This window comes from Sus scrofa, chromosome 2, assembly GCF_054392235.1.
Source record: "Sus scrofa isolate SSC_HxYL_T2T_F1_AM1 chromosome 2, Sscrofa_HxYL_maternal_Yorkshire_Landrace_v2.0, whole genome shotgun sequence".
Classification (NCBI taxonomy): domain Eukaryota; kingdom Metazoa; phylum Chordata; class Mammalia; order Artiodactyla; family Suidae; genus Sus; species Sus scrofa.
The window spans coordinates 62,304,225-62,376,313 of record NC_139384.1 but is presented as its reverse complement, the minus strand read 5'-3'; the positions used below and the strand labels follow the sequence as shown (position 1 = coordinate 62,376,313).

The 72,089-nt window shown below is 35.6% G+C and overlaps 3 protein-coding genes across 3 annotated transcripts; all 3 read left to right on the top strand.

Moving 5' to 3' along the window:
* Positions 1-20,821: 20,821 nt before the first annotated feature.
* On the top strand, positions 20,822-21,784 carry LOC100623804 (olfactory receptor 2T29-like). The gene has a single exon (XM_003354403.1). The coding sequence runs from the start codon at positions 20,822-20,824 to the stop codon at positions 21,782-21,784; it is 963 nt and encodes a 320-aa protein (XP_003354451.1).
* A 13,904-nt stretch (positions 21,785-35,688) lies between these two features.
* Positions 35,689-36,651, top strand: LOC100623714 (olfactory receptor 2T29-like). The gene has a single exon (XM_003354402.1). The coding sequence runs from the start codon at positions 35,689-35,691 to the stop codon at positions 36,649-36,651; it is 963 nt and encodes a 320-aa protein (XP_003354450.1).
* A 25,506-nt stretch (positions 36,652-62,157) lies between these two features.
* OR2T6 (olfactory receptor family 2 subfamily T member 6) lies at positions 62,158-63,117 on the top strand. The gene has a single exon (XM_021085069.1). It carries the CDS (start codon positions 62,158-62,160, stop codon positions 63,115-63,117), a length of 960 nt encoding a protein of 319 aa, XP_020940728.1.
* The last annotated feature ends 8,972 nt before the right edge of the window (positions 63,118-72,089 follow it).

Below are 72,089 nucleotides of genomic sequence, written 5' to 3'. Positions count from 1 at the left end.
TTCCATTATTCTATCTTCCATAGCACTGATTCGTTCTTCTGCATTATTCATTCTGGTTTTTACTGCCCCTAGTTCAGTTTGCGTCTCTGCAAATGAATGTTCTAGTTTTTCTTGGCTCCTCCTTCTATTTTCTAGCTCCTTTCTGAGGGTATCTGCATTACTGTTCATATCTTCTCTTAATTCCTTCAGTATTTTCACTATTTCTCTTTTGAACTCCAGGTCTGTCTGACTGCAGAGATCTGTTTAATTGCTGACTGTTTTAGGTGAGTTCTCCTGTTGGTTTGACTGGGGGTGGTTTCTCAGCTTCTTCATCTTGCTTGTTGTTTTCTGTCTCCTGAGGGAGTTGTACTCTCTGTTATCGGGCAGTGTTTGCCTTGTCACTGCTGTGGATTATTTCCTGAGGGCTGGCGTTGTTGGTCAATCTTTTTTGAGGCAGTGTGGCTTTTCTGGAGTGTTGATGGGGCTAACAGTGTTTCTTTGAAGCAAAGGAAGGCTACCTGAGGGCAGACAGGACTGGGAGGTCCACACCATGATGGTAGCAGATTTCACTTGGTCATGCAGAGCTTGCTCTGGTGTTTTTAGGCTGTGGGGTTCTTGCAGGGGGTTGGCGGTGTTGGGCAGCTGCTCTTCAGGGGTGCATCACCCCCTGGAGGCTGGAGCAGCTATCTGGGTCACTGAGAACCTAAGAGGCTCTTCCCTAGGTCAGCCCACCTCAGAAGGACAGCCTGCAAATGTAGGCGGATCTTTTCACAGTCTGGCCGAGCTTGTTGCAGCTTTTCTGGGCTGCAGGGGCTCTTCCAGGGGGCTGGTGGTGCTGAGCAGTTATTGCACAGTAGTGGGGCACCCCCTAGGGGCTTGGACGGGTAGCAGGGCCACTGGAAACCCAAGAGGCTCCTCCCCAGGGCAGCCCGACTCAGAAAAACTGTCTGAGAATTAGGCAGATCTTTTCATGGCCTGGCTAGACTTTTTCTAGCTTTTCTGGGCTCAGGCCTTTTCTTGGGGGCTGGTGGTATTTGGTGCTGCTCTGCAGAAGTGTAGCCCCTCCAAAGGGTAAGCAGGCCTGTGCAGGGACAGCATCTGTGGTGGTAGGCTTCAGGCAATTGTTGAGGCCAGCCCTCCTGGATGGCAGGCAGCCCCAGGTTCGGCGAGAGCATAGGGGGTGGCGGGGGTGGGGAGAGGGAATGCACTGGGAAGCACAGCTTTCTGCTAGCTAGCGAGCCTGTAAGCTTGTTGTGGCATGGGGGGTATTCTATGGGGACCCACCCTTTCTTCTCACCCCTCCCCAGCACGGGAGCAGACCAGGCTCTTCTCCCAGGTTCCCTCTGATGTGGCTTTCCACTTCCCTGCCCCTAGAGTATTGTTCCCTTCCTCTGTGACAGCTTTGTTTTCTAGTCTCCCAGGCAGTCTCTGCCCTGTCAAATGGTTTCTAGACCTCCCATGCAGTTTCCGCTCCGCCCCGCCCTGCCCCCCCAGCCCGGGGACTAACATCCTGGGCCGAGGTCTCGGTGCCCAGCCCCCACCCAGGCATCTCAATTTTTGCTGACTGTGCCTGTAGTTCAGATGGTCCGTTGGGTTCTTGATCGGCTTTTCAGAACTCCAACTTACTGCTACACTCTTCTCTGCATCTGGAGATTCCTCCAGTTCGTTTGTTCTTTCCCCCGGTAGGTGACTTTCCAGGGTGCGGGAACCCTTTCTCCTCCGCAGTTCCCTTTCGGGAGTGCCCGTCCCACTCGGATTCACCTTCTCTCACTCTCCTCTTTTCTCCCATTCTGCCCAGTAATGTCACGAACTTCTTGCCGTTATTGGAGTTTAGGTTCCTCTGCCAGCGATTGGTTGCTGTTCTGTGCGAGTCATTTATTCTGTAGATGTGCTTTTTTTGTTGTGTTTGTGGGAGAGGGCGAGCGTGTCTCCCTACTCCTCTGCCATCTTGTCCTCCTGCCTCTGCTAATAATCTTATCGGGGTTCCCTTGTTTGTTCTTTGTTTCTTTTCCCTAGCTTCCATTAATATTTTCTCTTTGTCTTTAATTTTGGTCAGTTTGATTAATATGTGTCTTGGAGTATTCCTCCTTGGGTTTATTTTATGTGGTACTTGGTGCATTTCTGGGATTTGAGTGAGTGGTTCCTTTCCCATGTTTAGGAAGTTTTTGGCTGTTATCTTTTTGAATATTTTTTCTGTCCCTTTCTCTCTCTCTTCTCCTTCTGGCATCCCTATAATACAGATGTTGGTGTGTTTAACATTGCCCCAGAGTTCACTGAGACTCTCTTCATTTGTTTTCAAACTTTTTTCTCTTTTATTTTCTGCATCCTTTATTTCCCCTAATCTGTCTTCCACCTTGTGTATTCATTTTTCTGCTTCCTGTATTCTGCTCTTGGATTCTTCTAATGAATTTTTATTTCAGTTTTTGTATTTCACATCTCTTCTTGCCTAAGTTTTATATCTTGTATTTATTTTCTGTGATTCCTCTAAATTATCCATCTTTGCCTCCAGTTTCTTTCCAATGTCTTGTATCATCTTCAGCATCAACAGTCTAAAGTCTTTTTCCTGGAGGCTGAGAATCTCCTGATCACTTCCCTGTTTTCTTGGGGTTATTTCTTTCTCCCTTATCTGTGTTATAGTTCTTTGTCTTTTCATTTTTACAGATTTTTGGTGTGGTGACCTTTTGCCAGATAATAGAGTTGTAGCCTCACTTACTTCTGGTTTCTGCCCCTTTTGTGGCTGATGTTGGTATGGGGGCCTGCTGTAGGCTTCCTGATCGGAGGGACTGGTGCCTGTCCACTCATTTCTGTGTCTTATTTCTATCCCTCTGGTGGGTGGGGCTTTGTCTCTGGGTGAGATTAGAGGGGCTGTGTGCCTGGAGATTCTTTAGTTAGCCTGTTTACTGATAGGTGGGGCTGTGAGCTGTTAGGCTGGAGCTTCTCTGCACTGATGGGTTGGGCCAGATTTTCCCAAAATGGGCACCTCCATAGAGATGCATGCTGGTGAGTATTCCCAAGAGCTTTGCTTCCAATGCCCTTCCCCCACAACAAGTCACAATCACCCCCTGTTTCTTCCAGGAAATCCACCAAGAAAATGCAGTCAGGTCTGACACAGGTAATTATGGATACTTTGCAATTCCTGGGGACACAGTGCATATGAATGTCTGTGTGTGCCTTTCAAGAATGGGGTCTCCATTTTCCCCAGTCCTATGGTGCTCCTGTGCACAAGCCCCACTGGCCTTCAATGCCAGATGTTCTGGGTCTCTTTCTCCCAGTGCCAAGTTCTCAGGCATGGGGATTTTACTTGGGGCTCAGAACAATCCCTCCTGTAGATGACTCTCTGTGATACAGTTACTTTCCAGTCTGTGGGGCTTCCCACCCTGGAGGTATGTGGTTGCTTATATCACATAATCGCCCATGATACCTCTTGATGTGGGAGTAGGATATCTCTTTGTCTTCTGGAGTAGGATATCTTTTTGAAATTTTCCAGTCCATTTGGTTGACAGTTGCTCAGGAGTTGGTTGTAATTTTGTTCTTTTCATGAGAGTAGTTGAGCTCCAGTCATTCTATTCCATCTTTATTCCACCTCTAGGTCAACATACTTTTGATTTACCAATTGTTTTCAATTATTTGTGTCATCTTAAATTTCTTTTATTAATGCCTTATAGTTTTCTAGTTATAGATCTTTCACCTCATTGGTTAAATTTGGTTAAATTTCTATGTATAATTTTCATCTCCTTAGTTAAAGCTATTCTAACGCTTTTAATTCTTATTGATTAAATAATATGAACCATGGACAACTGGTGTTTATTTCTTGAATGCAAGGTTAGCTCAGTATGTAAGTTTGGGATCAATGTAATTCTCCACATCAACAGAATTAGTAATAAAATCAAAAGATTTTTCTTAGTTGATATATATAAAAACCTTTGACCAATTATGATACCCTTTTATGATCAAAACACTTAAGAAATAGGAATGGAAATTACATCAACATTATTAAAGTAATGTATGAAAAAAAATAGGTAACATCATACAGAGTAATTGGTTTTCCTTAGATCAAATAAAGATGTCCATGTTCACCACTTCTCTTCTACATAGTACTGGTAGACTTAGAGGCAATAAGCAAGAAAAAGAAATAAAGCTTAAAAGATTCCAGGAAAAAATATAAAATTACTATTACACAAGTGTGATAAAATCCTATATGAAGAAAACACTAAACATTGCAATATGAAAAAGTAGCTTGTACAAACTCACAAAATGAAAAGGATTCAAACTCAACACACAAGAATCATTTATCTCTCTACACTAAAGGGATCTATCCTTAAAAGGAAGACAGCATGCACACACAATTACATTTAAAATAGTGTTAAAAATAAAATACTTAGTAATTAATACAACCAATGAGGTGAACCACTTGTGAAATAAAGTCTAAAACATATTTCTATAAGGAATTAAAGAAGATGCAAAGATGTGCAGGCATATTTCATGTTCCTATACTGGAATGTTAAATATTGTTAAAATGTCAATACTAATGAAAAAAATCTACTCAATGCAAATCCAATTCAATTAAATGCTATACATTTGTGTATGTGTGTGTGGTGTGTGATTAACTTCCTATACACCTGAAACTAATATAACGTAAATGAATTATGCTCCAATAAAATAAATAAATAAATAACAAAAAGGGATAAAGCTAGAGGACCCACACTTCCAGATTTCAAACTTGCTAAAAGTCTGTTGTAGTAAAACGTGATACTGATATACAAAAATAAAATCGAAAGCTAAGAAATAAATTCTCACATTCATGGTGATGTTATTTTTGTTAGAGAATAGAAATCATATTGAAGAGAAAGTGTGTTTTAAACAATTGTTGCAGCAAATACTGTTTATCCACAAGCAAAATAATTAAATTGGATGCTTGTCTAACACCATACCCAAAAAACAAGCAAAGAAAAAACACAATGAATCAAATACCAAATATAAGGGTTAAAATTATAAAATGCTGAAAAGAAGATTTAGAAAGAATAAACTTGGAATAAACATGGGATTTGATATTCATTCTTGGAAATGACACCAAAAGTATAGCCAAACAAGTTGAACTTTAAAAAGTTTAAAGTAAAACAACTATGAGGAGTTCCCGTCGTGGCGCAGTGGTTAACGAATCCGACTAGGAACCATGAGGTTATGGGTTCAGTCCCTGCCCTTGCTCAGTGGGTTAATGATCCGGCGTTGCCATGTGCTGTGGTGTGGGTTGCAGACGTAGCTCAGATCCAGTGTTGCTGTGGCTCTGGTGTAGGCCAGTGGCTACAGCTCCGATTTGACCCCTAGCCTGGGAACCTCCATATGCCGTGGGAGCGGCCCAAAGACAAAAAAAAAAAAAAAAAAGAAAAGAAAAGAAAAGTGCAGATCCTTGATGCTCTTGAAAAACACTGACAGCTAGTCAGTGTTGGTGTGGGATGTCCCTGACTTAAAAGTGGTTTGTGTTCTAAAAAAAATAAATAAATAAAGTAAAACAACTATGAATATCAATAATGGCTACCAATGGCACAAAATAACAACATGGAGAACTGGAGAAGATAGTCACAACCTATATCCCTGATCACAGATTAACATCTAGAATTTTCAGAGAACTGCTAAAATCCAACAACATCAAAAAACAACCTAATTAAACAGTGGACAAATAACTTGAATGAACATTTCTCCAAAAAATATGAAAATGGATAATATGTGCTTTGAAATATGTTCATAATCACTAATAATGAGGTCATACAATCAAAACTAAAATGAGACACCACCTAAAACCCATTAGGATAGTAACCTCAAAGACAGAAAATAGCAAGATCCTGTTGATCATGATATGGAGAAATTCAAACTCTCCACACTGCTGGTGGGAAAAAAAATGTTACAGATTCTGTGGAAAATAGTATGGAGTTCCTTAGAAAATGAAACAGAATTTTAATATGGTCCTACATTCTACTTCTAGAATATGTTTTAAATTACTGAAAGCAGGTTATTATTATTTTTTTTATTTTTATAGCTGCACCTGTGGCATATGGAGTTTCCCAGGCTAGGGAATAAATGGGAACTACAGCTGCTAGCCTATGCCAGAGCCACAGCAATGCCAGATCTGAGCTACATCTGTGACCTACACCAAAGTTCATGGCAATGCTGGATCCTCAACCCACTGTGCAAGTCCAGGGATTAAACCTGCATCTTCATGGACACTAGTCAGATTCTTTATGTTGCACCACAATGGGAAATATGAAAGCAGTTTCTTTTTTTTTTTTTTTTTTTTTTTGTCGTTGCTATTTCTTGGGCCGCTCCCGCGGCATATGGAGGTTCCCAGGCCAGGGGTTGAATCGGAGCTGTAGCCACCAGCCTACGCCAGAGCCACAGCAACGCGGGATCCGAGGCGCGTCTGCAACCTACACCACAGCTCACGGCAACACCGGATCGTTAACCCATTGAGCAAGGGCAGGGACCGAACCCGCAACCTCATGGTTCCTAGTCGGATTCGTTAACCACTGCGCCACGACGGGAACTCCCTGAAAGCAGTTTCTTAAAGATATATTTGCACTGTCCTCTTTATATCAATATTTTTCACAATAGATAGAACACAGATAAATGGATAAGCAAAATTTTGTGTATACATATGTGGAAATAAGGGAATTTCAATATCATAGATGAACTTTGAGGACACTATACTTAGTGAAATGAGTCAGTCACAAAAATAAAATTTCTGTATGATTTTGCTTGTATGAACTATTTAGAGTACTCAAAAATCATTAAAAAAAGAGATTAATCCTAATTTTCATTGGATGGTGATAAGGAGTAAAAAGGAGTTATTGTTTAATGAACATAAGGTTGAAATTTTCCAAGACGAGAAGTTTTCTAGAAATAGATAGTGGTGATGGTCACACAACCCTATGAAATACTTAATACCATTTAACTTTACTCTTAAATTGGTTGAGATAATATATTTTATGTTATGTGTATTATGACAATAAAATGAAAAAGTGAGGAAAAAAAGTAAATGCAGCATTATAGTAGCATAGATGTAAGTAAATGGCAGAAGAAAAATACAACCAATAACCTCACTGGAGGGGCTATCTAGATTATAATAGAGGGTGACTTCATTTCCCATGATGAAAACATCAAAAATACATCTATATTTGGAGAATTTTCACTGAAAGCAAACTGGAGACTGGAAGAAGGGCTCTTCTACAGTCAAGACTGTAAAGAAAGATCCATATGGATTTGGATAGGAAGGGAAGAGAAACAATTAAGTTAATCCCTTGCCCTTGCAGGGACACATGGAATTATGGGTTCAGAAATCCTCCCTGGGAGTGAGAGTTTTGAGCCACATATTTCAGACCCCATACCCTGAGGTCTGACACTAGGAAGTCAAGTCCCCTTAGCTGGTTTGAAAGCCAATGGAACTTACAGGATGGCTGTAAGAAACAGAGACTCCACTTATGAATAATATTTGTTTACTCCTGGGACAAAGCAGAAGGAGCAGATTGAAACTGTCTGGGGCTCTGCTCTAGTCCTTCTTGCCCCAACACAGCTGCCCAATGGGGCAAAAGATGCTGTTGTTGTTCTCTCCTTGGGGAGAATGGGGGTGGCTCAGAGATGGTACTGCATATGATTGGATTGAGAGTGGTCATTTCATGCTAAATGTGATTGAATCCTCTGTTTTGAGTGTGTACACAAGGATGAAAGTTATCTGGTGTGTATGGAGCTGTCTGGATCTCTTTCCTGATCATCCTAGAGTAATCCTCAGCCTGTACTACTCCCCACTAGCACAGCAGTTCTTCTTCTGGGAGAGGGGCAAGCACACAAAACAAATGACACTAGCTTGGACACTACCTTCATGGCTTTTGCTTCAGCATTTGAGATCTAACCACTTTTTTGGTAGGTGGTGATGGCCACCAAGCATGGGAAAAGTCTCAGCTCATACTTTGCTGTGTATTTAGCCCCTCATGCCCAGCTCCACCTTCCACCAAGGTGATAGATATCAGCACAGCTCAAGAGAAGATATCCCATTTGCTCAATGCAGATCCAAAAAAAGCTGCTGGGAACACGAATACTGCACTCTAAGGACATGGGGATGCTCCCACACAAGGACAAAAATTAAATACTAGAAGAATTAACTATTTCATCTGATTTCATGGAGACATAGTTAAATAATATGTGAAGACAGAGAAATGTGTTTCAAATGAAAGAACAAGAAACAACTAATAAAACAAATATAATTTAGCAGGTAAAAATTCAAAGCATTAGTAATAAAATTGCTAATTGACTACAGAAAAATAATAGATGAACACAATGAGAATTTTAACAAGGAGCTAGAAAATATAAGAAAGAACCAGTCACGGATGAAGAACAATAATGGATAGGAAAAACACACAATAAAGAATTAATAGAAGAATACATAAGTGATCTAGAATATAGAATAATAGAAATCACCTAATCCAAAGAACAAAAAATAAACAATTTTTTTTTAAATTGGGACAGTTTAAGGGACCTCTGAGACAACATCAAACCAAACAACATTTGCATTCTAGGATTTCCTGAAAGAGAAGAGAGAGAAAAGTGTTGAAAATGTATTGACACAAATTATAGCTGAAAACTTACCAAACTGAAAAAACATATATTGAGTTATAGGAACCACAGAGATTCCAAACTGAATTCAAATAAACACCAACTAAGCATATCATAATTAAAATTGAAAAAAAAACCAAGGAAATCATTTTAAAGGCAGCAAGAGAAAACCAAAGAATCACAGAAAAGGGAACCTCAATAAGGATGCCATCAAGTTTTTCTGAAAAGCTTTGCAGGCAAGAAGAAAGTGGCATGATGCATTTAAAGGGGTGAAAGGGAAGACTTTACAACCAAGGATACTCTACTGAGTGAAGTTAACATTCAGAATTGAGGGGGAAAGAAGAACTTTCAGAGAAGCAAAAACTAAAAGAATTCACTGATATTAAACCAACCCTACAAGAAGAGTTAAATAGTTTTCCAATGTGATAAAGAAAAGGCTACAACAAAAATAATAATTTATAATAAATAAATAAACACTGTAAATAAACTGCTTAAATAAGCTAGTAAAAACATTAAAAGACAAAAATTGTAAAAGAATGTATAACTGCAATAAACAGTTAACAGATAGACATGAATATGTGAAATATGACATCAATGACACAAAATATGGGGAAGGGGAATAACCATGTATATCTTTTAGAGTGTGTTTTTACTGAAATGACTATCAGTTTAAAACAATAGACACACAAAAATTAGAAAGGACACAAGCATACAACTAAAGAAAATCATCAAACACACAAAGGAAGAAACTAAAAGAAAAAGAAAAGTAAAGATAAGAATGACAAAATAACAAGAAAATAAGTTAAAAATTGGTATTAAGCACATGTCCATTAATAACCACTTTAAACGTGGATGGGCTAAACATTAATCATGATATTGAGTGGCTGATGGCTGATTGGATAATATAATACTCATCTATATGCTACCTAAAAGAGACTCACTTCATAACTAAAGACCCATATGGACTGAAAGTGAGGGGGCAGAAAAATATATTTCATGCAAAATAAATGGCAAGAAAATTGGGATTCCAATAATGATTTCTGACAAATTAAGCTTTGAAGCAATGTCTCTAAGAAAAGAGGAGTTCCTGTCATGGCTTGCCAGTTAACAAAACAACTAGAATCTATGAGGATGTGGGTTCTATCCCTCGCCTCACCTAGTGCGTTAAGGATCCAGCATTACAGTGAGCTATGGTGTAGGTCACAGATGCATCTAGGATCCTGCATTTCTGTGGCTCTCGTGAAGGCTGACAACTACAGCTTTGATTCAGTCCCTAGCCTGGGAATCTCTATGTGCCACAGATGTGGCTCCAAAAAGACAAAAAAAAAAAAAAAAAGATAAAGACAATGACTACATAATAATAAGATTAATGCAAGAAAATTAAATATCATTTGTTAATATACAGGCACCGAATATACATAAAATACAACCAGATCAGACCAAATTAAATTTAAAAACTTTTGCACAGTGAAAAAAATCAAGACCACTTACATAATGAAAGAAGATATTTATCAAATGATATGCCTGATAAAGGGTTAACAGTCAAAATAGAAAAAGAACTCAGAGAACTCAATATTAAAAAAAAAAAGGAAATATGGTTTAAAACTGGGCAGAATTTCTATATAAATGTATGTGTAAATGGGTCACCATGCTGTACAGTAGAAAAAAAGTTGTATTGGGGAAATAATAATAAAAAAAGAGAATAGAGAACCATAAAAAAAGAATATCTATATAGACACTTTTTCCATAGAACATGTACAGATTGTTAAAGGCATATGAAAATATGCCAAACATCACTAATCATCAGAGTAAGGCAAATTAAAACCACAGTGAGATATCACCTCACACATGTCAGAATGGATATTGTGAAAAAAAGGCCAAAAATAACACATCTTGACAAGGATGTGGAGAAAAGGAAACTCTCATAAACTTGTGGGAATGTCAATTGTGAAGCCATTATGAAAGGAAGTACAGAGTTTTCTCAAAACTTGAAAATAGAACCTCCATATAGTCCAGCAATTCCACTCCCGACATACACTTGAATAAAATATAAAACACCAATTTGTATAGACCTATGCATCTAATGCTTAAAGCAGAATCACCTATAGTAGCCATGATATACACTTTGGAATATTTCTCTTCCATAAAAGAAAAAAAAATTGCCATTTCCAGAAACATGAGTGGAACTGGAGGGTATTATTCTTTGTGAAATAAGTCAGAGAGAAAGAGAAATATATTATGATACCAAATGACATCACCTCACTTATATATGAAATCTAAAAAGAATATAATGGGATGAACATAACAGAACAAAAACAGACATAGTGATATAGAGAACAAATTTTTCATTACCAGTGGGGAGAAGAAGGAGCAGAGGGACAAGATACCGATAGGGGATTAAGAGATACAAGTCACTAGTCACTATGTAAAAAATAAGTAAGTTACAAGGATATATGGTGCAGCACAGGGAATATAGCCAGTATTTTATAACTTTAAATAGAATATAATAGGACTAGGCAAGATGGCAGAAGAGTAGGGGGAAACACTTACCCTCTCCCACAAACACAACAAAAAATACATCTACATTAAACAACTTGCACAGAACAGCAACTGAATGCTGGCAGAAGAACTAAACCTCCAAAAATGGCAAGAATCTCATGAAGATATGAATAGTAATGCAGAGTCCCTCATAAAGGAATTATAAAATATAAGGAGGAGCCAAGAAAAATTAGAAAATTCATAGGCAGATATGTATATTTTCAGATATACAAACTGAGCTAAGGGCAGTAAAAAACAGAATGAATAATGCAGAAGAAGGAATTAATGATGTGGAAGATAGAATAATGGAAATCACCCAAACAAGACAGCAGACAGAAAACCAAATGAAAAAACATGAAAGCAATATAAGAGACCTATGGGATAATATAAAGCAGGCCAATCTACACATAATAGGAATTCTAAAAGGAGAAGCAAAAGATAAGGGGATTGAAAATATATTTGAGAAGTTATCCCTGGAAACTTTACAAATCTAAAGGATACTGATTTCAAGATACAGGAAGCACAGAGGGCCCCAAACAAGTGGAACCCAAATAGATGCACACAAGGACACATTATAATAAAAATGGAAAAGTTAAAGATAAAGAGAGGATTCTAAATGCAGCAAGAGAAAAGCAAATTGTTAATTGTAAGGGAAAACCCATAAGGTTATCAGCTGATTTCTCTACAGAAACTCCACAGGCCAGGAGGGAATGGCAAGAGATATTTAAAGCACTGAAAGGAAAAAATATGCAACCTAGAATTACTCTATCTAGCAAGAATATCATTTAAAACAGAAGGGAAAATAATTTTTTTTCCTACAAAAAAAAGCTAAAAAGAATACAGCAATGCAAAATCCATTCTAAAAATAAATATTGAAAGGGCTTATCTAAATCAAAAAAAAAAAAAAGAGGAAGAACTAGAATTGAGGAAACCACAATCAGAGAGCAGTCACTCAAATAAGCCAGCATACAGATCAAATCATGAAGATGTTTAAAACAAAATAAAATTAAAAAGAAAAAAGAGACATCAAAATCATAAAATGTGGGCAAGGGAAGTAAGGAAATAAATAGATTTTTTTTTCCTTCCTTTTCTAGGGCCACTTCCCAAGCTAGGGGTTGAATGGGAGCTGTAGCTGCCAACCTATGCCAGAGCCACAGTAATGCAGGATCTGAGCCATGTCTGCAAACAACACCACAGCTCACAGCAACGCCAGACCCTTAACCCACTAAGCAAGGCCACGGATCGAACCTGCGACCTCATGGTTCTTAGTCGGATTTGTTAACCATTGTGCCAGGACAGGAGCTCCAGATTCTTTTTTCAAATTTCCTTTTTTCAATTTTTCTTTTTTAAATTTTATTATGGGAATGAAGTGTTTGAACCTACAGGAATATCGGGCCAAGACACACAATTATAGGAAGGGGTTAACATACTTAAAAAACAGGTCAACCACAAATCAAAACTGAATATTACATTCACAAAACCTGAAAACAAAAATTCTCAACCATAAAATAATTGGAGACTATCCAACCAAAAAAAGAAAGGAAGAATGGAGAATCATAGAATCAACTGGAACACGAGGTTTAAAATGGCAATAAATAATCATCTATCAATTATCACTTTAAATGTCAATGGACTAAATGCTCCAATCAAAAGATACAGAGGGGCTGATTGGTTAAAAAAGCAAAAACCTTCGATCTGCTGCCTACAAGAAACTCACCTTAGGACTATGGACACATATAGATTGAAATTGAGGGGTGGGAAAAAATATTCCTTGCCAGTGGACATGACAGGAAAGCAGGAGTTGCAAAACTCATATCAAACAAAATAGACTTTAAAATGAAGGCCATAAAGAAAGACAAAGAAGGACACTGTTTAATGGTTAAAGGATCCATTCAAGAAGATGATATTACTATCATCAACACATATGCTTCAGATATAGGAGCACCCAGATACATACAACACATGTAACAGACATAAAGGGAGAAATTGATGGGAATACAGTAACAGTAGGAGATTTTAACACCCCACTCACATCAATGGACAGATCCTCTAGACAGAAAATCAATAAAGCAACAGAGATCCTAAAGGAAGCAAGAGAAAAGTTAAACTTCATTGACATCTTCGGGACACTACATCCAAAAAAATCAGAATACATATTCTTCTCAAGTGTACACGGAATATTTTCAAGAATTGATCACATACTGGGGTACAAAGCTAACCTCAAAAAAATTATGAGTATAGAAATTATTTCAAGTATCTTCTCTGACCACAATGGCATGAAACTAGAAATCAACCACAGGAAAAGAAATGAGAAAAAAACCTACTACATGGAGAGTAAACAACATTCTACTAAAAAACCAATGGGGCAATGAGGAAATCAAGAAGGAAATTAAAAAATACCTCGAGAAAAACAATAATGAAGACACAACCACTCAAAATATATGGGATGGTGCAAAAGCAGTGCTCAGAGGGAAATTCATAGCAGTACAGGCCTTCCTTATAAAAGAAGAAAAATCTCAAATTGACAACCCACCACCTAAAGAATTAGAAAAAGAACAAAAAAGCCTAAAGTCAGTAGAAGGAAGGAAATCATAAATATCAAAGGGGAAATCAATAAAATAGAGATTAAAATAACAATAGAGAAAATTAATAAAACCAAGAGCTGATTCACTGAAAAGGTAAACAAAATAGACAAACCTCTGGCTAGACTCACTAAGAAGAGGAGAGAAAGAAACCAAATAAACAAAATAAGACATGAAAAAGGAGAAATCACAACAGATAATACAGAAATACAAAAAACCATAAGAGAATACTATGAACAATAATATGCTAACAAGTTTGACAATCTGGAAGAAATGGACAACTTTCTAGAATCTTACAGCCTGCCAAAACTGGATCAAGAAGAAATAGATCAATCTAACAGACTGATCACTAGAAATGAAATTGAAGATGCCATAAAAACACTCCCTACAAATAAAAGCTCAGCATCAGATGGCTTCACAGGTGAATTCTACCAAACATACAAAGAGGAACTTATACCCACCCTCCTTAAAGTCTTTCAAAAGTTTGAAGAAGAAGGAACACTCCCAAAGGCATTCTATGTTGCCACCGTCACCCTAATTCCAAAATCAGACAAAGATACCACTAAAAAAGAAAACTATCGGCCAATATCATTGATGAATATAGATACAAAAATTCTCAACAAAATTTTAGCCAACCGAATCCAACAACATATCAAAAAGATCATACAGCATGACCAGTTGGGATTCATCCCAGTTTCACAAGGATGGTTCAATGTACACATATCTATCAATGTCATACTCCACATTAACAAAATAAAAGTAAAAAACTGCATGATCATCTCAATAGATGCATAAAAATCATTTGACAAAGTCCAACATCCATTCATGATAACAACTGTTTCACAAGTGGGTATAGAGGAAATATTCCTTAACATAATCAAAGCCATTTATGACAAATCCACAGCAAATGTAATACTCAATGCAGAAAAATTGAAAGCCTTCTCACTCAAATCTGGAACAAGATAGGGATGCCCACTCTCACCATGGCTATTCAACATTGTATTGGAAGTCCACAGCAATTAGACAAACAAAAGAAATAAAAGGCATCCAAATAGGAAGAGAAGAGATAAAACTGTCCCTGTATGCGGATGACATGATATTATATATAGAAAACCCTAAGGACTCAGACCAAAAGCTTCTTGAACTGATCAACAAGTTCAGCAAAGTAGCAGGATATAAGATCAACATTCAGAAATCTGTAGCATTTCTGTATACTAACAATGAAATACTAGGAAAAGAGTACAAAAATACCTTTTAAAATGCACCCCCAAAAATCAAATACCTGGGAATACACATGGCCGAGGAGGTAAAGGACTTATATGCCAAGAAGTATAAAACATTAATTAAGGAAATTAAAGAAGATGTAAAGAAATGGAAAGATATTCCATATCATGGATTGGAAAAATTACTACCCAAAGCAATCTACAGATTCAATGAAATCCCTATCAAATTACCCATGACATTTTTCACAGACCTAGAACAAACAATCCAAAAATTTGTATGGAACTATAAAGGACCCAGAATTGCTAAAGCAATTCTGAGGAACAAAAAACAAGCAGGAGGCAAAACTCCCAGACTTCAGGCACTATTATTAAGCCACAGTCATCCACAGTCATCAAGACAGTGTGGTATCAGTACCAAAACATATATACAGATAAATGGAACAGAATTGAGAATCCAGAAATTAACCCAGACACCTATGGTCAATTAATCTTTGACAAAGGAGGCAAGAACATAAAATGGGAAAAAGACAGTCTTTTCAACAAATACTGCAGGGAAACCTGAACAGCTGCATGCAGATCAATGAAACTAGAACCCACCATCACACCATGCACAAAAATAAACTCAAAATGGCTGAAATACTTGTGTTAGACAGGACACCATCAAACCCCTGGAAGAGAACATAGGGAAAACATTCTCTGACATCAACCTTATGAATATTATCTCAGTTCAAAGCAACAGAAACAAGAGCAAAAATAAACCAATGGGACCTAATCAAACTGACAAGCTTTTGCATAGCAAGGGAAACAAAAATAAATCTAAAAGACAATTTACAGAATGGGAGAAAATATTTCCAATGATGCAATGGACAAGGGCTTAATCTCTAGAATATACAAGCAACTTATACACCTCAACAGCAAAAAAGCCAACCACTCAATGGAAAAATGGGAAAAAAAATCTGAATAGACATTGCTCCAAGGAAGATGTACAGATGGTCAACAAGCACAAGAAAAAAATGTTCAACATCCCTGATTGTTAGAGAAATGCAAAAAAAAAAAAAAACTACCAAGAGTTACCATATCACACCAGTCAGAATGGCCATCATTAATGAGTCCACAAATAACAAATGCTGGATGGGGTATGAAGAAAAGGGAACCCTCCTGCACTGTTGGTGGGAATATAAGCTGGTACAGCCACTATGGAGAACAGTATGGAGACACCTTAGGAATCTATACATAGAACTACCATATAACCCAGCAATCCCAAGCTTGGGCATCTATCCAGAAAAAACTTTCCTTAAAAAAGACACATGTATTACATGTTCATTGCAGCTCTATTCACAACAGCCAAGACATGGAAGCAACCCAAATGTCTTTGGACAGATGGTTGGATTAGGAAGAAGTTGAGTATATACACAATGGAATACTGCTCAGCCATAAAAAGAATGACATAATGCCATTTGCAGCAAGATGATTGGAACTAGAGACTCTCATCCTGAGTGAAATAAGTCAGAAAGAGAAAGAGAGATGCCATATGATATCACTCATATCTGGTATTTAATATACAGCACAAATGAACCTTTCCACAGAAAAGAAAATCATGGATTTTGAGAATAGACTTGTGGTTGCTTGGAGGGGAGAGGGAGGGTATGGGAGGGATGGGCAGCTTGGGGTTAATGGTTGCAAACTATTGCACATGGAATGAATTTACAATGAGATCCTGCTGTGTGGCACTGAGGACTATGTCTAGATACTTACATCGCAACACAACAATGGGAGGAAAAGTTATACATACATGTATGTGTAACTTGGTCTCCATGCTGTACAGTGGAAAAATTAATTAAAAAAATAAATAGAATATGTAAAATTAGTGAATAATTATGTAGCATATTTGAAACTAATATATAATATAAATGAAATATTCTTCAATAAAAATAAACCCAAAAGTGACAGAGGCAAAGACCTGAAGTAGACATGCTAAATTTTTAAAATTTAATTTAAGTGTAATATAGTTGATTTACAATGTTGTATTAGTTTCAGGTGTACAGCAAAGTGAATAAGTCATACAAGTAGATATATCTATTCTTTATTCCCATATAGAACAACTTCAATTTTAATCTCTTCCACATTTTTTCTTGACTTTATCATTGATACTTTAATTTATCTAAGAGTTTAAGATGATAGGTCTTTAAAAGACATAAAGATAAAGGAAAACAATAATTATCAAAGTTTCTTGAATAGTGAGTCTCTATATATCATATATATGAAAATATATTTTGTTTAATGAAAAGGCTACATACAATCTAACTCACATTTTACATATAAGAATTAAGAATCTGAGATTTGAGAATATTTTAAATATTTTTTTAATATTTTGATAGATTTTGCATTTAATGATAAATGGAGATTTTTACAAAGCATGAGGAGAAAACCAGAATAGTTCAAGTGAAATATTGATTAGCTTTTTTAGCTCTGTTAACTGCATGTTTCTTCAAAGTCCCAAGGAGATTTATCAAAGGAAACTTTTTCCACTCATTTAATGGGCATCATAAATAGGGATGATGTCACTTTTCTGCTTCTCTTCATACACTTAAGCTGGTCACATTCCACTTGCCCATCTAGGTGATGCTCACATCTTCTTCTAATGGTGTGTTCAACCAGACAGGTAGAAGTAAAAGATCAAAAGGGTAATTATTGTTCTTGACTGCCTTTTTTATAACCATTCTTCACATTATGTCCACAGATATTCTGCTTATCATTTATTTTTAGTGAGAAAAGCAAATACACTTTTCCTTTTGAAACTAAATATTTACTCTAAAACATCTAGAAGTGGTTTTTCTATGTCCTATTACTGATGGAATAAATAATATATATGATTTCTGTATTATTGCATTATATATTTCATTTTCCTGAGACTAAAATTTGCAGAAGAGTGAAAAGTTTTAATATTTAATTTTAGAGGCATTATTTCTGGCATTTAGAACACTGAGATAAATGTCTTAATCATATTTTTTTCTCTTAAAAATATCAATGAGTAACCTTGTAAGGGAGGACAGTGTACGCTATAGATCTGAGGGAGAGTTACAAACTGAAGATCCCTCTCATGGCAGAGACAAAATTCTACCTCAAATCAGTTTATGTTAGACACTTACCACTGGAACTTAATTTTTTTTTAAATCTGTTAAAATATAAAGTAAATACCTCATAGATTCTTAGAAAAGATTAAATGGCATATCATTAAACATTTACTGGTATACTTCAAATAAAGTTTCAGTATTATTCTATCACCACTATCAATGATTCCCCAAGTTAAATAAGCACTAAGCTGTTCACACTAACCTCAAGAAATTGGATACAAAAAAGAGTAAGAAAAAACAGGGAGGCCATTTTCCTTGAGTGGTACCTTCCCTTGTCTGTCAGGTGCCCCAGGGATGTTTTTCAGTGTATAGTCACCCCCATTTATCAAAGTGCATGAACAGTTTTCTCATTGCTTCCCAAGAACCCTTTTGCTATCCCTCCATTTACTCAGAAAATGGTTTCAAGGTCTTCAGAGTGCTGACTGCACTGATCTTTAATTTACTTTGAACATAAATACAGATTAAGTTGGTAGGTGTGTTTTGAGGTTTATCAGACTATTGTATGTTTCCATCTGCCAGTGAAGGCAGTGTTTGATATAAAAATTATCTTTTTTGTATTGCGTTCCAGACATGTTGGGGATATATATATTAAGGTGTAAAAATAATTTTCAGTATTGTTTATTTTTTCAGAACCCTAGAACATGGGGCATAAGCTGAATAAGTTGAATATCATAGTTTCAGAATTACTACAAGAATGTAAAATATATTGAAACTTGGAGTTCCCATTGTGGCTCAGTGGTATGAACCGCACTAGTATCCATAAGGACATGGGTATGATCCCTGGCCTCACTCAGTAGGTTAAGGGTCTAGCATTGCCATGAGCTGTGATATAGGTCACAGACATGGCTTGGATCTGGCATTGCTGTGGCTCTGGAGTAGGCCATCAGCTACAGTTCTAATTCTATCCCTAGTCTGGGAAATTCCATATGCCACAGGTGCCACCCCCCCATAAAAAAGCCAAAAAAAGTATTTGAAACTTGGAAATTCTGAATGTCCTGAAATAAATCTGTATCATAATTACTTCTAGAGACTACCTAGAAGAAGAACTAGTATTTACTTCCTGATGGTATGTGCTTTTGAAATTTAACATTTAATTTGTTAGAAATTGAAAAGTTACAATGGTTTATTCTCCATAAGGAAAAATGTGGAAGAAGCTATATCTAATTTTCTTCAAAAAGGACAGATGTATTTTATATCTATTATTCTTTAAAAACTTGTTTTGTAGCTATTTTAAAATTTAATTTTAGGTCACATTTATGTAATATTTGTCCCAGAATAGATGACTATTGCGTATAAGCAAGTTTTACTTGACTTTGATTTATAATTATGTTCTAACACAAAGGCATCCTGTATTAAATGGTTTAACAGTTTATAGGAGTCAACATCATGGTATTACTCAGTTTTCCTCTCTGCATCTCAGTTTTTATTAAAAATTAACTGCTATCTGCATTAAAACAGATGATGTTTGGTAAAATTACTAAAGCCTTGTCTGCTAAACTGTAGTGGCCATCTAAATCCAAGTTTCTGAAATTTAGAGTTATAAGGGAACAAATTTTAACATGGAGAAGCATGTATTAGACGTAACAAAGATGAAATTTCTCCATAGAGCTCCCAGATAGGATTAAAATAAAATATGTTTATGTTAATATGTACATATTTATATATAAATTACATATTTATTTAATATAAGTATATAAATATGTATATGCAATTTGAGACTATAAACATTATCAAGTTCAAATACTTAAATGTATGAATCGATACTGAACTTGGAAAACTGAAGTAACTAATCATAATAAAATAATAGTAACAGACATCTCTTACATAGATTCTACACCAAAATTCTGTATATATTAATTCTTAAAATGAATAGTCCATATACCTACCTTTCTGTAGCTGGTAATGTTCTAATCACATTAATTGTTTATCCATATTTAATCCTCACCACTTGATGTCAAAAATAAAATTTTTATGTAAGGTGAATAATGGTGTAGTGGACAGAGGAAAATGCTGGTCCATGACTGTGGTCAGCTGAGATTCTGAACTCCTCACCCCAAGTCCTTCTGTTCTCTAACAGATCAGATACATATCAGGACCCTGACTCTCTACTGGGAGTGTGTGGCTTACTTCATGCAATAATGAAACCTCATTGAGTAGCCTTATCTTACCGAAAAGAAGGTTCAAATATTTGGTACAGATTTCCCCAAAATATGTTTCAGTTACTTTTAAAATCCCTCTTACATGGAGCACACATGCAGGATTTTTGATAGTTTCCAGTTAGATTATCAAAGCAGAATGGAAAATTACCTTCAAACTTGTATAACAAAAGCCCTAGAAATGTAATTTTATTTCTAGTTTTAATAATTTACTTCTTAATGTTTGTCATTATCTATACAAATTTTCTATATGTTTTCATGAATGACAAACATTAAAAAGTAAATTATGATAGTGATGAATGACATGTCATAAGGAAACCTCATGCCCTGGACTGTGGCAATTTCAGTGTAAGTTACCAAAACTTTTGACCTACAGTTGTAAATTCTTCATTCTCTGATAAGCTCAAAGCATAAGTAACTAATAATCCTGATTTCTACATGCCCCTGGAACTGCGTCTGGTTATCACAATCATATTGGTGTACTCAGACACACAAACATTCATAAATATACTCTCAATAAATATTTATTCATTAATTTCAGGTGGAAAAGTCCCATCATTGATCATTAATCCCAGTGCTCCCCTCGGTGGTCTAGGATAATGTTTCTAATGGAAAATGTTAACTGGGAGACAAATCACTCTGGACAATCTGGTTTCATCCTGGTGGGAATCTTCAGTCAATCAAAACATCCAACTCTACTGTGTGTGGTGATTTTTATAGTTCTCCTGATGGCTTTGATTGGGAACACTGTCTTGATTTTTCTGATACACTCTGATACCCACCTCCACACCGCCATGTACTTTTTCATCAGCCAGTTGTCTCTCATGGATGTGATGTATATTTCCGTCACTGTGCCCAAGATGCTCATAGACCAGGCCATGGGTGTGAATAAGATCTCAGCCCCTGAGTGTGCTGTGCAGATGTTCCTTTATGTGACTCTAGCAGGGTCAGAGTTTTTCTTTCTAGCTGCCATGGCCTATGACCGCTATGTAGCCATTTGCCATCCTCTCCGTTACTCTGTTCTTATGAACCACAGGGTGTGTCTCCTACTGGCATCTGGCTGCTGGTTTCTGGGCTCGGTGGATGGCTTTATGCTCACACCCATCACCATGACCTTCCCCTTCTGCAGATCCCGGGAGATCCATCATTTCTTCTGTGAGGTCCCTGCTGTAATGAAGCTTTCCTGTTCAGACACCTCCCTCTATGAGACACTCATGTACCTGTGTTGTGTCCTCATGCTCCTCATCCCTGTGACAGTCATTTCAAGCTCTTATTTTTTCATTCTGCTTACCATCCACAGAATGAACTCAGCAGAGGTCAGGAAGAAGGCTTTTGCCACTTGTTCTTCCCATATGACTGTGGTCATCCTGTTTTATGGTGCTGCTGTTTACACCTACATGCTTCCCAACTCCTACCACACCCCTGAGAAAGACATGGTGGTGTCTGTCTTTTATACCATACTCACTCCAGTGCTAAACCCTTTAATCTATAGTTTCAGGAATAAGGATGTCATGGGGGCTTTGAAGAAAATGTTGAATGTGGGACCTGTCCATCAAGAAACTATAAAGTAGAAAAATATTATACTAATGTTATTTTCCTCTCTAACTATTAGAATTTTATAATCTTATGTCAATGCTATTTCTTAGACTTTTGTACCAGGATATTTCATTGCATTTCTACATCTTTTTTTAGTAATTGCTTCTGTGCACTACAAAACTGGTTTTAAGTCATACTTTCTTTATTCAAAATGTGTTTTATTCTTATATTTTACTGATGGTACTTTTACAATGATAACTATACTCTTATTCTGTAGGAGAATGTTTATACTCTTAGGGAACATATTATGAAATTATTTAGAGATAAAATCCATTAAACAATATGAAATTGTCTCTAAAATGAGAGAGAGGTTGACAGCAAAATTATGAAACAAATAGGTACCATTGTAATAATAGATAAAGAGTGTATAAGTGTTTTTGGACCTTCTTATTCATGCTATTTTTTTTTTTTTTACAAATTAGCTCCAAATAAAGGTAAACCTATCATTCACCTTCCATTTTTTTTTTGTTTTGTTTTGTACTTTTTTTGTGGCTGTGTAAGTTACAAAATATCTTATAGAAAACATGCTAGTTGTAATGTGGCTATTCATGACTAAGACAATCCAGTAATCTGCCCATATTTATCGCAGGCTATATTATTCCACAGACCCAACCCTGAAGGTAGCTAGTAGAGGTTCATACCCCACCACATGGTAGATTTAGGGTCCAGAATTATGTAAGTGACTGTGAGAAAAATATTAACCAAGGGTAGAAAGAAGATTTAGAAAAGTTTCCCTGCACCAGGTACTGTCTGCTCTGATTTAAGGTATGTAACTTATTAGACAAAGAGAGGCAGGATATAGAATTTCAGATTTTATTTATTCATATTTCTAATGCTATGTTATAATCAAAATAATAGCCAGGATATTAAAATATGGGTAGTATATAGTTTTTGTCCCCAGAGAACTTGAACTAGTAGTTGCCGTTGCATATTCAACTAGATGTTTTAAAAGTATATTCTTTGCTCTGATGTTCATGTGATAAGAGTACATCACATAAGGTCACAACAGTTCTACCAATAATATGTGAGTTCAGTCAAGCCAGGGGTTCCTGAGAGAAAATCCTGTACACTTTTGAATGCTGACTATATGTTACCCTTAGATGAGCACAGGGGTCTGGGTCAGGAGAAATTGCTCAGGGACAAGAAGCCTCATAACAGAAGCATAGCTTAGGTAAAGTCACATGGTTGATTAAATAGTGGTACCTCCTTCACTTTAGAGACTCAGTTCTTGCCTTTACCTGACTTAGAGTTTACAAACAGTTATGAAAAAATAAGATTTGTATTTAGAAATGTTAAATCTGTGGTCAGTGATTGGAAATGTGCAATTCTACAGGCAAGTAGTCCAGCTGAGCGAGGATGGTGAACAAACAGGTATTTATTTAAACATGCTTTCAAACCAGAAGGGATTGGAGAGAATTTATTTTAGATAATTGGGGCCTTGTTGAAAGTGTTCCATAAAATTATGGACATGATTGCGTGTTTACCATTTTTTAAACAGCTGGTGCAATCTTTGTGAAGGATCAAATTGTTTCAAAATACAGATACCGTTTTCCTTTTGATAACACTCATTATAATGTAAAATAAAAATATTGCAGTACTTAAAAGATGTTGAAAAACCAGTTTCCAATATATATATATATATATATATATTTTGCAGTCAAGATGAATAAAAAAAAAGTGCACTCATTAGTTTTTAAAAATAATTGAGAAGTATTATATATCACCCCTCAATTTTCTGGACTATATGATTATATGGTCAGTCTACCCAAGATGGCTGTTTTCTTTTTCTCTGCACATCCCCTGCTCAAATAGTGCTGCCTCCACCTATACCCTACTCACATGACTGACCTTCCAACATACATGCCCCAGACCCCAACTAGTGATTGTTTTATCAAAGAAGCTATTAGTGGTGTGCCTCTCTGTTGGTTTCTATGATAATAAATAAACAAACTATAATTCCCCCTATAACTGGTAGTCTTCCATTACCCCTGGGAGTGAAGACTGTCACCATGTCCGGCCCACCTTTCAGGCATATAAGTTCCCTCAGCCATTAAATCACTGATGTCTCTATTGCTGATGCCAAATTCTTTCTTCTTTCTTGAAGATGGGCAGGTAGAGATTTCATAGAGGGGTATAGCCCAACAATGATTTAAAATATGCGAGGTTTATAACACCCTAGAAATGGTAAACAAAATAGTACAAAAATTTAGTATAGAACAAATTCTTCTGACTTTTTAAAGACTTCATCTCAAACAAGAAAAATATTATTCAAAATGTTTTGTAACAAAGATTACCTTTTTAAATGATGTATTCAAAACAATTTTGTAGCAACTCTAATAATTTATAATAACTGTGCTATCAAGAAATATCTTTTATCAAATTATACATTATATCTAACACTTTTGGTCATGGGGGGATAATTAACATCTCTTACAAATAGTGATAAGGAACATCTACAAATTATCTACCATCTATCTATATCTATTTAACAGAGCAATTAATTGTAAGAAACTAGATTCTTATAAGGGCAAGACCAAGGCAAAGATATCCTCCCTAACTACTTCTGTTCAACATCTTACTGGAAAAACTAGCCATTGCAATAAGAAAACAACATTTTATAATATATACATATCTATATGGGAAAAAAAAGGTATAAATCATCATATTCATAGAAGGCATAATATTCTATATAGAAAATCTGAAACAATCAATTAAAAATTCCTGAGACTAACAAGGAATCATAGAATGTTACCAAGCAAAGGTAAAATGTTTTCCTAAACACTAGCAATATGCAATATAATATAAATATATATATATTCTTCTCCATCTTGTAGTTTTCAGAATACAGGTCTTTTGTCTCTTTCAGATGGAATGTGCTATAAATATCAATTAAGTCTATTGGGTCTAATGTGTAATTTAAGGCTTTCATTTCCTTACTGTTTTTCTGTATGGATGATCTGTCCACTGATGTAAGTGGGGTGTTAGTGTTTCCCACTCTTATTTGGTTACTATCCACTTCTCCTTTTATAGCTGTTAATGATTGGCTTATATACTGTTGTGCTACCATGTTGGGTGCATATATACTTACAAATGTTTTATCTTCTTATTCAATTGATCCCTTGATCATTATATGATGTCCTACTTTATCTCTTCCAATCAACTTTATTTTAAAGTTTCTTTAGTCTGTTATGAGCATTGCCACTTCAGCTTTCTTTTGATTTCCATTTATGTAGAATACCTTTTTCAATTTCTTCACTTTTAGTCTGTATGTGTCTCTAGATCTCAAACAGATTTCTTGTAGAGGGCAGATATATTGGCCTTTTTTTGATATCCATTCAGCCAGTCTATGTTTTTGGTTGGAGCATTTAATCCATTTGCATTCAATGTAATTATGGATATGTATATACATATTGCCATTTTCTTAATTGTTAGTTTAGGTCTTTTTTTCCCATTTTTCATTTGTTATCTTGTGATTTGATGAATTATCTTTAGTGTTGTACTTTTTTTTCTTTTTTATGAGTGAGGCTATTGAAGATTTTTGGTTTGCAGCTATCATTATATTTTGATAGATAAATCTACAGATGTACAAAAGTATTTGAGGTTGCTGATCCCTTAATTTCAAATGCATTTCAATGTTTTGCATTTGTGTTTCTCCTCTTCTCACACTTGTGATATTTTTTATTTCATATTTATCAATAGATGATTTCCTACTTTTATATTATGTTTACCTTTACCAGTGAGGTTTCCCATTTGTAATTTTCTTGTTTCTAATTATGACCTTTTCTTTTCTGCCTAGAGAAGTTCCTTTAGTAGTTATTGTAGAGCTGGTTTGGAGGTGCTGAATTCTCTTAGCTTTTGCTTATATGAAAAGCTTTTGATCTCTCCATCAAATCTGAATGATAGCCTTGCTGGTAGAGTATTCTTTGTTTCAGTTCTTCCCATTCATCATCTTAAATATATCTTGCCACTCCCTCCTAGCTTGAAGAGTTTCCGCTGACTAATCAGCTGTTATCATTATGGGGATTCCTTTGTATGCCATTTCTGTTCTTTCTTTGTGGCTTTTAATATTTGTCTTTGTCCTTAATTTTTATCAGTTTGATTAGTATGTGTCTTTCTGTGTTTCTCATTGGGTTTATCCTGTATGGGATTCTCTGTGCTTTGTCAAATTGAATAAATGTTTCCTTTCCCATATTAGGGATTTTTTTTTTTTTTTGGCTATAAGCACTTCAATTGTTTTATCTGGATGTTTCTCTCTCTCCCTTCTCCTTTTGGTTGTTGGTGTATTAATGTTGTCCCAGGGGTCTCTTATACTGTACTCAATTCTTTTTATTCTTTTTACTCCTTTCTGTGGCAGAGATTTCCACCATTCTGTCTTCCACCACACTTAGTCATTCTTCTGCCTCCATTATCTTACTATTGATTCTGTCTAGCGTATTTTTTCATTTCAGATAATGTATTCTTCAACTTCATTTGTTCTTTAAATATTCTAATTCTGTTAAACATTTCATGCAGCTTCTTGATCTGTGTCTCCATTCATTATCTGAGGTCTTGGATCATACTTACTATCATTCCTCTGAATTCTTTTACAGGCTTATTGCCTATCTCCTCTCCATTTAGTTCTTTTTGTGCATTTTTATATGTTTCTACTTTTGAAACATTTTTTTTTGTCTAACTAAATGTTTATGGTCTCCTTTAAACTGGCTGTAATGCTGTAGTTCACTTGCTTTTGGTGTCTGATACCAGACAGGTGAAGCTGATCCAAGGGCTTGTACATGTTTCCTGGTGGGAGAGGAAAGTCCCTGTCCATTGGTGTGTGGAGCTGAGAAAAAAGATTTGCCTTTGAGCCATTGTGGCTCAGTGGGTTAAGAACCTGACTAGTTGGAGTTCCCGTCGTGGTGCAGTGGTTAACGAATCCGACTAGGAACCATGAGGTTGCGGGTTCGATCCCTGCCCTTGCTCAGTGGGTTAAGGACCTGGCGTGGCCGTGAGCTGTGGTGCAGGTCACAGACGTGGCTCGGATCCCACGTTGCTGTGGCTCTGGCATAGGCTGGTGGTCCAATTGGACCCCTAGCCTGGGAACCTCCATTAAAAAAAAAAAAAAAAAAAAGAACCTGACTAGTATCTATGAGGATGTGTGTTTGATCCCAGGCTTCACTCAGTAGGTTAAAGATATGGCATTGCCACAATCTGTGGCATATGTCACAGATACTGCATGGATATGGCATTGCTGTGGCTGTGGTGTAGCCTGGCAGCTGCAGCTCCAATTTGACCACTAACCTAGAAACTTCCATATGCTGCAGATGTGGCCCTAAAAAAAAGTATACTAGTACTCTGAAAATTATAAGATATTGATGAAAGAATTCAAAGATGACACAATCAGATGTAAAGATGTACCATGCTCTTAGATTGGAAGAATTCATATTGTCAAAATAATTATGCTACCAAGGAAATCTACAAATTCAATGCAATCCCTATCAAGTTACCAATGGCATTCTTCACTGAACTAGAGTAAAATATTTTAAATTTGTATGGAAACACAAAAAGCCCCAAATAGCCAAAGCAATATTGAAAAATAAAACCTAAAATGGAATAATTAGGCTCAACTGACTTCACACTATACTGCAAAGCTACAGTGATCAAAAGAGTATAGCATTTGCACACACAAAAAAACCCAGACATATAGATCAGTGAAGTGGGATATAAAGCCCTGAAATAAACCCAAGCACCTGTGGTCATCTAATCTATGAAAAGCAAAACATAAGGTAAAGGAAAGACAGTCTCTTCAATAAGTGGTGCTGGGAAAACTGGACAATTACATATAAAATAATGAAATTAGAACATTCTCTAAAATCATACACAAAAATAAAAAAATGGATTAAAGAACTAAAGGTAAGGCCAGATACTCTAAAACTCCTAGAGGAAAGCACAGGCAGAATGCTCTTTGACATAAATCATAGCAATATCCTGTTTGATCCAGCTCCTAAATAATAAAAACAAAAGTAAATCAATAAGACAATTAAATTTAAAAGATTTTGCACAGAAAATGAAAGCAAAGCAAAGCGAAGCAAAAAACAAAAACAAACAAACATAAATGAAAAAACAACCCATCAGGTGGGAGAAAATCTTTGAAAATTAAGCACCTGACAAGGGATTAATCTCCAAAGTATACAAATATCTCATACGACTTTATTTCAAATAAACAAAATCCCAATCAAAAAACGGTCAGATCTAAATAGACATTTCTCCAAATACAGATAGATGGCCAAAAAGGACATGAAAGATGTTTAACATCACTAATTATTGGAGAAATGGAAATAAAAACCTCAAAGAAATATCACTTCATACCAGTCATAAAGGCCATCATTAAAATGCTACAAACAATAAATGATGAAGAGGGTGTGGAGAAAAGGGAAACCTACACAACTGGTGGGAATGTAATTTGGTACAACCACCATGCAGGACAGTATGGCAATTCTAAATATAAAACTACTATATGATCCAGTTGTCCCACTCCTGGGTATATATCCTGAGAAATTAAAAAAAATATATATATATATATATATATATGCACCTCAATGTTCATTGCAGCACTAGTTACCATAGCCAAAACAGAGAAGTGGATAAAGAAGAAATGATACATATAGACAACAGAATATTATTCAACCATAAAAAGAATAAATAATGCCCTTTGCAGTAACATGGATGAACTCAGGATTATCATACGAAGTGAAGTCAGACGAGGATAAATATATGATATCACTTATATGTGGAATCTAATAAAATTATACAAAAGAACTTATTTATAAAACAAAAACTAACTTACAGATTTTAAAACTAATTTTTTGGTTATCATAGGTGAAACTATTGGGGGAAGGGAAGAACTGGGAGGGTGGGAGTAACATACACACACTACTGTACAAAACAGACGATTAAAGAGAATCTACTGTATAGCACAGGATAATATACTCAATAGTTTATAATAACCTATACTGGAAAAAAAAAAGAATGAGTATATTTATATTTGTGGCTAGGTTATTTTGCTTTGTAACTGAAACTAATACAACATTTTAAGTTGACTACAATCCAATAAAATAAAATTTAAAAATAACATACAGATTGTTTCATTATATATAATCTTCATATAAAAATTAATTATGTTTCTATACTCTAACAAAAAACTAAAAACCAAATAAAAAATAAAGTAAATAAGGTTTTAAAATAGCAATACAAAGAATAAAATACTTAGGCATAAATTTTACCAAACAGGTGAAAGAGTTATACACTGAAGACTGTAAAATATCGATAAAAGTCATGGAAGGGAACACTAAACAGAAAAAATATCTCATGCTTATGAATGAAAATAATTGATATTGATGGAATATTTCTGGCACCCTAAGTGATCTGAAATCCAAAGCAATTCTTATGAAAAAAACCAATGGCATTTTAAAGATATTTTTAAATACCTTAAAATTCAGAAACTTAAACAATCTCAGATAGCTAAGCAATCTTGAGCAAGGAGAACAAGGTTAGAGGCAATAGACTTCCTTCCTAATTTCAAATTGTATGACAAAGTAGTAATAATAAAGACATTGCTATTATGGCATAAAAAAGAATAATATGTAAAATAAATAGAATAATATTCCAGAAACTAAGCTTTCACCTACAGAGTAAAATAGTTTTTGACAAAATTGCCAATAATGAACTATGAGCAAAGGGTAATGTTTTTTCAATTAATGGTCTTTGAAAAAATATACAAAAGCACAGGAATTAAATAGAACCCCTTTTTACACCATTTATAAAAAAACAATTTTTATGGCTTAAAGACTTAAACAACAACAACAAAAAACCTTAACCCATAAAACTCCTGGATTTGAATAGAGGAAAACTTCTTGACATTGGTCATGGCAATAATTTTTTGTGGGTTTGATACTAAAAGCACAGAAAACAAAATCCAATATAAATAATTGTGACTTTCTAAACGTTAGAATGTTCTGTATAGTAAAGGAAACAACTTAACAAAATGAAAGGGAATTTATGGAATGGGAGAAAATATCGGTAAACCTATATCAGATAAAAGGTAAATATGCCATATGTGTGTATACACACTTATATATAAACTCATATATACTGTATATATAGTTAATGTAAAAATTAATAGAGAACTCAATAGACATTTTCCAAAGACATATAAATGGGCAATAGGTACATGAAAAAACACTCAACATAACCAATTATAATTGAAATGAAAATAAAAACTGCAATCAGATATCACCTCGCATCTGTTGGATGTTGTGAACTCTTGTTGGGAATATAATTCTCTAAATCCAATAAGGAAAAGACTATGGCAGTTGTTAAAAAAATTAAAAGTAGAACCACCATATGATCTATCAATCCTACTTATTATGTTTCCAAGTAAATAAAAACATGGTAACAAAGAGCTATCTGCACTCCCATGTTTACTGCAGCATTAGTCACAATAGCCAAAATATGGGGGAAAATATATTGATCAACAGATAAATGGATAAAAAATGTGAGATGTAAATGTAGAGATAGACGACAGAATATTTATTATTCAGCCATGAGAAAGAAGGAAGTCCTGCTGTTTGTAACATTTGGATGGATCTTGAAGGCATTATGTTAAATGTTATAAGTCAGAGAATGAAATACAAATACTGTGTGATATCACCTATGCACAGGATCTAAAAAAGCCAAACTTGTAAAGAACCTAGAGTACAATGGTAGTTATCAGGGGCTGGGAGTGGGAGTAATGGAGAACAGTTGTTCAAAGCAAAGTAATTTCCACTTGGAGGAAAAATAAATTCTGAAGATCTAACTCACAGCATTGTGATTATAGTTGTAAGTTATGTATTATACACTTGAAAGTTGTTAAGAGAGTAGAAGATCTTATTCTCACCTCAAAATATGGTCACATAATCATAATTATATGATATGACGGAGGTGTTAAGTAAAGCTACATTGTTAATCATTTTGCAATCTAGATGTTATCAAATCGACATGTACTTTAAGCTCATACTTGTTACACTATGTTGATTATAGTTTAAAATATTGTACAGTGTACTTGAAAGGTGGTATGAAAATAGAGCTTTAATGTTTTCAGCATAACAACAACATCAAAAATAACAAAATAGTAATTATGTGAATTGTAGGATATGTTAATAACTAACCTTAATGTGGTAAATACTTTGTAATATATACCATCACATTGAACATCTTAAACTTACACAATATTATAAGTAAATTATACCTCAGTGAAACTGGAGAACAATTTTGAAATAAAAGTATTGGGGAAAATTGGAAAAAATAAATGTAACATTAAACTAACTTAGATTACACATGAAGAACAAAAGAAAGTGTATAAATAATAATCTAATTAAGAATGATCAAGGTAATGATGTGAAGGATATGATCTCAATTTTAGTTTGGACCATAGTACTGAGTACTATTTGTCTTTGACAAATCAGTTAAACTATGAGTTTCAAAATCTGTGTCAGTGAAAGACTAAAAAATAATATTTCAAAACTTTTCTTAAACTTCAAATGATAAAAAGTATAATTTACAATATATGAAAATGTATTTTTAGAGTGAAAAAGCTGCTTAGAAAGTCATATACTTCCACACCAAAAAATATATTAGTGATGTTGAAATGTGTGATCATTGATAATATTGGTTAAGATTTTAATGCAAATTGGTTAAGATTAAAAATGAAAGTTTATTTTAAAAATACAAGGACAAAAAAACCAGAAAAGCACTTCTTTAGTTCTCTTAATTATGTTCATTGTTATAGTCTCAGAGGAGTTTGGCAATAGAAAACTTTCATCCACTCACTTAGGGGACATAGCCAAACCAGGGGTGATATCACTCTTCTATTCCTCTCTGTACACTTAACCTGGACACAACAGCATTAGCCCTGCTGGATGAGGCTAGTAACATCGTCTGATGTTGAGTTGAACGAAACAAGTATACAGAAGTGCAAGAGCAAAAGGGTAATGATTGTTCTTGACTTTTTCTTCTGCTTCGGACACACTCTATTAGTTGTTAAAAGTATTGTCTTTTTTTAACCTATCTATTTTTAAGGAGAAAAGACAAAGTGCTTTTTATTTTGAATCTCTTTATAGAATATGTATTTACTACAGTATACTAGGAAGTGGGTTTTGTTTTTAAATTATTTGTAGAGAAAATAATACATATTCTCCCTATATTAGTAATGGGTATATTTGTTTTTCTGATACTGAAATTTTACAGAGGGAGAGTTATTAATTTAATTTTAAATAGAGATGATATCTGAGGGTTAAAAAAATGCCATGAATAAATATCTCAATCATATTTATGTTTTCCTAATGACCTTTCACTCAAATTGTCTACTATGGCGGAAAGATGGTAACCCCTGGAAATGGGATTCAGAGTCACAGCCCATGGGTTCAACTCCTTAAGACAGGCATTCTCTTACAGTTTAGTTGGAAGGTCTAAGCACATACCCTGAGAACCTGACTTTTTAAAACATTTAGTGGAGAAAATAAGGTGGATAGGTAGGCTCACAGGCTCTTGGGAAAGATCATACCTAGTAAAGCATTAGAACAATTCCTTGGATATTGTCAGCTTCAAATAAATGTTGAATATTATCCACCACCACCACCAAGAAATTCTCAATTTAGGGAGTATCCATGAGGATGCAGGTTTAATCCCTGGCCTCGGATCCGACATTGCTGTGGCTGCTATGTAGCCCTGCAGCTTCAGCTCTGATTTTACCCCTAGTCTGGGAACTTCTGTATGCCACAAATGTGGTCATAAAAAGAGTAAAAACAAATTTCTTGATTTAATATGCACTAAATTCTTTACATGAAACAAATAATTAGATTAGAAAAGAGTCAAATTGAACAGAGTTGTCAGTTGTCATACTGACAATGTTCCCTTATTTGTCTGCTCTTTTGGGTGGGATCAAATGCCTCATTTTCCAAAGTGCAGCAGAGATTTGTCCAGTGCCCACCAAGTGCCCTCCAGCTCTTCTTCCATTAACCAGTAAACAACTTCAAGGTCTTCTCATGTCTTGGATAATTCTCTGGTCCTTACTTCATTTTAACCACAGATATAGACTTGGTCAACACATGAGTTCTGAAATTTATAGAACTGATTTTCACCTTTGCACAAAGCCAAATTCCATCTGTTAGTGAGAGTAGAATTTGATAGAAGTTATATTTTTGAATGCAATACACCCTAAATTTTTTGGACATTTGTATTAAGAAATCAAAATCTTTTCAATGTTATCTGCTTTATCACTCTGGAACCTAGAACAGTTAATAAGTTGAATTTCATAATTAACCTTTGGTTTTAGTCAAAAATATGTTTGAAGCCTGGACATTATTCCTGAAATATTCCTGCATCATAACCAGTTCTAAAAATCTTCCAAGAAAAGAGTCTTCCTCCTTGTTGGCAACAGCTTTTGAAATCTAAGGTTTTACATAGCACAAATCGAGTAGTTTAAAAGGTTTAATATTTGTAAGAGAAAATATAGAAGATATTACTGATTCTCTAGGAAATGTCAGATATATTTTTCGTCCATTTCCATTTATTTTGTAGCTATTTTAAAATTATACTTTAAATCACATTTGTATATTTTTCCCTGAATAGATTGACTGTGATTTCCTTAAATCTAATCAAGTTTAATTTGTCTTTGAATCATCTTCAGTGTCTAAATCAGAGGCTGACTGTAAACAGCAAGGTAGAGGAGGAAACAGCTAATTAGAGTCAGAAATATCACTGTCCTTCAGTTTCCCTCTTTTACCTCAGTTTCCATGAAGAATTAATTAATATGTATATTAAAGCAGATAACACTTGGGAAAAAAACAACCAAAGCCTCATCTGATAAATGGCAATGATCCTCTGAATCCTATTTCTTGGTCCCTGAGATTTACAGCAAATTGTAGAAGCTTTAAGAAAATGAATATCAACTTAAAAAACATGAACTAGAAAAACAATAGATTTCTACATAAAGCTCTGATTAAACATGATTAAAATAAGAAATATGTTATATATTTATCCATCTTTGTATTTATATATTTATTTAAAATTTGTATACTTTTATATGAGACAACTGTATGTGTGTACACACATATTATAAGTGCTTGTATAATACATATGTCTGTGTGCATATATATATATATACATAAAATGCATTCACATGTAAGGTGTCCAAGAGTAGAGAAATTACCAAATTAATTAAAGGTATACTGAATATGGCAAATTGATGTAATGTATCTTATAAGTCAAAAATAGTAACAACCATTTCTTAAATACATTCGGCACATTTATTGCTGTAGTTAACTCTTTAAACTAGAAGTATACATTATTTGTTTATTCATCTGTAACTGTAATGTTCTAAGAACTTTCATTATTTTACCTCATTTAACACTAACTATACCTGAGATAAAACATTATTTTTATCTTCTTTTTATGTAGCACGAACAGAGGAATAGTGGGTAGAGGATAAACTGGGCTCATAGCAGCAGTCCAGCCTCAGAGACAGGGCTTCTCACACATTGCACCTAGAATATGTAAGGAGTCTTTGGTGAGGACAATATCTCTTCCCAGAGATCGTGCAGCTCAGTTCACAAAACCACAGTGCCTTACAGTATCACCAAATCTTATAAGCAAAATGGGTTCAAAAGTTTTTCATAGATTTTCCTTGTTTTATATTTCAGTTACTTTTAATTTTATTTATTTATTTATTTATTTATTTATTGGCCGCCCTGTGGCATATGGTATTTCCTGGCCGGGAATTAGATCCAAGCTCCTCGGACTGCTGCAAGGCCAGATCCTTAACACACTGTGCCAGCCAAGGGGTTTAAAGTGCTTAACTTGTGTCCCAGTACTCCCAAGACCACACAGATCCCCTTGCACCATAGTGGGAATTTCTAAGGTACTTTTTAAATCTTTCATATATGCAATAGAACCCAAAGAATTTTTAAGATCCCAGTTGGATTCTTAGACAAGAGACAGTGAAATTCCAAGTTCCATAACAAAAATTCTATAAGAGTGTGATACCCTTTGAATTTTTAAAATTTTTTATTATTTTTATTCACATATTATGTTGTACCTTATGTTTTTGAAATAGTGTATCTGAGATATTTTGATTTAATGGCAAAGAGAGTTGCTGCATCCTTCTTACTTCTTGCCTGCAATAGGGAAGAATTATGCCTATAATATGTTATCACATTGTATGTGCTTGAAATCAAGCAGAAAATTTCTTTAGTCTAGCACTTTTTCTTTATAAAATAAATTTTTTAAAAATATAATGAAATTAAATTAAATTTAGTACCTTATTATTTATGTAACTATTTTTTATTTTTAAAATTTTATTGAAGTATAGCTTCAAAATTAAATTTACAATGTAATAATTTCTGCTGTAAAACAAAGTGATTCAGTTGTACATATACACATATCTATTATCTTTCAGATTATTTTCTGTTAAAGATTACTACAGAAATTTCAGCTTTTATGTTTGCATAGGCCCACAACTATGCAAATTTCTATTTTTGTCCACAAAGGACATTATATCATCAGATAATCTCATGACCTCCAACTGTGGTGACCCCACTATAAGTTACTAATTCTTTTTAACCACACTTGTGATGTATTAGTTTTCAGGTAATTAGTTTGTAGACTTATAGGTAATTTAAAATCTCCATATCTACAAGACCATGGGATTTTCTCTTGTTAACATAATTGGTCTGGTACAGAGACACACAGACATACATACCTATAGACACCCATTCTTAGTAAACATTCATTTCAGTGTGTAGCTTCCTATGAGTGATCCATTAACTTCAAAGCTCTCCTTGGTGATTGATTTAGGTAAAACCTCATGGAGGACACCACATGGATGACCAACCATACTGAAAGTACAGATTTTGTCCTGATAGGAATCTTCAGTCAATCAAAGCACCCTGCTCTCCTTTGTGTGGTTATTTTTGTCATTTTCCTAATGGCCTTGTCTGGAAATATCATCCTGATTCTTCTGATACACTCTGATACCCACCTCCACACCCCCATGTACTTTTTCATCAGCCAGTTGTCTCTCATGGACATGATGTACATTTCTGTTACTGTGCCCAAGATGCTCATGGACCAGGTCATGGGTGTGAATAAGATCTCACTCCCTGAATGTGGTATGCAGATGTTCCTCTATGTGACTCTAGCAGGTTCAGAGTTTTTCCTTCTAGCCTCCATGGCCTATGATCGTTTTGTAGCCATTTGTCATCCTCTTCATTACCCTGTCCTCATGAACCACAGGGTGTGTCTCCTCCTGGCATTTGGCTGCTGGTTTCTGGGCTCAGTGGATGGATTCTTGTTTACTCCCATCACCATGACATTCCCCTTCTGCAGATCCCGGGAAATCCATCATTTCTTCTGTGAGGTCCCTGCTGTATTGAAGCTCTCCTGCTCAGACACCTCCCTCTATGAGATTTTCATGTACCTGTGCTGTGTTCTCATGCTTCTCATTCCTGTGATAATCATTTCTGGGTCTTACTACTTTATCCTCCTCACCATCCATAAGATGAACTCAGCAGAGGGCCGGAAAAAGGCCTTTGCCACTTGTTCTTCCCATATGACTGTGGTAATTCTCTTTTATGGGGCTGCCATTTACACTTACATGCTTCCCAGCTTTTACCACACCCCTGAGAAGGACATGATGGTATCTGTCTTTTACACAATACTCACTCCTGTGCTAAACCCTTTAATCTACAGTCTAAGGAATAAGGATGTTATGGGGGCTTTGAAGAAAACGTTGAATGTGGGAATGGTCCGTCAAGAAACTATAAAGTAAGAGATGGGTGTTAATGTGTTTTTCTTTTTCTGTATATATCATAAGTTTAGAGTCTTTTTGCCATAGTATTCCTTAGACTTTAACACCATGATGTCTCATCCCCTTTTAAAGAATTTCTTTCCTGTATGAGAAAACTCTTAAAATTTTTAATCTGTCTCCATTCAAAATGTATTGTGTCATCATACTGTATTGGTGTTACATTTATTGAAGTCAAGAATTGCGTTATGACTTTGTAGATGGATAGCTATATTACTAAGAAACATATAATAAAAATATTTAGAGGAAAATGGCTTCCTCTAATATTTAGAGGAAGAAGATGCTAGGAAAGTGATAAAATGAAAGAGGATGATGAAACAAAGAAGGTACAAGTTTAAAATTTGGTGATTCTGGGTATGTAGCTGTGTTCACACCATTCTTATTCAGGCTATTTTCTGTAAATAGAGAATTCTTTCATACAGTTAAAATATCAATCTGCCCCATTTTGAGTTCATTTTCCATTTGGTGGTAATGCAAATAACATAATAAATAAGAAAACATGCTCATTTCAATGTTGCTACTTATTGCTGAAATCATCCTGTGTCTAACCACCTCTATTTGAGCTCCCTTGTTGCACACAGTCAAACACTAAAGACATCTACCAGAGGTTAACCAAATGGTCAGTTTAGTATGCAGAATTATATAAGGGACAGAATGAAAAATAGAAACTCAGAGTGGCATAAAGTTTTAGGGAAGTTTCCTTCCATGAGGTAATATCTGAGCTGAGTTTTGAAGTATAAAATTTATTACCCAAGAAAAAAAAGAGAGAGGCAGGATATCGAATATCCAAACTCATTTAGTTATTTAATTTTTCAATGAATATTTCCTATGCTATATTATAATCCAGAATCATAGCAAAATGAAATTAAAATCTGAATACTTCTTGCTTATGTTCCAATGTATTTGAACTTGTAGCTGTGGTTTTATAGGCAAATATGTGTTGTAAAGTATATGGTATGTCTTTTTGCTTATGTAGAACAGGTACAACTCATAAAGACATATGAGCACTTTCTTTGACATGTTAGTTTGGTTAAAAAAAAAAAAAAGTTGGGAGCAGACCTTTAAACTCAATATTTGTGACTAGACATTGCCCTCAGATGAACATAGAAGGCTAGGGGGAACTTGCTCAAGGACACAGAAAAGGAACAGCACAAACAAAGGTCAGACTGTTTACCAAGCAGGAGAGGTAAACATTGCAATGGCTCCTCCTTTCCTGGTTTTATTTTATAGACTCATTTCTCGATCCAGAGTTTTATAAATAGGAATGAAATTATTAGATTTGTTTTTTATTTTTTGTTTTTTGTTTTTTTGCCTTTTCTAGGGCCATTCCCATGGCATACGTAGATTCCCAGGCTAGGGGTCGAATTGGAGCTGTAGCGGCTGGCCTACACCACAGCCACAGCAACTCGGGATCTAAGCCGAGTCTGCGAACTACACCACAGCTCACGGCAACGCCGGATTCTTAACCCACTGAGCAAAGCCAGGAAATGAACACACAACCTCGTGGTTTCTAGTCGGATTCGCTAACCACTGAGTCACGACGGGAACTCCTAGATTTGTATTTTTGAAATGTTAAATTGGTGATAATCAACTGGGAAAGTTTAGCACTGGAGATAGGGAAATGAGGTAAATGAGAATGGGAACTGACCAAGTTCCTCTAACTGGGGCCCAGATCTCACCAGTAATACCCTCCCTGCAATTTCAGCTACTGTGGATCCTGGAAACTGTTACTTCTTCCACTGCTTCTTGAGTTAAGGCTAGAGAGAGCGTCATTGTGTTTATGTCTTTTGTTCATTCTCCATACCTTGACAAAAATCCGTGCTCCATTCTGCCTTTTTTCTGCTTCTATCCTGATGTATTCACTCATTAATACTGACTAGACTTTGCAGGTTTTTTGCAGTATTATCAATTCAAACTAGATTACACGTTTGGAGTTTTTGGATAAATTTTGATTTAATTTTTCTATGTTTATTGTCCTATAGCTCTTTCTTTTAAAAATAAAATTATTGGAGTGGGAGTTCCCCTCGTGGCTCAGTAGAAATGAATCTGACTAGCATCCATGAGGACACAGGTTCAATCCCTAGCCTTGCTCAATACTGGTTAAAGATCCAGTATCCAGTATCCAGTGTCATTGGCCATCTGTATATCTTCCTTGGAGAAATGTCTATTCAGGTCTTTTGCCCATTTTTCAATTAGTTTGTTGGCTTTTTTGAATCTTCTGAACATTTTGGAATGTAGTTTTTTTGAATATAGAGCTGCATGCGATGTTTATATATTTTGGAAATTATTTCTTGTTTTTTTTTTTTTATTTTTTTGTCTTTTTGTCTTTTTTCCACTTCTTGGGCTGCTCCCATGGCATATGGAGGTTCCCGGGCTAGGGGTCTAATTAGAGCTGTAGCTGCTGGCCCGAGCCAGAGCCAGAGCAACGTGGGATCCGAGCTACGTCTGTGACCTGCACCACAACTCACGGCAACACCGGATCGTTAACCCACTGAGCAAGGGCATGGATCAAACCCTCAACCTCATGGTTCCTAGTCGGATTCGTTAAGCACTGTGCCACGACGGGAACTCCTCTTGTTGCTTGTTTTGTTTGCAAATATTTTCACCCATTTTGTGGGTTGTCTTTTTTATGGTTTACTTCACTGTGCTGAAGCTTTTAAGTTTAATTAGATCCTATTGTTTATTTTTTATTTTTTATTTTTTTGTCTTTTTGCCATTTCTTGGGCTGCTGCCATGGCATGTGGAGGTTCCCAGGCTAGGGGTCTAATTAGAGCTGTAGCCGCAGGCCTACACCACAGCAACAGCAACGTGGGATCCTAGCCGCATCTGTGACCTACACCCCAGCTCACGGCAACGCCAGATCCTTAACCCACTGAGCAAGGCCAGGGATCTAACTCACAACCTCATGGTTCCTAGTCAGATTCATTAACCACTGCACCGCAACAGGAACTCCCTATTGTTTGTTTTTATTTTCATTACTCTAGGAGGTGAAGCCAAAACCCTGTTGCCACAGTTTATGTCATAGGCTGTTCTACCTCTGTTTTCTTCTAAGAATTTCATTGTACCCTGCCTTACATTTAAGTCTTTAATCAGTTTGGGGTTTATTTTTGTGTCTGGTGTTAGAAAATATTCTAATATCATTCCTTTACATGTAGCTGTCTAGTTTTCCCAGCACCACTTATTGAAATACCACAGTCTTTTTTCCTTTGTATACTCTTGCTTCCTTTGCATTAGATTAATTGACCATAGGTACATGGGTTTATCTCTAGACTTTACACTGTTCCATTGATCTATATTTCTGTTTTTGTCCCAGTATCATACTTTTTTTTTTCTTTTTTGGCTGCATCCATGACATTTGGAAGCTCCTGGATGAAGGGTCAAGTCTGAGCTGCAGCTGTGAGTCATGCCATAATGGCAGCAACACTGGGTCCTTAAACCAGTGTGCCAGTAGGGGATCAAAACCACATCTTTGCAGAGACCCAAGCTGCTGCAGTTGGATCCTTAGCCCACTGAGCCATAGTGTGAACTCCAGTACCATATTATTATGATTACTCTACCTTTGTAGTATAGCCTGAAATCAGGAAGCAATTCTTCCAGCCTCCATCTTGTTTTTTGTTTGTTTGTTTTTCTTCTCTAGATTTCTTTGGCTTTGGGGGATCTTTTGCGTTTCCATATAAATGTACAATATTTTTGTACTAGTTCTGTGGAAAAAGTAATTTAATAGGGATTTTATTGAATCTGTAGATTACTTTGTGCAGTATAGTCATTTTGATGACATTTTTCTTCCAGTCCTAGAACATGATATATTTTTCCAGCTGTTTGTCTCTCACTCTTCTTTTTTTTTTTTTTTTCTTTTTTTAAGGTCAAATGTGTGGCATATGGAAGTTTCCAGGCTAGGGGTCAAATTGGAGCTGTAGCTGCTGGCCCACACCATAGAAGTAGCAACAAGGGATCCAAGCTACATCTGCAAACTACACTGCAGCTTGCATCAATGCTGGATCCTTAACCCACTGAGTGAGGCCAGGGTATGAACCCACACCTTCATGGATACTAGCTGGGTTCTTAACCCTCTGAGCCACAACAAGAACACCTGTTTGTGTCTTTTTGATGTGATGGTAAATGGGATTTTTCCTTGGTTTCTATTTCTGATCTTTCATTTTTAGTGTGTAGGGATTCCAGTGATTTCTCAGTATTAATTTTGTATCCTGCACTTTTACCAAATTCATAGATGAGCTCTAGTAGTTTTCTGATAGCATCCTTAGGATTTTCTATGTATAGTAACATGTCATGTTCAAACAGTGACAGTTTTACTTCTTTTCCAGCTTGGATTCCTTTTGTTTCTTTTTCTTCTCTGATTGCCATAGCTAGGGAAACCAAAGCTGTGTTGAATACAAGTAATGAGCATGGACATCCTTTTCTTGTTCCTGATACAAGTAGAAATGCTTTCAGATTTGCACCACTGAGAATGATGTTAGCTGTGAGTTTGTCATACATAGTCTTCATTATGTTGAGGTAGGTTTTCTCTATACGCACTTTCTGGAAACTTTTTATTAGAAATGGGTGTTGAATTTTGTCAACAGGTTTTTCTGCTTCTATTGAGATTATCATATGGTTGTTATTCTTCAGTTTGTTAATATGGTGTATCACAGTGATTGATTTGCAGATACTAAAAATCCTTGCATCCTCGTGATATATCCTACTTGATAATGATGTATAATCCTTTCAATGTATTGTTGGATTCATTTTACTAGTATTTTTTTTTTGAGAATTGGTGCATCTATGTTCATCAGATATTGGCCTATGATTTTCTTTTCTTTCAGGTTTTTGGCTGGTTTTGGTATCAAGGTGAGAGTGGACTCATAGAATGAGCTTGGGAGTGTTCCTTCCTCTGCAATTTTTTTTTGGAAGAGCTTCAAAAGAATAAGTGTGAGCTCATGTAAATCTTTGGTAAAATTAGCCTGTGAAGCCATCTGGCCCTAGGCTTTTATTTTTTGGAAGTTTGTCCATTCAAATTTTCTATTTCTTCCTGGTTCGGTCTTGGAAGATTGTACCTTTCTAAGAATTTGTCCATTTCTTCTGAGCTGTCCATTTTATTGGCATACAGTTTCCTGTGGTAGTCTCTTAGGATCCTATGTATTTCTATGGTGTCAGTGGTAACTTTTTCATTTCTAATTTCAGCATCCTGAGCACTCTTTTTTGTTGTTGTTTCCTTGAAGAGTCTGGCTAAAGGCTTATAAATTTCGCTTATCTTTTAAAAGAATAATCTCCATTTCTTTTATTTCTATTCTAATCTTTATGGTTTCTTTCCTTTTACTAACTTTGTTTTTTGTTTGTTCTTCTTTCTCTCATTGCTTCAGGTGTAAGGTTAATTTGTTTATTTGAGATTTTTCTTGTTTCTCAGGTAAGATTGTATTCCTATAAACTTCTCTCTTAGAACTGCTTTTACTATATCCCATAGGTTTTGGGTTGTTGTGTTTTCATTGTATTTTGTCCCTAAGTGTGTGTATGTGTGTGTGTGTGTGTGTGTGTGTGTATTTCCACTTTGATTTATTCAGTGATCTATTGGTTGTATAGTAGTGTATCGTTTAGAATCCATGTGTTTGTGTTTTTTACAATATTTTCTTGTAATTGATTTCTAATCTCATAGCATTGTGGCTGGAAAAGATGCTTTATATGATTTAAATTATCTTAAATTTACTGAGGTTTGATTTGTGGCTCAGCATGTGATCTGTCTTGGTGAATGTTTCATGTCCACTTGAGAAGAAAATGTATTCTGCTGCTTTCATATCGGATGCTCTATAAATATCAATTAAGTCCATCTACTCTAATGTGTCATTTAAGATCTGTATTTCCTTATTGATTTTCCATCTGGGTGAGCATGATGTAAGCAGGGTGTTAAAAATCCCCCATTCTTATTGTGTTAATGTGCATTTCTCCCTTTATATTCTGTTCTGTGACAGTAATTTCCACCACTCAGTCTTCCAGATCACTTATTCATTCTTTGGTTATTTTTTCTATAAATTTGTCCTAGTGTATTTTTCATTTCAGTACTGTAGTGTTCATTTCTGTTTGTTCTTTATATCTTCTAGCTCTTTAAAAAAAACATTTATTGTATCTTCTTTTCTGTGCCTTCATTATTTTCTGAGATCTTGTGTCATTTTTACTATCATTACTCTGAATTCTTTTCCAGATAGACTGCCTGTCTCTTCTTCATTTAGCTGTTCTTGTGGGGTTTTATCTTGATCCTTCTTCTGAAATATATTTCTCTGTCATCTCATTTTGTCTAACTTTTTTGGTGGTCTCCTTCATGTAGAATTCAGGATTGTATTTCCTTTTGCTTCTTGTGTCCAATCCCTGGAGGGTGAGTTTAGTCCAGGGGCTTGTGAAGACTTCCTAATGGGAGGGACTGGTGCCTACCCACTGAAGGAGGGAGCTGGGTCTTGTGTCAGGGATGTATTTAGGCTCTGAGCTCAGTTACAACTTTTGGCAGCTTGTGTGCTGATGGGTGAGGATGTGTTCCTATCCTGCTGGTTGTATGGCTTGAGGTGTACTAGCACTGGAATCTGCAGTCTGTTCCATGGGTTCAGGTCTTGGTGACAAAGTGGAGACTTCCATGAGAACTCACATCAGTCAATGTTCCCTGGGGACCCCAACACTGGTATACCTACCCCTGCTGTGAGCCCCAGTTGACCATCCAAAACTGATAGGTAGGTCTGGCCCAGGATCCTATGAAATTACAGGATTGTGCTATGTCCCAGTTCATGTGAATCCTTCTGTGCACCCTCTATGAGCGGAATATCTGTTTCCTCCTGTGGTGACCGGCGCCTGTACTGGGTATTAACTGGGGGTTTTTCTTTGCTCTGTGTCTGTCACTTGTCTGTCAGGGCCAGGTTTGCTCCCTAATTGTTGGAATACAGGGCCACAGATCTGTTTCTAAGCTGTGTTTCCGATCTGCAGTGCAAGGTAAGTGGGCTTGGAGCACTCTAACTAGAGGAGGATCCACTGTGTATTCCTCCACTTGAGATGTTGCCCTTTGAATATTCTCTCTTGTGTCATTTTTCACCCATTACACAGGCTCATAAAGTACACTGTTTTCAGCACTGTCCTAGGTCATACCTCAACTATGGGAATGATGGAAATTGGCCCTGGTGTTTCTCAGGCATTGTTTTCACAAGACCACCAGTGTAAATCCACTGAAGTCCAGTTCTAGGAGTGAAGTAGTTGTGCACACAGACTCACTGTAGGAGCCAGCAAGGCAGCACAGGCTCTGGCCTGGTCTGGCCTGGCCAACAAAGTCCACAATTGTAAAAGCCAGACAAATCTCAGCCATTGGAATACTCATTGTCTGCCAGTACTGAGTTTACAAAGCTGGAAGCAGATGTGTAAATCTGAAATCATACAGCTACAAGGAAAGATTTCAGCTCTTATTCCTTAGTCACACATCCTCTGGGGCTCAACTATGGTTTCAGCTCCACCTCTGTGTGTGGGAAACCTATAGGAATCTGCTCCCTAGGTAGCTGAAACACAAAGGAAGGTGCAGGTGTGGCAGCCAGGGTACATAATAAGCCCACTCTGGCTGGAAGGAGTCTGGGCCAAGGCCAGGAGAGCAAATCAGTCCAGGAGGAAGGGAGCACAGTGGCAGTCAGGGTATGGTCACCCACTCAGGTGGGAGCCACCCTCAACCTATGGAGTCAGAGGACAGTGTGTGGGGAAAGAGGGTGTAATGACAACCCACCCATCATACACCACTCAAAGATGGCACTTGGACTATATGGCAGCCTGAGCTGCTTCCAGGAACATTTCCCACTGTGTTATTCCACTCTTCCATTCCCTCAGACCATCTCAATATTGCCCTCATAAGCCCTCTCCCCAGTTCTTCTATCCAAACCCCATAGCCCAGCATCCAGCCCCATCCACACCAGCAGACATGTTCCTCAGGCTGGGGTGCATAGGGTGGTAGCACAGGCCATCTTTGTAGGTCTCTCTCTTTCCTGCCTGGTACAGACCATTTATTTTGCTTTCCTCAGAGTCTCTAAAGCTCCTTTTCTGTCCCAGCTATCTCCTGCCAGTGAAGGAGTTTCCCTGGGTGCAGGAACATCTCTCCTTCAGCTCCCTTCCAGGGGTGGAGGTCCCATTCCCCTTCCTCTCTTTTTTCTTTTGTCCTACCTGGTTCTGTGGAGAACTTTCTTGTCCTTTCAGATAGTTCATGTCTTCTGATAGTGTTCAGTAGATATTTTGTGATAATTTTTTTCATTTGTGGGTGTATTGCTAATGTATTTGTGGGAAGACATGTGCTCCATGTCCTTCTAGTCTGCCATTTTGGAAACACCCCCCCATTGCATTGTTCTGTAGTAATTCTTAAGCTCTCATTATCCAATTACAAGGTTTTATCTTTGATTCCATAGTTTGTTGTCTACCTGACCTGTTTCATCTTATACATTCCTTATTTTAATTCCTTGTTATTTACGTTGTTCCTTTTCCAAAAGTGAGATTTCAACATATGCGTCTATTTTCCTGAGTTGTACAGATTTTCATGGTGTCAGTCATTTTCTTTTTGGTTTGTCATTTATTATTTTGTTAGGAAGGCCTCGTCCATCCTAATACTATAAATATTATTTTATATTTTTTTTCAGATTTAAAAAAGTTACATACAGATTTTTTATCTGCATGGAATATTTTAATATATTGTGATATAGACATTATTTGATTATATTTTATGTCACTGTTCCTCAGGGTCTTTATTTTTTAAATGATTTTTATTTTTTCCATTATAGCTGGTTTACAATGTTCTGTCAGTTTTCTACTATACAACAAGGTGACCCAAGGTGTACATGTATACATTCCTTTTTTCTCCCATTGTCCTCCATCATGTTCCATCATAAGTGACTAGATATAGTTCCCAGTACTATACAGCAGGATCTCATTGCTTATCTATTCCAAAGGCAATGGTTTTCATCTATCAACACCAAATTCCCTGTCCATCCCATTCCCTCTCCCTCTCCCGTGGTAACCATAAGTCTGTTCTCCAAGTCCATGATGTGGAAAGGCTCCTTTGTGCCATATATTAGATTCCAGATATACGTGATATCATATGATATTTGTCTTTCTCTTTATGGCTTATTTCACTTAGTGTGAGAGTCTCCACTTCCATTGATGTTGCTGAAAATGGCATTTTTTTTGTTTTGTTTTGTTTTCTATGGCCGAGTAGTATTCCATTGTGTATATATACCACATCTCTTAATCCATTCATATTTTGATGGACATTTAGGTTGTTTCCAAGTCTTGGCTATTGTGAATAGTGCTGAAATGAACATTAGTGCATGCATCTATTTCAGGAAATTTTTGTCTGGATATATGCCCAACAGTGGGATTGCTGGGTTATATGGCAGTTATATATGTAGTTCTTTGAGGTACTCCCATGCTGTTTTCCATAGTTGCTCTACAAATTTACATTCCCACCAACAGTGTGGGGGGTTTCTCTTTTCTCCATACCCTCTCCAGATTTATTGTTTGTGGACTTATTAATGATGGCCATTCTGAATTATTTTATTTTATTTTTGCCTTTTTGTCTTTTTTGGGACCGCACCCATGGCATATGGAGGTTTCCAGGCTAGGGGTTTAATCAGATCTGTAGCCACTGGCCTACACCACAGCAACAGCAATGCCAGATTCAAGCCATGTCTGCAACCGACACCATGGTGCATTTCAATGCTGGATCTTCAACCCATTGAGAGAGGCCAGAGATCAAACCTGCAACCACATGGTTCCTAGTTGGATTCATTTCCACCATACCACAGTGGGAACTCCTGAATAATTTTATATTTAAAAGACTTTTATCTCATTACTCAATAATTTAATCAATTCCTTTCCACATAACACACACACACACAGACACACACACATACATTCAGGTATCCCCACAAAATACTGTGGCATGTAAGGCATCCAGAATTGACTGAACTACCTTATGGGGAACTTCATAGCCGGCAGTGCATTGGTGAGCCCATGTCAGTGTTAACATGGCATCTTCAAACTCCAAATAGCAACTTTTTTGCCTCAGCAAAAACCAAGTAAGGGGGAGTACAGACCCTGTTTTTTCAACACAGATAACTTGAAGAATAGCTCTGATAAAGAAGAAGAAAACAGAGTGGTAGTCAAAAAATCAATTGAAGCTAGTGTTCTAAGCATGGCGGAGGAATCTATGTTATCCACTTCAGGCCATTAAGAATGAGATCCCACTGTATAGTACAGGGAAATATATCCAGTCTCTTGTGATAGGTCATGATTCAAAATAATATAAGAAGGGGGATGTGTCATTTTGCTGTACAGCAGGCAGAAATTGGTGCAACACTGTAAATCAACTCTAATAAAAATATAACAAAGAAAGATGAATACTGAAAATTAATTATTATATTTGGAAATGTTGATGTCTTTGTGGGCTTTAAGGAGTGGTCTCAGAGGAGGAATGGGGATAACAGTCTGATTAGAATGAATTCAAGAGAAAATATGAAGAGAGGAATTAAAGAAGAAATGACCTCGTTCAAAAGGTTTATTAGAGTCAAGGATTGTCAGGGATGTTTCATGAACCAGATATAGCCCCACTGAGAATAAGCCAAACTGTAGCTATTTTCAAAGATGTTTTCAAGTCCTGTGGGGAGTTTTTTCAGGGAAAACTTCAGGTGCTATAAGAAATAAGATTCTAAATCCAGTGACTATTAGATTTTCTTTACCTGGAGACTCCTTTCCTGCTCCACTTCAAGTTCACATTGACCTTCCACCATCACAATTTATCCAGTGTCAACCTTACAGTCTTCCTCAAAATTCTGGAATATACTGACATCATTCTCTCTGGGTCTCCTGCTTTCTCTTTGACTTGGAGTACCTCTCCTGCCAGTTATCCCATTTACACCTGTATTTGTCAAAGATGTCTCCTGTCCCTCAATGTCAGCTTCACACCCCTTATGTAGAGAGCTCTTCCATCCTCCCAGTAACCTTTGGGCCAGAGCCCTCATCTAAAGACTCTCCTTCCAGGTTGCTTGACCAAAACTTTGTGCATCTTCTTATCTGCCAGTAAGGCACTACAGGGCAGAGGTCATGTGGATAATTTTTTTCACCTTTGACCCCCTGCAACTTGCTTGCTTAACTTCAGTGTTTATTGAATGGATGAAGGGATTGCTCTCCAGTACAAAATGGTTTTCTTAAAATATATCTCACTGTTATGTTAAGTCCACAACAATCTTGATATTCTGAGAGTAAGGTAGGCAAAAGGGTAGCATCAAAGACAAGTTTTTACTGCCCTCTCACTACAGATGGGCCTATGGAGACCATTTTTCTGAGCTGAGCTGGGGCAGAATGTGTCCTCTGTCTCTGGGTCTTTTCAGAGTGTTCAGTAAGCTCAAACTGTTGAAATATCCTGGCCTCATCAGTGTCTCTGCCTTGTCTGCTCCTGTCCTCTGCAGTCAAGCCCCTATTGACCACAAGGGAGCCCTCCACCTGGACAACAACTTCATTGGGCAGCCTCATGACAATATTCACTTTCCTTGGGTCCTTCCCTTTCCCTAGTCCTCCTTGTTCCTGTAGAAAAAATACCCTTCAGGCCTGTGGTTACCAATCTGGGAGTTCTGAGGCCAGTGTAGGCACCTGAGCATCCTCAGCATCCATACAGTATGACTTTACTAAATCTTAGAGAAGGTATTTATCCTTTTATCCAGACACCCCTCCTGCAGGGCACAATGAGAGTAGGTCTCAGGCCCACTAGGACTGGAAGAAGAGCTACCTCAGGGCTTGAGGGGACCCCTGATGATAGGTCAATGCCATCACCTAGTGACTGAGGGGCTAACTTCTGCCACTGCTCCAGGCAAAGCCCTGACTCTGGAACCTCTTATGATGCAGCCTGCCTCTCTAGAGAAAAATGCTTCAGAGAAAATTCATTTTTTCTAGTTCTACATCTCTTCTTTTCTGATTTTCAACTTTTCAGTGGTTTCAAAAAAGTTATTTTCTGTAATTCATTACTAAATCAACAATGTCCTTGGATTTAAAACTGCTACCTTCTTGATCAGCTGTTATTGTTTATTCTCTGGGTCACATTAGCAAATTATTTGACGTCTCTTATTCTCAAATCCCAGATGAAAAATCTCTTCTCTGAGATTCAGTTTCTTTAACTGTAAAAATGAGAGCATGTTCTTAACATATAGATTTGTTCTAGGAGTTTAATTTGATAAAGCACATGAAAAAAACTTTGGGACCATTTAAAAACTGTGGAAGTAGTATCAGTGTCCACTTACAAGAGAGCTGAAAATATCTGTCCTGTACTCTCTTCTAAAGTTTGTGTTGAGGAATGCACCTGTCTTTATAAGAAGTCATCATCATCCTCATTTCAACCACCTCCTTAAAGGAAACTAGATTGAGACACAGAAAGTTGAAGTAACTTTCCTGAGACTGCACTCTCAACCTGTGCTTAGAAAGTTCCAGAATCAGAGGAGCCATTGGGCAGCAAGATTTTGTCTTTCTGTCTCCACACGTATCACCAGTACTATGGTTTTGGATATGTCCTTATCCTCCAGCCCCTGTACCTCTCCTTCTTTCCTCATCACTCTCCATCAAGTCAACTACCCAGTATGACTGCAAAGGGAGAAATAAGCCAGGTAATTTGAAATTCTGTTGAAGTCATTAATCACATCTGTGAACACTTCCCCCAATAAATCTTAAAAGAAATTACCATCAATACTCAACATCTTTCACTAAATGTGCTTTTATTTCAGCTCTAGATTTAAGAAGGTAAAAGCATATCTTGCTCTTCTTTTTCTCCAATAGTTTTGGTTTATTTTAATTATTGAATAAAACTGAAGGAAATAAATGAATCACACAACTAGATAAAAGAGATCTGCATTCTCTAACTTTGAGGGATATGAACAGTGAAACCTTAGGAAAGTTGATGTGATTTTTCTTGAGTCTTCTCTCACATACAAAATGAAAGAGAATTTGGGTTCTCTGCAAGATAAAAAGTGTGCTAAGTACCGGGTTCAGTGACTTTGCTCTTTCTTATGCCTCATTATTTCACTAATGTATGTGACCCATTTCAGAAAATGTAGGATTTGAAGGAGTAGATCCAAGTCTTTTAAAATTAAATTAACCCAGGGAGAGTTTACTTAAAGGTAAATAAACTTAAATCACATTTAGAAAACAATTATAGGAAATTCCCTTGGGGTGCAGCATGTTAAGGATCTGGCATTGCTTGTTACACAGGCCTCAACTGCAGCACAGTTTCTATATCTGGGCCAGAGACTTTCCAGAAATTTTGGTGAGTCCCTCCCACCTCAAAAAATAGAAAAACAATTACAACAATTATATTTGTTAGAATTATTGGTTTTTTTCATTAATATCATATCCTATTGGACACTTGAATAAGATATTTAGTCTTTTTACTTGAAATTTCACTTAATTTAAGTATTACTAATAATGATTTATCATATATAAAAATCACACATAATTATTATTTTTATTTTTTCTTTTTATTGTCAATGTGAATAATTTAGCATTAAACATATTTCAAAAGACTTTTAAATTTATTGTTCTGTATCACTACCTTATTATTTCCATATTATCCTTTTTCTTTTGCATGTTTTTACCATATATGAACCATAAAAGTACCACAAGATCAAGACTAAATTTTTTTTTAAAAATATGAAAAACAAGTTTTACTATAAAATACACTAATCTATTTCTCTTTCTTTAATATTACTTTTCTGCCTTTTATTATTCCAGATGTTATTTGACTTTTTATTTTTACTACTACTAATGTTAGTTACCATATAGTAATATATGAGAAATTATTTATTGCATTCTGTATCTCACATTTTATATAAGATTTTCTAAACCATGAAGAACATGTAAAATAATTTTAAATATCTCCCTAAAAGCCCAAATTATATGTGATATGGTTAATTTTTGTGGTTTTCATATTTTTACACACATAACCTGAAGGTTGTTTTGAAAAAAATTACCTTCTAATGGACCTTAAGTAGGCATCTAAAATATTTCCTGCTAAATTAAATAGTATCAACCTGTAAAATTTATACCAAATACAACATTATTTATTTTATTTGTTCTGAACTTAGCATTTTGGAAATTTTCAAGTCTACAGAAAAAAATATAATATTTTGAATATCCACTAAAATGGAAGAGAAGAAACAAAATTGTCACTATTTGCTGATAGCATTATATTTTATATAGGAAACCCTAAAGTCTCCAGCAAAAATTATTAGAGCTAAAAAATTAATTCAGCAAACTTGCAGGATACAATTTTAATATGTAGAAATCTCTTTTCTATGCACCAATAATGAACAGTCAGGAAGAGAAAGTAAAGAAAAAAATCTCATTTAAAAATTCCATTGAAAAAATGTAAAATACTCAGGAATAACCTTAACCAATGAGAAAAACAAAAACAAAAACAAAAACAAAAACCTGTTCTCTAAGAACTATAAGACAATGACAAAGGGAATTGAAGATGATACAAAGAAATGAAAATATATTCCATGTTATTGGACTGAAAGAATTAATACTGTTAAAACGGCCGTACTGCCCAAAGCAATCTATAAATGCAGATTCAATTCTATCTCTATCAAAATGCTAATGGAATTTTTCAGATAAATAGAATAAATAAACTTAAAATTCATATAGAACCACAAAAGATCCCAAACTGTTAAACAATCTTAAAAAAAGAACAAAGACGGATGTATCACCATCCTATACTTCAGACTGAACCACAAATCTACAGTCATCAAAACAGCATGGTACTGGCACATAAACAGAGGCATAAATAAATGGAACAGAATAGACACCAGAAATAAACCCACACATCTCTGGTCAATTAATCCACAACAAAGGAGGCAAGATAGTTCTGGAAAAACTTGACAGCTACATGTAAAAGAATGAAATGAGAACATTTTCACACACCATATACAACAATAAACTCAAAATGGATTAAAGGCCTAAACGTATTCGCTGAAAACATAAAACTACTAGAAGAGAACTTAGACAAAGCACTGTGACATAAACTGTAGCAACATTTTTAATCTACTTCCTAAAGCAAAATAAATAAAAAAACTAAACAAATTAGACCTAATAAAACTTAAAACATTTTTGCACAGCAAAAGAAACAATTAACAAAACTGAAAAAGACAATCTACAGAATGGGAGAAAACTTTTTACAAATGACATGACCCACAAGAATTTAATATAGAAAATATATAAACAACTCATAAAACTTAATATCAAAAAACAACCCAATCAAAAAAATGGGCAGGAAAAAAAAAGGATTTCCTTTCCTTCGTGGCTCAGTGAGTTAAGGATCTGCCATTGCTACTACAGTGGCTTGGGTTGTCGCTGTGGGGCAGGTTCAATTTCTGGCATGCCATGGGCACAGCCAAAAAAAAGAAAAAAAGAGATGAACTGAATATACATTTTTTTTCAAAGAAGACATAAAAATCATACAAATGGCCAACACATACATGAAAAGATGCTCAACATCGCTGTTTATTAGAGAAATGAAAATCAAAACAACAATGAGCCATACCTCATACATATCAGAATGGTTATCATCAAAGAGACAAATGTTGGGGAGTATGTGACAAATGTTGAAGAGTTATGTGAAGAAAAGGATATCCTTGAACACTGCTCGTGAGAATGTATATGGAAAACTATATGAAGCTTCCTCAAAAAATGAAAAAATGGAACTACTATATGTTCTAGTAATTCCATTCCTGGGTATATATATATGAAAAAGTGAAAAAAACTAATTCAAAAGGATACATGCACCCCAATGTTCATAACAGCACTACTTACAAGAGCCAAAGTTTAGAAGCAACCTAAGTCCATCTGCAGATACATGGATAAAGAAGATGTGATCTATATATATGAAGTAATACTCTTCAGTCTAAAAAGAATGAAATGCTGTCATTTGAAGCAACATCGATGGGTCTAGAGAATATTATACTTTATAAGTCAGAGAAGACAAATACTATGTGATATCTTTTATATATGGAATCAAAAAAAATACAAATGACTAATATCGCAAAACAGAAACAGATTCAAAGATATAGAAAACAAACTCTTACCAGAGGGAAGAAGGAAGTAGAGAAGTACAAGTTCGGGGTATGAAATTAAGAGATGCAAACTCTTATGTATAAAATAGATAAGCATAGGGAATTTTGTAACACAGGGAATTTTAGTCATTATATCACAACAACGTTTAATGGAGTATATAGTCCATAAAAATACTGAATCACTGTGCTGTATATCTGAAACTAATACAATATTGTAAACAACTATACTTGAATAAATTAAAAAGCAAATCAAAACATTAAGATATGTGATTTATTAAAACAGCAATTTTTTAAATATTAAAATAATGAAACAACATTTTTACCTAAAAAAAAAAATACCAAAATGTAAGTAACTTGAATACCTGTTGTGGCTCAGTGGGTTAAGAACCCAAAATAGGAGTTCCCATCAGCAGAAATGAATCTGGACTAGTATCCATGAGGAAACAGTTTCCATCTTTCAGTGGGTTAAGGATCCGGTATTACTGTGAGCTGTGGTGTAGGTCACAGACCTGGCTTGGATCTGGTGTGGCTATGGCTGTGGCTGTGGCATAGGCCTGCAGCTGTAGCTCCAATTTGACCCCTAGCCTGGGAAACTTCATATGCCATGGGTGCACCCCTGAAGAAAAAAAGAAAGAACTTGAAGTAGTGTCCATGAGGATGAGGGTTTGAACCTTGGTCTTACTCAGTGGGTTAAGGATCCAGCATTGCAGCAACCGCAGTGTAGACCACAGATGTGGCTTAGATACAGTGTTGCTGTGGCTGTAGCATAGGCCAGCAACTGCAGGTCTGATTCAATAGGCCACAGGTGCGGCCTTAAAAGAAAAAAAAAAGAACAGAGAAAAACAAAGGAAAAAAATGTGTAAGAAACTAATTTTAGGAGGCAAAGGAAAATAGAATATTGGGAGGAAGCATTTATTAATTTCTTTATTATTCATAAGAAGCATTGACATATAATTTGAAATTGAGATAGCAGAATTGATACAGCAGGTAATATGGCATAATTTTCAAACATAATACTATGAGAAGAAAAAAAATCTGTGAATGATTGATAATAGCATGTTTGAAGAATGGGATTAGGGGTTGAATGATTGCTGATGGGCTGAACTCAATTAATGGAGTAAAATGGGGAAAAATGATTCAAATTAGGCTATTTTAAATGGAAAGTCAAGAAACCAGGCTCATAGATTAGTAGTGATGTATTAAACAAAGAATGTGTCAAAGCAGAGTGCATAAACATTTACTATGGGTTCAACACAGGAGCAGGCTATTAACAGAGAGCAGCAGAAAATCTTCTGAGTGAATTTACATCTTGGATAACAATTAATTAATGCTATTTAGGGAACTGAGATCATGCTACAGTTAAATAGGAAAAAAATGTTTCAATCTCTCCTAACCTCCTCTCCCTTGATAAGCTTTGATTGACACAGTTGTCTGAGGTTTAAAGATTTCATTCCAGGAAGTAGACACTGATAGAAACATTCATTCCTAAGGGAAAAAAGAACCCAAACATTGTATTGGTAATAATATAAACTAATGATAATAATAACTCTTCACTTACTAATGTAATCTTCATCACAAACCTATTAGTTCTAATTTGCTATAGAGATTTTATATTTTGATTGCTAGTATGTCAGTGGTTCCTTATATAATACTTAGCACATAATACATACTTAAATTTGTTGGATGTTTTGTCTGTTCACATCAGTAATTTCAATTTTTCATACAAAATAATAATACTTCACTATATAATACACAACTGACATTTCCTTACTTTCTTCCCATGGTCATAGGAAGAGTTAATCCCATAATTCATAGTTCAGTGTCCTCAGAGAGAAACAGGATATCTGAAAATGGCAAATGATAGGTTTTATATATACAGTATAGCATTATCAAGAAATGCTACAGTAGCTTCTTATCAATATCTGCAATCACCTTAAATGTAATTCCTTATTCTAATAGCTTACATACACACTGGAGTTTCCATCATGGCTCAGTGGTAATGGATCTGACAAGTATCCATATGAGGTGGGTTTGACCCCTGGCTTCATTCAGTGGGTTAAGAATCTAGTATTGCAGTGAGCAGTGGTGTATGTCAGAGAAGCAGCTCTAACCTGGCTTCAATGTGGCTTGGTGTAGGCCAGCAACTACAGCTCCAATTTGACCCTCAGCTTGGAAACTCAAATGACACCAGTACAGATATAAACACACACACACAAAATTACCACTCATACACATATACACACATATACACCAACTGAGCTAAATTCATGTTGTGATGATGATGATGGTGGAATTGATACATCTATTTTAGTTGTTTTACATAAATTCTAGCATATAAATATACATACATGCACGTATGCATACATATATATCAGAATTAGAAGAGAAGCTCTAAGGGTAGTAAAATAGACACTCTCTCATACAGTACTACTGAGTGTTATAAAATTCATCTTGGGGTTTATTGGGAAATATGGATTTCTATCTTTTGATTTAGCAACTCCACTTATTGAAAATTCTTCTAAAGAAGTAAATTTGATCATAACCATTTTTGTGTAATTATCCATTGCACTGGTATTCTTAACTGCCAAAATATGAAATTAACCTGGGGAATTAGTTAAAATTCTCTTTATAATAATTTACCATGAGATAATTCATATCAGACTAAAATTTGCAGCACTGATTATGATGTATAATAAAATTAAAGAATAAAATACATTTACTAAATATAGCCTACATTCCATCCATATTCCTTAGCATATACATGAAAACATAACACTGGTTCTTTGTTGTAATGAATAAGTGATGTTATTCTTTTTTTTCTTTTTACTTTCCATGATTATCAATTTTCCCATTTCAGGAAGTCACAGGAAGTATACATTCCAGACCTCAGAGTCTGAAGTTCCCAGAAAAAATAACATGAGCATAATTGAAAGTTCCAATAGACTGTCAATCAATTGGACTGTCAACATTATATATTAAAGTTATAAAGGAGTCCTTATATTTTTCAAAATTTTTAATGAATTTTTGCTTTAAAAAATAAAGCAAAGGCTTATTATTTTTCAAACAAAAGTTGCATTCTTAACTTGTAACCTAGGATGAAGCCCTTCTCATTAACTTGATAACTGAAGGTTTGGTAACAATCATTTCCATAAATTGTATTTTTACATCAGTTGCCCTGTCAATAGTTTCATTAAAAACCTTCGTGATCAATTTTATTATAAATCTGGCCTGTGCTTTAACCAGTGATTGCACAAGCTGTTTTGGTATCATTTAGTTAATCGATGGTGTTTTATCAGCAAGTTGCTTCATGGAATAAAAAACTGAAAGAATTAGAACTCATGATTGTTAACGAAGTGATAAAATAAATGACCACATAATAGTATTCTCTTTCTTTACTTTGGCAATTTTCCCACTATTACTAATTTGCTTTCTAGGGAAGAAAATACATAAGGAGGCTTGTGATGAAACATTCAGAAAACACTTGTTTTCAAGCTGATAATTAAAAAAAAAAAAAAAAAAACTGGAAAGAAGTACATTCTTTGTCTTCCATTTAGACAATTTGAGTAAAGTTTTCAGTATTAACCAGAACCAGTTTAATTGATATCCCCTCTGGATTCTTCCTAAGAAATTTCCTCCTTGAGAAATCTCAGAATGGTTATGATGTCATTCTAGGTTATTTAACCTCTCCTCTCTTTGCTTCTCTGCTGCCCTGTGCCCCATCGTGTTTGTGGCATTGAAATGTGAAATCCATGACTTCAAATCTATAGTCTTCTTTAAATACCTCTAACTAATAATCTACTTTTTGATGCTTTGTACTTCTCAATCTGGATCTCCTATCATCTTTTCAAAGAAGGAAAGAAGTGAATATGGAGAAAGAAAAGAGGAAAACTGTGGAGGTTTCATTTTCTTTTAGTTTCTATGGTTTTGTCTTTTGCAAAGTTGTACATAGCCAACATTGCCTATAGCTAGTATTCCTCTCTCTAGATATAGTATACCTGTAAGTCATATACTGCCATCATTTCCATTCTCAGGGTAAGAAAGTCATTTGGCTCTCTTGGATAATATACATGAGTATCAAGAGGAATGGATAAGGAAGATTACTGATTTGTGAAAATTTAGATATTTTCTGCATGCTCATTTACCACAAGCTTGCTGTCTTATTAGAGTGAAGCACAGAGACTTAGATAGTAAAAATAATTAAATTGAATAGAATAGGAAATTAGAAATGTTGATTGAGTGTAAGGAAACAGGACATTTTACCTAAAAAATATTGGGTTAGAAATGGATGAAACAGAACCCAGAAGTGCAGAGGCCAATAATTTTGACTGACCTGAATAAAGCCAAAACTCTGGGAAAATATCTAGTTTTTCAAATCTAAAAAAAAAAAAAAAAAAAAGGCTACTATTTGAGGTATTTCTGAGCACTGTCAAATTATTCATTTAGCACATGTAAAGACATTTTTCAAGTAAAAATAAAATATTTACAGTTAAGCAGAGTAGATTGAGAAGTTGGGCATAAATAATCATATAAACACTTGGGGGAAGACTTCAAATTTTCTGTTGCTTCAACTACAAAATATCCATTTACTTTTCAAAAACAAATATCATTTTCTTTCACAAAAGATAATCAATGGTAAACCATCCTGCTAGCATTGAAATGGAACCAGGTACTATTTCATGAACTGATTTTATTTATTGCATTTTATGAACCATTTTGGACATACCAAGCAGCAATATATAGAAGATGGAAGCAGTCTTGACTAATTGTTCTAGATGCCTGTTGGTCAAATTTTGTTAGGCTGTGTTGAAAGTACATGCATAATGCATGCTTTGATGGTAGAAGGGAAGAAAAATGACCAACACCATTCATTATTTTTCCGATTCATGTCATTTCTTTCTTTCTTTTCCAGAGACCAGTTTTGTTCTGACTTAAGTCTTCAATTTAACCTTTGATTCAGTGAGATGATAGAGAATGTAAAAGCAAATATTCACATCATTTATGCCTTCATGTACAAATCGTAATGGGAAAATATTAAGTATAAGAATTATTAAATTCTAGGAGTAATATATTAATATATAGACCACCTCATATATGCAAAACTGTCCTAATGGCCACAGATATAAAAACTATTTAGAGTATTACTCTGGCCTCCAATAGTTCACACTGTAGTTGAGAAGACAGAAATACACAATGAATGAAAACACCAGGAAGACTTCCAGGAGTTGTGGAAACAAGTTGAAGACATGTCATGGGCGTTAGTGGGAAGCACTGTTCTTCATCATCAGAAACTTAAGAGCATCTCAAAAAGATAGAAGATGTTAGGGAACTCTGACCATCATAGTCTATCTTATTTGTAAAGGCATAAAATACAAAGTTCATAGTATGCTATAAGTAAAATAAACCAGATTCTAGGATGCTCGAATAAAGTGTCTTCCTAACTCTTCAATCTTCATTCAATTCAGCACATTCTCTGGTTGCTGTGTTACCTTGAGCCTGATTTCTGTCCTTAGTATTACTGATCCTTAACAATGAAAAACTCACTAAATCAACTGTGGGTGATTAACTTTTTACTTATATATTTTTATAAAAGGATAGTAAGTTTTTACTCAAAAATACATTATGCACATATTTAACTCATAAGACAACTAACAAAGAATGCATTCAAGGCAAAAGGACTAACATTTAATTTTGCCAACTTAATATTGATAATTTAGATAATTTTCGCTATCAAAATTAATGGTTAATTTATTGTCTGTACCTATATGCACATTTTCATATTATATATTTCCTTAGACTAAATTAATAAAAGTAGTGTTTAGGAGTTCCTGTCATGGCTCAGCAGTTAACAAATCGAGTAGGAATCATGAGGTTGCGTGTTTGATCCCTGGCCTCACTCAGGGGGTTAAGGATCCGACGTTGCTGTGAGCTGTAGTGTAGGTTGCAGATGCAGCTTGGATCTGGCATTGCTATGGCTCTGGCATAGGCTGGTGGCTTCAGCTCTGACTAGAACCCTGGCCTGGGAACCTCCATATGCCTCTGATGAGGCCTTAGAAAAAGACAAAAAAAAATAGTGTTTAGATATTTTTAGAAAAAAAATAACATTTTAAAGCCCACTTCCTCACATGTAAAGCCTAAATATTACTGTCATTCTTTAAACATTTTTTCTGATTACAGAAAATGTGTTTATTTGTTAAAGAGCTTCAAACCCTATAGAAAAAGTTTTATTTTAGTAATGTATTTATTTTATTTAAGTTCTTGAGTCAAACTCTTTTTGTAAGTTTAAAAGAGAGGTTTCACTACTTTTCTCTAAATTGCAATTTTGTTATATATGTAGGGGCAGCAAAACTTTACTTCTGTCAATGTTAGGTTTTTCAGCTATGGCCTTTTACAAAGGACAGATTAATAAAAGAAAAACAGTATATTAATACATGCAGCTCACAATACATGTGAGAAAAAGTAACTCAAAGCAATTGATGGCTTAGAATTGTGGCATACAGCATCTTCAGCAAAGAAAAATAGATTGTAGAGAAATGATAAGACAAAGGGAAGCAGCCTGATGTTTCCATGAGTGGCAAACTGTGAGAAGGTAAATATAAGCGGGGGAACTAATGGAATGACATTCGTAGACTCCTCTGGTACTTTCTTTGGGCTGATAAGCATATGTCTCCGGTAAGACAATTTATATCCTGCCTTTAGGCAGAATAGGGTAGGGGGGCTTTTTAACTGCCTTCAGTTCAAAATAACTTTTAGGTCAAAGCAGCATTTTTCAGGTGTCATATTTCTGTTTTCTTTCATCTTCTTATACCCATTGTGAATTCCATCTTTCCTTTTTGAAAATTCTTATGTGCTATGGTTTGTGTGTATATGTGTGTGTGTTTTGAAGGAGTTAGGGATGTTTATTTCTAAATACTCTTTTCTATTTGTTAAATCTCTGTATTTTACATTGGTCCCACAGAGGTTGAAGTAATGTGAATTTTTAACATTGTTCCTCCGAGAAAAATTAACACATGCTCATTCTATCAGATCAAATTTAGATTCATTTTGCCAAGTTTCTTCAGAAAAATTCCAATTGGGTTTTTAATTAAAATTGCATTTTATTAGTTTTACACTTGTCTGCAAGTTTAGTACATTATCCACCATTTCATCATTTCTGTTAATATTATGTACACATATTTTGTTAACTTTTTTTGATATATGAACACATATTTCAACATGGCATTAGTTCATATTATGCTGCAGTAATACCAGAGAGGGTCCTCTAAAGAAAGTATGAATGTGAGCTGATAACAGGGGCCACAGAAGCCTGGGATGAAGTAGGAAATATTGTGCTTCAGTCAGGGGAAAATGCTGAGTTATGCTTTTTTTCTGGGAGGCAAGTGCCAGGAATTTGCAGAGCACCAGAGAGCAGAGGGTAGAGGATCCAAGCCATTGAGGATCAGGCAACCACATTTAGGACTTCTGCATTTAGCTCACAAACAATGCAGGGACTTGAAGGGTTTTGAGAAAGAGGAAGAGGTTTGCATGAATGGGTTTACAGATACATTATTCTTAATGTACTGTTGGATTAAATAAAATATTACTTTTATTTATAAAAGTACATTTATAAGTGGAATTGGTTTATAATTGTAAGGGTTTGTGTTTTGGAAGTTATACAGGTTTATAAGATAAATGTGGATTATGCCTATATCTTTCTACACATGCAATAATTTTGAAATTATCTGTTCTCAGAAGATTTTCATAGAATGCTTCTAAACTAGGAATTTGAGGGGCACATAGCTGAGTATAATCTTTTAAAATGTTTCCAAATTCTGTGGGTCTTGTTAAATATTTTTCTTAGGAATTTAATTATATATGCATTATATTTATTTATAGTTACACATTCATGTTATGTATATAGATACACATACACAATACATACTTTAAAATAATCTTCATTGAAATCCCCACTATGTTAATATAATGTTGAAATAGCATCCTATACTATAATGTTTACTACTCTTCTCATATCTGTGGTGACATCATTTTTCTTATTCTTAATGATGTTTTGTGTCTTTCTACCCCTCCCCCAGCTATCATTACCATAGCTAGAGTTGGTCTATTTGTTCCAATTTCAAAGAATCATCTCTTTATATACATATATATATACCTAAAATATATATTCTCTTCCTCTTGTTTAAATTTATTTTGGGTTCAATTTTTATTTACACTATATATTTTTATATAAAAATGTGTTATTGAATGCTGTTGTATTTTGTCCAAGTACTCTTGGATTAGGTCCTATTGGCTTCCATAAATAGTGATAAATAAATGCATGTTTAAATGTTAAACAAATGGTTACAAGTTGTCATCTGCATCTCAGTTCTATAGATATTTAGAAAATACTTTTGACCTCTTTACCTTGGCCTACAAATCTTAAAAATCTGACCTCAGACACTTGACTATCAGCCTTTTTCACAATCCTCTTTATGACCTCTCCTGAACATAACAAACTCCTTTCTCTTTTAGAGAACTTAAATTTGCTATTCATTCTGCAAGAACTTCCCTCAAATCTTCATATAGCTGCTCATTTGTCATCCTTCATATCCATGTTAAACTTTTTCTCATAGCATTTCTTATTATCCAAAACCATCATTATCTTTTATTTGTTTACTCTCTTTCTCCCACAACTTAGATACATAAGTCATATGAGACATTTATTTTGTTTGCAATAGTATTCCTAGAGCCTAGAACACTGTACAGGTGGTTCTCCAAAAATGAAAATTGATTTGTGAATGATTGATAAATCTACACATGAGTGAAGGAACAAATAAGGATGATCCATTAATGAATGGTAAGATGGAAAATGCCGTGATCAGATTCATTATAGTTCATTATAATTTTCAGCTGTATCTAGAAACTAATGGTTATTTCAATTAGGATCAGACTTATAAGTTTTAAAGCTGTCACAAAAGTTCCCAATTCAAAGAAACATCTTACTGAATTTTATGTTTGTTGGAACTGATTCAATCATTTTCCAGTTGTATACAAATTTCAAATAAATGGTGCCAACTCCAGGAGAAGATCCTCTCTGTAGCCCAGATGTTCTAAATAGTAATTAAATTCCCTTAAACCAACCATTAATTTTCAAATTACCATTCGTTTTCATGCAATGGACTCTAATATCAGAATCATTCTTCAATGAGAAATAGCCAATAAAGAAGAAATTGCAAATGCAATCCTCTCATGATCAAAAAAAATCGATATTAGTATATAAATAATTTTAACTCAATCATGCATATACAGCTATTTTAGCTGTTCATTTTTGTCTACTCCAGTTTTCATTAACCTGGTGTTTCTTTCCTTATGCTTCCAGGTACAACTCAGAACAATGCACGGAGATAATAAGACCTTTTCCAGTGATTTCACCCTCACAGGGCTCTTCACTAACAATAAAGCCTCTGGATTCCTTTTCAGTGTCATTTGTGCCATCTTCTTCATGGCCATGATAGCTAATGGGGTCATGATCTTCCTGATCCACATAGACCCTCACCTCCACACCCCCATGTATTTCCTGCTCAGCCACCTGTCCTTCATTGACATGATGTTCATCTCCACCATTGTTCCCAAGATGCTGGTTGATTATCTTGTGGGCAAGGGGACCATCTCCTTCTTTGCCTGTACAGCCCAGTACTTTCTCTATCTGGGCTTTGTAGGGGCTGAATTTTTCCTGCTGGGACTCATGGCCTATGACCGATATGTGGCTATCTGCACCCCACTCCGCTATCCTGTGGTCATGAGCCATCGGGTCTGTTGGGTGATATTAACCACCTCTTGGTTTGGTGGTGCTTTAGACAGCTTCCTCCTTACTCCTATAACCATGAGTCTACCATTTTGTGCTTCACACAAAATCAATCACTTCTTTTGTGAGGCACCCACCATGCTGAGGTTGGCCTGTGGTGACAAAGCTGTATACGAAACCGTGATGTACATTTGCTGTGTCATGATGCTGCTAATCCCCTTTTCTGTTGTAATTGCTTCCTATGCCCGGCTTCTCATCATAGTTCACCAGATGAAATCAGCAGAAGGGAAGAAGAAGGCCTTTGCTACGTGCTCTTCACACATGATGGTGGTGATGTTGTTCTATGGGGCTGCTCTATACACATATATGCTTCCCCAGTCTTACCACACCCCAGTCAAAGACAAGGTCTTCTCTGCCTTTTACACTATCCTCACTCCCTTGTTAAACCCTCTTATCTACAGCCTGAGAAACAGAGATGTGAGTGGGGCCTTAAAGAGGGCTTTGGCCAGATGTCAAAGGAACCATGGTGTGACAAGAGAAGAATTCTGACAGTCTGAGTCTTCTATGCCTACTCAGGGATATATGAGGTTATGCCATTTATAATATAGATAGAAAATGCTTGCAGTGCCAGTTATGTTAAAACATGCATTAACAGTACTTGTAACAAAAATGTGAAGCCACTTTTACATTCATGCATGAATAATGCCAGAGTGCTATAAATGTCACCAAGGCAAACTTGGGTCCATTTGCCCAACATGAAACAAAGACCATCTACTGACACCAGGTTGTGGTGAAGCAAAATACAGCGTTTGTTTTAGGCATCACACAAGGAGAATGGGAAGCTAGTGCTCAAAATAAAACTCCCTGATGGTTTCCAGGTAAGGGTTTTAAAATGCAACATTAAGGGTGAGGATCACAGGGTACATGATCAGTTCATGGGTATTCTTCTGATTCATTTGTGGTGAGGTAACCAGGTGATATTTTAATCTTAATCATCAGTCTTCTGGTTCCAATCAGTTTAGTCTCTATGTGCTTGTGGTTAGCATGTAGTTACCACTCTCCACCAGGGTGAAGGTATTAGTTTCTGAAGAACCACTCAAACACTTAGCATGTACTTGAGAAATAATTAAAACTGTGATTCTGTTTTATTGTTTTAATTAAACTATCATTACTTGTCTTGCTTGACTGCTTTACCTTTGTTTCTGCATTCCCTCATTTCTCTAAGTAATAACTACTTGAGTCCGCTCTTTAAAAAGGGAAATGTCTCAAAGACTAAAACATTTTTCTAGGGAGGCTGGCAAGATGGTGGAAGAGTAAGAGGTCGTTTTCACCCTCTCCCCAAAACACATCAAAAAAACACATCTACATGTAAAACGATTCACACAGAACATCAACTGAATGCTGGCAGAAGAACTTAAACCTCCAAAAAGGGCAAGAAATTCTTGGCAGAACTGCGTAGAACAAAAGAAAAAAATAGAGAGAGAAAAGGACGTGTCTAACACTCCCTTGAGGGAGTTGTGAAAAAGAAATGGAACTTACACCCTGGGAAGCCACTTAACCAATGGAAAGATCAGCTGAGTCAGAGGGAACTCCAAGAAGCTGAGAAAAGTACAACAGCAGGTCTGAGATCCAAATAGCAAAGATATGAACAGACCATCTGAACCACTGGCACAGACACCACAGACTGAGATGCTTGGTGGGGTTTGGGTGCTGAAACTTAGGCTCCAGAGGTCAGTCCTGGGGAGCAGGCTGGGGTTCCTGGTGTGGAGACAACCTAAAGGACTAAGGAGCAGTGTGCTGCTGAAGAGGTGGGTGGTACACTAAGGGCTGGGGAGTGGAAAGCCATGGCAGAGGGAACCTATGAGAAGGTCCAGACCTGCAGGAGAGGCTTCTACTTGAGTCTGCAGGAGAGGCTACTACCTTTTGGGAAGGGCAGAGGAGGAGGGGCAGGCTTCCATAAAAAATTCCTTGGGTCCCAGTGTGCACACTTGCCCACTGGATCTCAGAGAGCTGAGCATTCCTTCCCAGTGCCTGTGCCCCACCCATGCATATATGGCCCTGCTGGCACCCTTGCATGCTCCTGGTGCCTACACCCAGCCTGCACGGATGCTGCCCCACCCACATGGGTCTGGCCCTGCCAGCACCCTCACAGCTCCTGATTCCACACCCTGCCCTCATGGAGTCACCCCCCCCAGACCACCCTGTACTGTGCCAAATTACCGTTTGGCTTCCCCAAATTTGCAGAAAAAGAAAAACACAAGCATGAGGAAGAAGCTCAGAAACCATTCCCAGTTAAAGCAACAGAAGAATTCACCTAAAGCAATCAACAATGAAACAGACCTCTGCAGGTCTGAAAAACTTTGAGTTCAAAAGGGAGATAGGGAAAATACTGAAGGAATTAAGAAAGGATATGAACAGTAATGCAGGTTCCCTCTGAAGGGAGTTAAAAAATATAAGGAGGAGCCAAGAAAAATTAGAAAATTCATTTGCAGTGATACAAACTGAGCTAAAGGCAATAAAAACCAGAATGAATGATGCTTAGGAACGAATTAGTCACATGGAAGATAGAATAATGGAAATCACCCAAACAGGACAGCAGACACAAAACCAAATGAAAAAACATGAAAGCAATATAAGAGACCTATGGGATAATATAAAGCAGGCCAATCTACACATAATAGGAATTCCAGAAGAAGAAAAAGATAAGGGGATTGGAAGTATATTTGAAGAAATTATGGCTGAAAACTTTCCAAATCTAAAGGATACTGATATCAAGATACAGGATGTACAGAGGGAACTAAACAAATTGAACCCAAACAGGCCCACATCAAGACATATTATAATAAAAATGGCAAAAGTTAAAGATAAAGAGAGGATTCTAAAGGCAGCAAGAGAAAGGCAAAGTGTTAATTATAAGGGAATCCCAATAAGGCTATCAGCTGATTTCTTTACAGAAACACTACAGACCACAAAGGAGTGGCAAGATATATTTAAAGCACAGAAAGGAAAAAAATATGCAACCTAGAATACTCTATCCAGCAAGAATATCATTTAATATAGAAATGGAAATAAAGAATATCTCCAACAAACAAAACTGAAAGAATACAGCAAGATGAAACCCATTCTAAAAGAAATACTGAAAAGCTTTCTCTAAATTAAAAAAAAAAAAAAGACATCAAAACCATGCAATGTGGGTAAGGGAAGTATGAAAAAATAGATTCTTTTATTTTAATCTTAATAATATGTTTGAGCCTATATGATTATCAGGCTAAAGTAAGCAGATATAGGAATGTGTTAACATATGTAAAAAACAGGGCAAAACATAAATCCAAACCAAATATTACATTCACAAAAAAATGAAAAATACTCAAGTAGAAAATAAATGGAGACCATCCAACCAAAACAAGAAAAGAAGAAAAGAGAAACATAGCGTCAAGTGGAAAACAAGGCTTAAAATGTCAATAAATAAATATCTATCAATAATCACCTTAAATGTCAATGGACTGAATGTACCAATCAAAAGACACAAAGTAGCAGATTGGATAAAAAGCAAAAACCTTTGATCTGCTGCCTACAAGAAACTCACCTTAGGACCATAGACACATAGATTGAAAGTGAGGGGTGGGAAAAAATATTTCATGACAATGGACATGACAGGAAAGCAGGAGTTGCAATATTCATATCAGAAGAAACAGACTTTAAAATGAAGGCCATAAAGAAACACAAAGAAGGGCACTATTTAATGGTTAAAAGAGACATTAAAGAAGAGGATATTGCTATCATCAACATATATATAGGAGAACCCAGATACCTACAACAAATATTAGCAAAATTGATGGGAATAAGATCATAGTAGGAGACATTAACACCCCACTCACATACATGGACAGATCCTCTAGACAGAACATTAATAAAGCAACAGAGATCCTAAATGACACAATAGAAAAGTTAGACTTAATCAACATTTTCAGCACATTGCATTCAAAAAAATCAGAATACACAATCTCCTCAAGTGCATACGGAACATTCTCAAGAATTAACAACATATTGGGGCACAAAGCTAAACTCAACACATTTTAGAGTATATAAATGATTTCAAGTATCTTCTATGACCACAATGATATGAAACTAGAAATCAACCAAAGGGAAAGAAATGAGAAAAAACCTACTACATGGAGACTAAACAACATGCTACTAAAAAAACCAATGGGTCAATGAAGAAATCAAGAAGGAAATTAAAAAATACCTTGAGACAAATGATAATGAAGACAAAACCACTCAAAATCTATGTGATGCTGCAAAAGCAGTGCTCAGAGGGAAGTTCATAGCAATACAGGCCTTCTTCAAAAATGAAGAAAAATCTAAAATTGTCAACATAACCCACCACATAAATGAATTAGAAAAAGAAGAACAAACAAAACCTAAAGTCACCAGAAGGAAGGAAATCATAAAGATCGAAGAGGAAATCAATAAAATAGAAATTCAAAAAACAATAGACAAACTCAATCAAACCAAGAGCTGGTTCTTTGAAAAGGTAAACAAAAGTGACAAACCTCTGGCTAGACTCCAAGAAGAGGAGAGAAAAAACCCAAATAAATAAAATAAGACATGAAAAAGAAGAAATCACAACAGATAATACAGAAATAAAAAAAATATGAGAATACTATCAACAATTATATACCAACAAATCTTCAACCTAGAAGAAATGGACAACTTTCTTGAGACTTACAGCCTGCCAAAACTGAATCAAGAAGAAATAGATCAAGTGAACAGACTTGTCACTAGAAATGAAATTGAATATGTCATAAAAACACTCCCTACATATAAAAGCCCATCACCAGATGGCTTCACAGGAGAATTCTACCATACACACAAAGTGGAACTTATACACACCCTCCTTAAACTCTTTCAAAAGTTGAAGAAGAAGGAACACTCCCAAAGACATTCCATGAGGCCACCATCACCTTAATTCCAAAATCAGACAAAGATACCACTAAAAAAGAAAACCATAGGCCAACATCTTTGATGAATATAGACACGAAAATTCTCAACAAAAGTTTAGTTAACTGAATCCAACAATATGTCAAAAAGATTGTACATCATGACCAGATGGGATTCATCCTAGGTTCACAAGGATGGTTCAATGTACACAAATCAATTAACATCATACACCACATTAACAAAAGTCAAAAACTGCATGATCATCTCAATAGATGCAGAAAAAGCATTTGACAAAGTCCAACATCCCTTCTTGATAAAAACTCTTACCAAAGTGGGTATAGAGAGAACATTCCTTAACATAACTAAAGCCATTTATGTCAAACACACAGCAGATATAATACTCAATGGAGAAAAGATGAAAGCCTTCCCACCAAAATCTGGAACAAGAAAGGGATGCCCACTTTCACCACTGCTATTCAACATAGTTTTGGAAGTTCAAGCCATAGCAATCAGACAAACAAGAGAAATTAAAGGCATCCAAATAGGAAGAGAAGAGATAAAACTGTCACTGTGTGAAGATGACATGATACCATATACAGAAAACCCCAAAGACTCAAGCCAAACTACTTGAACTGATCAACAAATTCAGTAAAGCAGCAGGATATAAGATTCACATTCAGAAATCAGTCATATTTCTGTATACTAACAATGAAATATTAGAACAGGAACACGGAAATATAATACCTTTTAAAATTGCACCCCAAAAAATCAAATACCTGGGAATACACCTGACCAAGGAGGTAAAGGACTTATATGCTGATGACTATAAAACATTAATCAAAGAAATTAAAGATGTAAAAAATGGAAAGATATTCCATGCTCCTGGGCTGGAAAAATTAATATTGTAAAAATGGCCATACTATCCAAAACAATCTACAGATTCAATGCAATCCCTATCAAATTACCCATGACATTTTTCACAGACCTAGAACAAACAATCCAAAAATTTATATGGAACCACAAAAGACCCAGAATTGCCAAAGTAGTGCTGAGGACCAAAACAAAGCAGGAGGCCTAACTCTTCCAGACTTCAGGCAACAGTACAAAGCCACAGTCATCAAGACAGTGTGGCAGTGGTACCAAAACAGACATACAGATAAATGGAACAGAATACAGAACCCGGAAATAAAACCAGACACCTACGGTCAAGTAATCTTTGACAAAGGAGGCAAGAACATAAAATGGAAGACGACAGTCATTTCAACAAGTATTGCTGGGAAATCTGGACAGCTGCATGAAAATCAGTGAAACTAGAACCCACCCTAACACCATGCACAAAAATAAACACAAAATGGCTTAAAGACTTACATATAAGACAAGACACCATCAAACTCCTAAAAGAGACATAGGTAAAACATTCTCTGACATCAACCTTACAAATGTTTTCTCAGGTCAGTCTCCCAAAGCAACAGAAATAAAAGCAAAAATAAACCAAAGGGACCTAATCAAACTGACAAGCTTTTGCACAACAAAGGAAACCAAAAAGAAACTAAAAAGACAACTTAAGGTATCAGAGAAAATAGTTTCAAATGATGCAATGGACAAGGGATTAATCTCTGGAATATACAAGCAACTTATACAACTCAATAGCAAAAAAGCCAACAACCCAATGGAAAAATGGGAAAAGACCTGAATAGACGTTTTTCCAAGGAAGATGTACAGATGGCCAACAAGCACATGAAAAAATGCTCAACATCCCTGATTATTAGAGAAATGCAAATCAAAACTACCAGGAGATACCACCTCACAATAGTCAGAATGGTCATAATTAATAAGTATACAAATAACAAATGCTGGAGGGGGTGCAGAGAAAAGGGATACCTTCTGCACTGTTGGTGGGAATGTAAGCTGGTACAACCATTATGGAGAACAGTATGGAGGTACCTAAGAAATCTATACATAGAACTTCCATATGACCCACCAATCCCATTCTTGGGCATATATCCAGACAAAACTTTCCTTAAAAAAGACACATGCACCCACATGTACATTGCAGCCTTATTTACAATAGCCAAAATATGGATACAACCCAAATGTCCATCGTTAGATGATTGGATTAGGTAAAAGTGGTATATATACACAATGTAATACTACTCGGCCATAAAAAAAGGACATCATTATACCATTTGCAACAACATGGATGAAACTAGAGACTCTCATCCTGAGTGAAGTAAGTCAGAAAGAGAGACAAATACTATTTGATATCATTTATATGTGGAATCTATTATATGGCACAAATGATCCTTTCTGCAGAAGAGAAAATCATGGACTTGGAGAATAGACTTATGGTAGCCAAGAGGGAGGGGGAGGAAGTGGGGTAGATTGGGAGTTTGGTGTTAATGGATGCAGACTATTGCCTTTGGAATGGATAGGAAATAAATCCTGCTGTGTAGCCTTGGAAACTCTGTCTAGTCACTTATGATGGAGCATGATAATGTGAGAAAATAGAATGTGTACATTTATGTGTATCTGGGTCACCATGCTGTACAGCAGAAAAAAAAATGTATTGGGGAAATAATTTTAAAAATAAAATAAATAATATAAAATACAATACAATACAAAAAAAAAAAAAAAAACCTTTTTCTACAAACAAGAGATGGAACACATAGAGAGACTTTTGCACTCAGGAAGCTCCACCAGTTCCTGCTTGTGTTTATAAATACCACTGGTGTTTATTTCTTTATTATTCTAATGTATTAACAATTCTAAATCATTCTCTCATATTGAGTCTCTGATTATAATTTACATGTATAAATGCTCCAAAATGACTGGTTAATATTGCATACTCTGCCCACCCTCAGTTGCCTCATAAGAATGGTAACTTTGATTACATTAATTTAGATCTATTGATGGAAATTATGAAAGGGTTAGGTGTGCAGACATTTGAAAGAAACTTAAAATTTCAGAGGGAATACCTACAAAAATTCACATCAAGACTTAGAAAACCCAAATATTCCTTCGTTGAATAACAATTGAAAACATTCCTCTTTACTTAAATTTGGAGCTGGAAAAAAAATATGTTTTTGCAGAAGTGCAAAGACTATTCTACTGGGAAAAGGTTCTATGATGTATGTTTGTTATGTGACAGATAACCATTACATCAGGAGACACAGTGAGGCAGGTGAGAAAGGAGTTCTCTATACCATACTTCTAATCACACTGACACATATGCTGAGTGGTTCATAAAATCTTTAAGCGAATGGTTTAAAAAAAAATCACCTTGGAACACTGTGTTGAATTCAGCAGTTAATCAGGAAAGTGGACCTGCTCCTGTATATTTCAGTAGGGTCATCAGTTGCAAATAAGATGTAGCCTTTCATCTCCTTCAATTTTGTCAGATTGTTTTGGACAGCACCATGTTCCAGGTGTAGGAGAGAGCATTTCCAACCCAGAGGATGGCGAGGCACAGGAAAACAATAAATCAGAAGAAGTGGGGAGTGGCTCTGAGAACCAAGAATAAATTTGGGCTCCACCTTTAAAGACCTTGTGAAATTCTTTCCATCCTATGTGTGACTGAGGCAGTTTCCTCTTTTGTGATATTTGAATTAATCTAATGTTTTTCTTATAAGATTTTAAAGGTCAAATATAATAAATGATATAAACACCAGTCATTATTCCAGCTTTTTTTTAATAAAGGTAATTGTTTTCCATGTTCATAATATCTATACTGGTTTTTAAAAATTCCTCCATTTATTTTTTTCTCTCTATTCCTAACACATATAAGCATGTTGTCTTATTAATTATACCAAGGTAAGGAGGATTGGTAATGGATAAAAATAGTGTCCCAACTGCATGGATTAAAAGTAAATTGTATTTTGAAAATTATGAGGAAAATAAATAATGCAAACTTTTAAAATACAGTAATTAAAACAACGAGATAGCACTGCACATCTATTAGAATAGTTACAATTCAAAATAAAGAAAATAACAAATGCTAGTGAAATACAGGATCCCTCATTTATTGCTTTTAGAGATGCAAAATGATGTAACTATTCTGGAAGACAGTCTGGCTTTTCATACAAAACTAAACACAATCTTACCATATAGTCTAGCAATTGTGCTTCTCAGGATTTATCCTTACTGATTTTTTTTACGCAAAAATTTCTATGTGGATATTTAGAGTAGCTTTCTCTCATAATCACCAATAATCAGTAGATGAACAGATAAATAAACTGATCCATTCATACAAGGGAATATCATTCAACAATAAAGAGAAATGAGTTACCAACCCAAGAAATAAAGGAAGAATCTTCAAGATATAGTACTAAGTGAAAAAAAAGTCTGAAAAGGCTACATAGCATATAATTCCAACTATATAATATTCTGAGAAAGGAAAAATATAGGAGCAATAAAAAGGTCAGTAATATTCAGGGATTGGAGAAAGAAGGTCCCAATAGGTGGAACACAAAGGAATGTTAGGGTAGTGAAGCTATTCTGTATGATAGTGTAATGGTAGTTACGTGGCATACGCATTTGTCAAAACTCATAGAACAGAAAGAGGGAACCCTAGTGTAAACAAT

What these genes read in the sequence shown, in the direction of transcription:
- OR2T6 (XM_021085069.1), top strand. Translation starts at nt 62,158, where the DNA reads ATGCACGGAGATAATAAGACCTTTTCCAGTGATTTCACCCTCACAGGG.
- LOC100623714 (XM_003354402.1), top strand. Translation starts at nt 35,689, where the DNA reads ATGGAGGACACCACATGGATGACCAACCATACTGAAAGTACAGATTTT.
- LOC100623804 (XM_003354403.1), top strand. Translation starts at nt 20,822, where the DNA reads ATGGAAAATGTTAACTGGGAGACAAATCACTCTGGACAATCTGGTTTC.